Genomic DNA, 72089 nt, shown 5'->3' with positions numbered 1-72089 from the left:
AAATGATGTCAGTTTTTAACTACAAAATTGCAGAAGTATAACAAAGACATGAGAACTTGATCTAAGGGTGTTTTGAACTGAACTGAATGGTAGTCTTGATGGTTTTGGATCAATCCCTAAATAGCAAGTGGAACAGAAGACAAAGCCTGATAAAGAAGTTTTAAGCTTAATTCCTAAAGCACCTGGTAAATTTAATAGTGTAATAAACACTCAACAAAAGTTGCATCAGACACCCTCTGTAATATGCAGTACTGATTTTAAAAATGTTAATTAGGTGCAACAGTTCTAGAACAAACTTACTAGTTAATTTAGCCAACTCAAATAATATAATCTTAGAAGTAATTCCTAGGGCTTCAAAACATTTGTTTGAAAGAGCAGAGCCCACTGATTTGTAAGACAATAGAAGCTTTAATATGCAACAGTGGAAGTTTCTAGTGAATCTTTTCTGAACTTTGGCAGCTTTTAAGCACATGTTACAGAAGTCCCATTCTAAAATGTGGTTAATTTTCTAACGTCAGTTGATTTTGAGCACATGCTTAAGATTACTACTAAAATCAAAACTGTCTTACAGTGAGGTTTTTGTCCCCTTTACTTTTGCAAACAGAGACAAGAGGAAAAAGCATTCACTTCAGCAGGGAAGAGATTGAATAGGGATGATGGGTATTATTTTATGAGATTAAATGAGAAAAAATGGAAATAGTGGAAGAAAACAAAGATTTGCAGAAGTGACACATTCAAGATGCATACTTTGATACAATACATCTATACTGCATATACTGCAAAATCTTCATGCTTAACCTATTTATGCTGCAGAATTCCCAAACCACCAAAATTTGGATTTTTTCGTTTTCACAATGTTCTCAAGGGTGCACAACTCTCTTAAAGTCTCACACTTCAAGAAAGCATCTTTCTCTGTAAGACAGGACTTAAAGATTTAAGTCATTATCCAAACTAAGTAATAAAAGAGAAATAAAACATAATCTTAAATTGGCATCCTTGCTAGATTTTGAGAGTTTTCTAAACACTTCAATCATTAGATTCCCTTACCACAATTAAAAACAAAGCAGAAAATACTTTGTGCCTCAGTAGGATTCTTACACTTGAATGTTGGTTTTTACATTAGTTGTTAGGTTTCTCTGCTCAGATAGTATTTTGTGGCTTTTCTGTTTTCTCATTTGTGACAAATTTCATCATCCAAAGATTATGAGACAGCTTACAAAAGTGCTCTAACAAGAAAAATTAAAATACTACTTTTTAACTATGTATTAGGTTTACATGGCAAGGCTTTGGTAGCAGGGAGGGCTGCAGGGGTGGCTTCTGTGAGAAGATGCCAGAAGTTGTCCCTCTGTCAGACGGAGCCAGTGCCAGCCAGCTCCAAGATGGACCCCACTGCTGGCCAAGGCTGAGCCAATCAGCGACAGTGGTAGCGCCTCTGTGATGACATATTTAAGAAGGGGAAAAAAAACCTGCTGCACAACAGCAGTCAGAAGAGACAAGTGAGAATATGTGAGAGAAACAACTCTGCAGACACCAAGGTCAGTGAAGAAGGAGGGGGGAGGAGGTGCTCCAGGCACCAGAGCAGAGATTCCCCTGCAGCCTGTGGTGAAGACCATGATGAGGCAGGCTGTCCCCCTGCAGCCCATGGAGGTCCACGGTGGAGTAGATATCCACCTGCAGCCTATGGAGGACCCCATGCCAGAGCAGGTGGATGCGCCCAAAGGAGGCTGTGACCCTGTGGAGAGCCCGTGCTGGAGCAGGCTCCTGGCAGGACCTGTGAACCCCGTGGAGAGAGGAACCCACACTTGAGCAGGTTTTCTGGCAGGACTTGTGACCCCGTGGGGGACCCACGCTGCAGCAGTTTGTTCCTAAAGGACTACAGCCCGTGGGAAGGACTCACGTTGGAGAAGTTTGTGGAGGACTGTCTCCCGTGGGAGGGACCCCACGCTGGAGCAGGGGAAGAGTGTGAGGAGGAAGGAGTGGCAGAGACAATGCATGATGAACTGACCACAACCCCCATTCCCCATCCCCCTGCACTGCTTGGGGGGAGGAGGTAGAGAAATCGGGAGTGAAGTTGAGCCCGGGAAGAAGGGAGGGATGGGGGTAAGGTGTGTTTAGATTTGTTCTTATTTCTCATTATCCTACTCTGATTTGATTGGTAATAAATTAAATTAATTTCCTCAAGTTGAGTCTGTTTTGCCCGTGACGGTAATTGCTGAGTGATCTCCCTGTCCTTATCTCGACCCACGACCCTTTTGACATATTTTTCTCCCCCTGTCCAGTTGAGGAGGGGGAGTGATAGAGTGGCTTGGTGAACACCTCGCATCCAGCCAATGTCAACCCACCACAGCTAGCGACATTTTTATATCCAGCTATAGCTTAATTATTAGAAGTGTAGTAAGTAGTAGAGTGTTTGACTGCCGTCTAATTACCATCTAGAATATCATTTAAGTCACTGCCAAGTCACTGTCAAGTCACTGTTTAATTACCATTCAATATTGCTTAATGACCATTTGATTACCATTCAATCATTGATTCATAGAAACATAGAATAGTTTGGGTTGGAAGGGACCTCTAAAGGTCATCTAGTCCATCCCCCCTGCCGTGGGCAGGGACATCTTCAACTACATCAGGTTGCTCAGAGCCCCGTCCAGCCTGACCTTGAATGTTTCCAGGGATGGGGCATCCACCACCTCTCTGGGCAACCTGTTCCAGTGTTTCACCACCCTCAGCGTAAAAAATGTCTTCCTTATATCTAGTCTAAAGCTACCCCCCTTTAGTTTAAAGCCATTCCCCCTTGTACTGTCGCAACAGGCCCTGCTAAAAAGTTTGCCGCCATCTTTTTTATAAGCCCCCTTTAAGTACTGATAGGCTGCAATAAGGTCTCCCCAAAGCCTTCTCTTCTCTAGGCTGAACAACCCCAACTTCCCTTATCCACCAACGCTGTAACCCCATCGTAGAAGGCCACCAAATTTGTTGGGCACGATTTGCCCTTAGTGAAGCCATGTTGGCTGTCACCAGTCACCTCCTTATTTTCCATGTGCCTTAGCATAGTTTCCAGGAGGATCTTCTCCATGATCTTCCCAGGCACAGAGGTGAGGCTGACTGGCCTGTAGTTCCCCGGGTCTTCCTTTTTTCCCTTTTTAAAAATGGGGGTTACATTTCCCCTTTTCCAGTCACTGGGAACTTCTCCAGACTGCCTCGACTTCTCAAATACGATGGATAGTGGCTTAGCAACTTCATCCGCCAGTCCCTTCAGGACCCGCGGATGCGTCTCATCGGGTCCCATGGACTTGTGCACCTTCAGGTGCCTTAGATGGTCTCGAACCTGATGTTCTCCCACAGTGGGCGGCTCTTCATTCTCCCAGTCCCCTCCTTTGCCTTCTGTGACTTGGGCGGTGTGGCTTGAGCACTTGCCGGTGAAGACCGAGGCAAAAAAGTCATTGAGTACCTCCGCCTTCTCCGTGTCCCGGGTAATCAGGTCTCCCGTTTCGTTCCGGAGAGGGCCCACATTTTCCCTCGTCTTCCTTTTATCCCCGATGTACCTATAGAATCTTTTCTTGTTGCCCTTGATGTCCCTGGCCAGATTTAATTCTATCAGGGCTTTAGCTTTCCTAACCTGATCCTTGGCTGCTCGGACAATTTCTCTGTATTCCTGCCAGGCTACCTGTCCTTGCTTCCACCCTCTGTAGGCTTCCTTTTTGTGTTTGAGTTTGTCCAGGAGCTCCTTGTTCATCCATGCCGGCCTCCTGGCGTTTTTGCCTGACTTCCTCTTTGTTGGGATGCATCACTCCTGAGCTTGAAGGAGGTGATCCTTGAATATTACCCAGCTTTCTTGGGCCCCTCGTCCCTCCAGGGCTTTGTCCCATGGCACTCTGCCAAGCAGATCCCTGAAGAGGCCAAAGTCTGCTCTCCTGAAGTCCAGGGTAGTGAGCTTGCTGTGCACCCTCCTCGGTGCCCTAAGGATCTTGAACTCCACCATTTTGTGGTCACTGCAGCCCAGGCTGCCCTTGAGCTTCACATTCCCCACCAGCCCCTCCTTGTTGGTGAGAACAAGGTCCAGCATAGCACCTCTCCTCGTTGGCTCCTCTACCACTTGGAGAAGGAAGTTATCATCGACGCATTCCAGGAACCTCCCGGATTGCTTATGCCCTGCCGTGTTGTCCCTCCAACAGATGTCGGGGTGGTTGAAGTCCCCCATGAGGACCAGGGCTTGTGAGCGTGAGGCTGCTCCTATCTGTCTATAGAGGCAGCGCGTATGAGATCACTGGGGCTGTATAATTAAAGTCACATCCAGTAGTGTTTACAAAGTTACAAACACATGCATTTCATTGATTGGATACATTATATGTAAAATTTCCATTAATAATTAAGTTTTCACAAAGGGTTCTTATACAGACACATCCATTCCCTATATAAATTAGCATAGAATCAGTTGCCTCTTTGGGGTGAATTTCAAAATGACAGACACTTTACTGTGTATCTAAGCAAATATCTTGGGCTTTTATTGTATTTCCTTTCACAAATAAGTCCTTGTGCTCTCACAATACACGCTTCAGTGTTTGTAGTTTGCCAGGTGTTGGTTTGCCTAGCCCAAGTTCTATGACTCATTGGGTAGAGTACCATCGTGATTTAATCCTAGGGCAATAATAGGATAAATGGTGTATACAGAGGTGCTACGAATTGTCAACACAAAGGTGGTTGCGACATGTTTATGCGGGTCATATGTAAAATTGACCAAATGCCACCGTGATTAAAAGTCTTTTTCAAACTGTGTGGCATTATTCCATATTACTTTTCATATTTCTGCTGGGAGAATTCCTTCATCTTCTTCCCTCACTATTGCAACAACAGTGGATTGTATCCATAATTGGGCCTGAATACAGCTTAAAGCAAGTGAGATGTTGGCTTGTACAATGCCTAATGCCTTTAATAGCAATTGATTGTCTGCTTCATTTATTTGCTTCCATCTGGGGAAAGCATCAGCTGCAAGCCATTGACTGGTTCCTAAGGCAAATAAGGAAGATCATAAAGGGTGTTCTAGCTTGTGTAAGTCGGAGGTTGCTGTATCTAGTTTATTTGCAGGTACCTCCACATCCATACCATTAAATATTCTGAGTCCTGTTCCTAAAGCTCCTGTAATGTACCTTCTCCTTCTACGTTGTGTATTTCTCTGTAATGTTCATCCGTGTAACCATGCTAGCCATCCAGAAAAGAAGATTTTCAGGAAGGGAGTACACTGAGGGTGCACTATAGAGATATAGAGATATTAGTAGACATGGGCAGTTCTACCTTTTTCAGGGACCATGATGGGTTAAATATAATTTGCTGTTGTCCTGTATATTTAATAGCGTAGGGTCCAATCATGGAAATTTGTGGATATGTAGCTTGGTCGGTTGTGGGAGCAATAGAATAGGGAGTAGATTGATAGGTAGTAGGGGTAGTTGTTGGTATAGCGTGAGGTCTGGGGGTAGATGTTAGCGTGACCTTTAAGGATAGTCCATTTTCGCTCTCTCTCCCTTTATCTGTCCACAGGCACATGCTTCTATAATTGTGTCATTAAAGAGGAAACTAATTATACAATTTGGGCATGAGGGACAGTCTACTCTGCTTCTTGATTGAGTTTGATTTATCTTCCTGATGACCACGTAGGTGTTTCCCTTTGAATAATTTGTCGCATTACATTCAATAGAGATTCTGTCACCTGGTGTAGCAGAAATAAGGTGACTCTGATTTGCTTTTCAATTGTGTGATTACCAGTGATTGTCACTGTTAGCTTTTGTGTTGGTTCTCCCAATATTCCTGTATTTCCAACAATTTTAAACATGTACGGTGCAGAATGTACTACAGTTACCATATTGATTAGCACAAATAAAAGTAGTGAGGACCTCCACCCGTGCATCGGGCTTGTCAAGGTATAAACAGGATCTTGTTCACGTTGACGATGATTGCTCCTGTGAGAAGGATGAGTATTCCTCCGATGATCAATTCGATCTCCAAGGGAGGCATTCCAGTATCATTCCCGGTATCATTACTGAAAAGAGAAAGTAACACAAGTCTCGGCGGGGTGGCTCCGGACTGGTTACCCCTTTTATTTAATAGCTAGGATATATCCACCCAGCACTAACACGATGCCTAGTTCCATTGCTATCTTTTGCCTCCCAGGCCAAAGGGCCACAGGGTTTTGTTAGTGTCATTGGGACAGTGCCAATTTGTGGTAACTCGATTATAACAGGTTGCCCTGGTTGAAGGACAATGGGGTACATTTTTACATCTGATGGGGGTGTTTAATGAGGTGCTGATGGAAAAAATGCACAAGCAACTGGGCTCCCGGTTGGGCTGTATCAGATATTTAACCATTGAACTACGTCAGACAATCAAGTATCCCAGTGGGGTTCATGTGGTTTAAGATTTTTCTTTAACAAACCATTTGCTCTCTCTACTATCCCATTTGATTGGGGATAATAGGGTGTTGTGGTTTAACCTCAGTTGGCAACTGAGTACCACACAGCCGCTCGCTCACTCCTCCCCCCACCCCCGGTGGGATGGGGGAGAGAATTGGAAGAGCACAAGTTAGAAAAACTCGTGGGTTGAGATAAAAACAGTTTAATAATTGAAATAAAATGATAATAATAATAATGTAATACTAATAATAATACACAAAGCAAGTGATGCACAGTGCAATTGCTCACCACCCGCCGACCAATGCCCAGCCAGTCCCCGAGCAGCAGCCCCCCCGGCCAGCTTTCCCCAGTTTATGTACTGAGCATGACGTCACATGGTATGGAATGTCCCTTTGGCCAGTTTGGCTGTGCCCCCTCCCAGCTTCTTGTGCACCTCCAGCCTTCTCAGTCGGTAGAGCATGGGAAGCTGAAAAGTCCTTGGCTAGTGTAAGCATTACCTAGCAACAACTAAAACATCAGTGCGTTATCAACTTTGTTCTCCTCCTAAATCCAAAATACAGCACTGTACTAGCTACTAGGAAGGAAATTAACTCTATCCCTGCCGAAACCAGGACAATATCCACCCCTTATTCTATACCATCTGCATCATGCTCAAGTCTCATATTTTCCAGTACATTTCCATTAATCACCACCCCTTTTCCTGGGATTCTTTTTATATATATATATATACACACACACAGATATAATTCCCTTAGTTTATGGGCCAGCCCTCTAAAATGTTCGGTGAGTTCATTTAGTCCATGACTTCGGGCTCCATCTGTCATAATAATCTTCCAGGGCAGGAAAGATGGAGATGGTATGCGGTGTTGCATTGTTGCATGCTGAAGTCAGTTCTGGTACCATCATCACTGTGCTTTGCTCGGTCTCATCGAAGTTCATTCTTCATTAATCTGGCTGATTCTTATTGTAATATCATTAGTACGGCATATAATATTATGTAGTACTTAACATCACATAATTCAGATAATTGGCTATTCTCACCCAAAATCAAATCCCCTTGAGGTACACATCGGACTTCCCCATCCTTCCACATTATCCACCAAGTGCACCCAGGTCCTTGAGCAAAAGCAATCCCACGGATGGGTTTGCCTTTGCCCGAGGCAGGAATAACCCAGACTGTCTTCCCCAGCATATTTTTTATGTGCACTACAGGGACTTTATTCCCATCTACAGTACGTAAAAGTTCTGACTGGGCAGGGCCTGCTCGATTGGCAGATCCCCTCGTGTTGACTAACCAGGTGGCCTTTGCTAAATGCGTATCCCAATGTTTGAACGTCCCACCACCCATTGCTCTCAGTGTAGTCTTTAACAGTCCATTGTATCGTTCAATTTTCCCGGAGGCTGGTGCATGATAGGGGATGTGATATACCCACTCAATGCCGTGCTCTTTGGCCCAGGTGTCTATGAGGTTGTTTCAGAAATGAGTCCCATTGTCTGACTCAATTCTTTCTGGGGTGCCATGTCGCCATAGGACTTGCTTTTCAAGGCCCAGGATAGTGTTCCGGGCAGTGGCATGGGGCACAGGATATGTTTCCAGCCATCCGGTGGTTGCCTCCACCATTGTAAGCACGTGGCGCTTGCCTTGGCGGGTTTGTGGGAGTGTGATATAATTGATCTGCCAGGCCTCCCCATATTGATATTTCAGCCATCGTCCTCCATACCAGAGAGGCTTTAACCGCTTGGCTTGCTTGATTGCAGCGCATGTTTCACATTCATGGATAACCTGCGCAATAGTGTCCGTGGTCAAGTCCACCCCTCGATCACGAGCCCATCTGTATGTTGCATCTCTTCCTTGGTGACCTGAGGTGTCATGGGCCCACTGAGCTAGAAATAATTCACCCTTATGTTGCCAGTCCAGATCCACCTGAGCCACTTCAACCTTAGCAGCCTGATCCACCTGCTGGTTATTTTGATGTTCTTCAGTGGCCCGACTCTTGGGTACGTGAGCATCTACGTGACGGACTTTTACAACCAGGTTCTCCACCCGGGCAGCAATAGCTTGCCACAATGTGGCAGCCCAGATGGGTTTGCCTCTGCGCTGCCAGTTGCTCTGCTTCCATTGCTGCAACCACCCCCACAGGGCATTTGCCACCATCCATGAGTCAGTAGAGAGATAGAGCACTGGCCACTTTTCTCGGTCAGCAATGTCTAAAGCCAGCTGGATGGCCTTTACTTCTGCAAATTGGCTCGATTCACCTTGTCCTTCAGCAGTTTCTACAAGTTGTCGCGTAGGACTCCATACAGCAGCTTTCCACCTCCGATGCTTTCCCACAAGACGACGACCCATCAGTGAACAGGGCATATTGCTGCTCATTTTCTGGCAGTTTATTATGCATTGGGGCCTCCTCAGCACGCGTCACCTCCTCCTCTGGCGATATTCCAAAATCTTTGCCCTCTGGCCAATCCATGATCACTTCCAGGATTCCTGGGCGACTGGGGTTTCCTGTTCGAGCCCGTTGTGTGATCAGTGCGACCCACTTACTCCATGTAGCATCAGTTGCATGATGTGTACAGGGGACCCTCCCTTTGAACATCCAGCCCAGCACCGGCAGTCGGGGTGCCAGGAGGAGCTGTGCTTCAGTGCCGATCACTTCCGAAGCAGCTCGAACCCCTTCATAGGCTGCCAATATCTCTTTTTCAGTTGGAGTATAGCGGGCCTCGGATCCTCTGTATCCCCGACTCCAAAACCCTAGGGGTCGACCTCGAGTCTCCCCTGGTGCTTTCTGCCAGAGGCTCCAGGTAGGGCCATTCTCCCCGGCTGCGGTGTAGAGCACATTTTTGACATCTTGTCCTGCCCGGACTGGCCCCAGGGCTACTGCATGAACTAGCTCCTCTTTAATTTGTTCAAAACCTTGTTGTTGTTGAGGGCCCCATTTGAAATCCTTCTTCTTTCGGGTCACTTGATAGAGAGGGTTTACAATCAGACTGTAATTTGGAATATACATTCTCCAAAAACCCACGACGCCTAAGAAAGCTTGTGTTTCCTTTTTGCTAGTTGGTGGAGACATGGCTGTTATTTTGTTGATCACATCCATTGGGATCTGACGACATCCATCTTGCCATTTTATTCCTAAAAATTGGATCTCCTGTGCAGGTCCCTTGACCTTACTTTGTTTTATGGCAAAACCGGCCTTCAGCAGGATTTGGACTATTTCCTTCCCTTTCAAAAACTTCTCCTGCTGTGTTGCCCCACACGATGATGTCATCAATGTATTGCAGGTGTTCTGGAGCTTTACCCTGTTCCAGTGCAGTCTGGATTAGTCCATGGCAAATGGTGGGGCTGTGTTTCCACCCCTGGGGCAGTCGGTTCCAGGTGTACTGGACGCCCCTCCAAGTGAAAGCAAATTCTGGCATGCACTCTGCTGCCAAAGGGATTGAGAAAAATGCATTAGCAATATCAATTGTGGCATACCACTTGGCTGCCTTTGATTCCAATTCGTATTGAAGTTCTAGCATGTCCGGCACGGCAGCGCTCAGCGGTGGCGTGACTTCTTTCAGGCCACGATAGTCTACTGTTAAAGTCTCCACTCTCCATTAGACTTCCGCACTGGCCATATGGGACTGTTAAAGGGTGAACAAGTCTTGCTGATCACTCCTTGGCTCTCCAGTCGATGAATCAGCTCATGGATGGGAATCAGGGAGTCTCGGTTGGTGCGATATTGCCGCTGGTGCACTGTGGTGGTAGCGATTGGCACTTGTTGGTCTTCGACCCTCAGCAACCCCACAACAGAGGGGTCCTCCGAGAGACCAGGCAAGGTGGACAGCTGTTTAATTTCCTCCATCTCCAAGGCAGCTATACCAAAAGCCCACCGGTACCCTTTTGGGTCCTTGAAATACCCTCTCCTGAGGTAGTCTATGCCAAGGATGCACGGAGCCTCTGGGCCAGTCACAATGGGGTGCTTTTGCCACTCATTCCCAGTTAGACTTACTTTGGCTTGCAATACAGTTAGCTGTTGGGATCCCCCCATCACCCCAGAAATACAGATGGGTTCTGCCCCTATGTAGTTTGATGGCATTAGGGTACACTGTGCACCGGTGTCTACTAGAGCCTTATACTCCTGTGGGTCTGATGTGCCAGGCCACCGAATCCACACAGTCCAGTAAACCCGGTTGTCCCTTTCCTCCCCCTGGCTGGAGGCAGGGCCCCTCTAATTCTCATCACAGTACTCATTTCTCATTTCTTGTACGTACGAGTCAGAAGTTTCTTCATTAAGATCAGGAGTAAGATCAGCCCTTCTACTCTGGGGAACTGCCCAGTGGTAATTGGAGCAGCAATTTTCCTGGAAGAACCTCTTTCTGTGATTGTTTTCCCTTGCAATTCACGTACCCGTGCCCCTAGGGCTGCAGTAGGTTTCCCATCCCACTTCCTCATGTCCTCTCCGTGGTCACGCAGGTAAAACCATAGGGTGCCCCGTGGTGTGTACCCTTTATATTCTCTCTCTTGAGCAAAATAACGCTGACTCCTAATAGCCGAGATATTGGTCCATACAGGTGGGGAGTAGGACCTATCCTCTCTGAGTTGCTGGATCTCCCGGGACAGTTTTTCCACAGCTGAGACGAGGGAGGAAGAGAGACTTTCCTCATATTGCTGGAGTTGACCAGCCAATTCATCCACCGTTTGTTCCTCTCCATCTTTCCAGGTCATCACTGCCAATGAATTGGCGTATGACGATGGTGTGCGCCGTACAAACTTCTGCCACGTGGGTCGTGTGCACTTGACTTCATCTGGATCTTTGGATAGCTCTTCATTGCTCAGGTCACCATAAATCACCTCCAGCACAGCTAATTCTCTCAAGAACTGCATACCCTTCTCCATGGTGGCCCACTTGCCTGGGCGACATATGACATCTTCCTTGAAGGGATACCTTTCCTTCGTGCTTGACAAGAGTCGCCTCCAAAGGCTGAGGACTCGTGTCCCTTTTCCAATCGCTTTGTCAATGCCCCCTTCCCTGGAAAGGGATCCCAGCTGCTTGGCTTCCCTACCCTCTAATTCTAGGCTACTGGCCCCATTATCCCAGCATCGGAGCAGCCAGGTGACAATATGCTCACCTGGACGACAGCTGAAATATTTTCGTATATCTCACAGCTCACTCAGGGATAGTGATCGGGTGGTTACTGCCTCTTTCATGAATTCTTCCTCTTCTTCCTCCTCCCTGAGCAGTTGCCAGCCCTCCTCCTCCTGTTCTCGTGATGGCCCTTCTCCAGGGTAGTCTGCCTCTTCCGCTTCTTCCTCTGGCTCCCTTTTAGAAGAAGTTTCTTCCTCCCTTACTAAATGAGCCGACTTCCGCTTCCAAGATTTCTTCTTCTGTACAGGGGCGACTGATACCGGCACAGGCTGGTTCTTTGGTTCAGCCACAGGGCGTGTCGCCGTGGTTTGAGTGGCCGCAGTGCGTGTCGCTGGGGTCGGAGTGGCTGCAGGGCCTGTTGCCAGAGTCTGAGTGGCTGCAGTGCCTGTTACCAGGGTCGGAGTGGCCGCAGAGCGTGTTGCCTGGGTCTGAGTGGCCGCAGGGCGTGTCGTTTTACTGTCAGAGCCAGGGACCTTCTCTTCCCTTTGAGGGTACTGAATGGTGTTGAACAGGGCTCGGTAGGCATGGGCCAGGCCCCAGCACGTTGCAATGATCTGCATCTCTCTGGAGTTGCCAGGGTGACAGCATACTTTGTCCAAATATTCTACTAACTTTTCAGGATTCTGCACTTGCTCAGGGGTGAAGTTCCAAATCACTGGGGGTGCCCATTGGCCTAGGTACTTGCCCATCTTGTCCCACACACCCTGCCACTCATAATTATTCAGCCTTGGGGCAGATCTCTGGATGATATTCTTAAATTCCTTATTAACTTTAGACAAAACCGAAACAATATTCCAAAGAAGTACCAATAGAAGTATCTTAACTACCGAAGGCTGTTCAAAATACTGAAAAGTTACTGTAATGAAGGAGGAAACATCATAGAAGAAGGTAGTGACACTGCCATTCTGTATTTCCTCCGTAAAAAAACTCTCAGAAAAGTCACTGAAATTGCTAGTTGTCTCCACGAAATGCTATCCGTGGTACAGTAATGACTTCATTGCGAAATTCAGTTTCCAAATTAAGACCAAGGTCAATGTTTTAAAAATAAACCTCCCAAGTGGGATATCACCAATCACTGCAGACCACAGCAAACTGCAAAAACCAACACCAATCTTTAACACGTACAGCAAGAAAAGGAGCACGATGCAGATTAGACAAATCAATATCGAACAGAGAAACCAACATTGTGACCCACAACTACTAACAGATATAAATTCCTTAATATGCTCTGGTTAATCTGTTATTATCTCAAACCCTTCATGCCCCACGTTGGGCACCAAAAAGGACTGTCGTGGTTTAACCTCAGTCGGCAACTGAGTACCACGCAGCCACTTGCTCACTCCTTCCCCCCCCCCGCCCCCAGTGAGATGGGGGAGAGAATTGGAAGAGCACAAGTGAGAAAAACTCGTGGGTTGAGATAAAAACAGTTTAATAATTGAAATAAAATGATAATAATAATAATATGATAATAATACACAAAGCAAGTGATGCACAGTACAATTGCTCACCACCTGCCGACCGATGCCCAGCCAGTCCCCGAGCAGCAGCCCCCCCGGCCAGCTTTCCTCAGTTTATGTACTGAGCATGACGTCACATGGTATGGAATGTCCCTTTGGCCACTTTGGTTGTGCCCCCCTCCCAGCTTCTTGTGCACCTCCAGCCTTCTCAGTCGGTAGAGCATGGGAAACTAAAAAGTCCTTGGCTAGTGTAAGCATTACCTAGCAGCAACTAAAACATCGGTGTGTTATCAACATTATTCTCCTCCTAAATCCAAAACACAGCCCTGTACCAGCTACTAGGAAGAAAATTAACTCTATCCCAGCCAAAACCAGGACATTCAGCTATTAGTGTCTTTATTGCCTCTTCATGTTCGTTTCTAAAATCCCATGACTTTCCTTTCCGTAATAGGGAATATAGGGGTCGTGCTATAATTGAAAATCCTGGTGCGCGTTTCCTCCAATATCCTAAAGTTCTAAGTAGTTGTTGCAGTTCCTTCCTATTGTTAGGCATTTCTGAATTTTCTAGTTCCTTTAGGGTATCCAGGGGTACAGCAGCACTCCCAGCTACCCACCAGGTACCTTGAAATTTTACCTCTCTACTGGGTCCCTGGCACTTGTTGCGGGGGACTTCAACCTCTGCATCATACAGTGCTTGCCAAACAGCGGCAGCAGTTTGTCCTACCAGTTCGGGAGAATCTCCTCCAATCAAGATATCATCTATGTTTTGGTACAACTTAACTTCAGGAGGAATTGAAACATTTTGCAACAATTCAGCCAGCGCTGCGTGAGCTATAGTGGGTGAATGCTTATAGCCCTGAGGAAGTCTGATAAAAATAAATTGTATCCCATCCCAAGTAAAAGCAAATTTTCTTTTATCCTCTTCCTGCAGTGGCACCATAAAGAACATATCTTTTACAGCTAGTACCGCCATCCAGGGGTGAGTGGCAGCTTGAGGGTGGCAGTTAATGTAGCAATGTTGGGGACAGCGGCAGTAAGAGGAGCAGTGTTTGCATTTAACTTTCTGTAGTCTATGGTTAGGCACCATCTCCCATCTGTTTTTTTAACTGGCCACACTGGGGAATTATACAGGGAGTTAATGTGTCTTCTTTTTTCTAGATCAGCTATGACCTCCGCAATACCTGTCCAGGCAGCGGCAGAGCTAGGATACTGAGGGACATGAGTTATTTTTGAGTCAGGCAGTGTGGGTGCAGCTTGCAGCAAGCGAACTATGCCAGTTAACTGATGCCCACGGGTAGCTGCTAATTTTCGCTCAGCTAACCAAGGACACTCCAGGCAGCCAAAAGACCAAACACTACCGTCCAGCAGTTTCCAAACTCATCCTTGTAATACATCAAAGGCTAAAACAATTTTCCTTCCCTGAAACTGCTGCTTATTGGTGCCTTGATATCCTTTTCTCCCCTGGCAATAGCACGTTTACTTTAGCTAGGGGACATATTTCACTTTTGCTGGTAAATCCTGTTATTTTAACCCTTCGTTGGCCGAGCTTAATGTTAATTCTTTGGGAATCCAAACTTGAAATTATTGAAATTTGAGCTCCTGTGTCAATTAAAAATTTTACTAGTTGTCTTTGGGGGCCGATTGGAACATAAATATGAGGGCTGTCTGTGTTATCCCATTGATAACTTCAATAAGCTTCGATCCTCTGGGCAGGCATCCCAAGTTGCCATCCAGAACTTACTCATTTTTTGGCTTCAAGATTTGCAATTCCTCTTTAAAAGGTCTGAAAGGGTTATTCGCAGGGTCTTTAGTGGTGGATGGTTGTTTGGTTTGTTCTGGATTCCCTGATATACTTTGTTTTTCAAAAGCCTGAATCAGACTAAGTATAGTCCCAGTCAGTTGGCCCTGTATGGCTGCCTGAGGTATGCCTAGCGCTAAGGCTTTCCTCCAAAGTTCATTATGCCTTTTCTGGGGGTCCACTACCTCACCAGGGGGTTTATGAGTTCGGGGAAAGTGTTGGGGGTTCTGGGAAGTCTGTCTTACTTGCCGGATCCATCTGCTGTCTGCATCAGCTTGGGACCACCCTGCTGGTGTCAGTTCATCCCACCCCGTTTCTCAACTATGATGTACAATGCCATGCATCAATTCTGCCCAGGTTGGGATGGGTCAGAGGCGGGGTTGGCCATCCTGACCCTCCTGAGCATTATGTTCTATGTTTTGTCTTATTTCATCCCTTTTTGCAATGAGGTACGGTTTTAAAACAACAGGGGCTCCCCTCATCAGTGGTCTCATGGCTTGGGGGTCTACAGGGGCAGAGATAGGGTAATTACCATGTGCACCCCTGTCGTTCATAGCCTGGAGGCAGGCTGCTTTTGTAACAGCAGTAGAAAGTTCACTTAATGATCTTCTTGGTATAGCAGTGGGCTCCCCTCTATCCCGAGGGTCTATGCCCCCTGCCCAATATGCTACTCAGCGCGTAATAGAGCGTGGTTCAGTGTTAGGGCCTGGTCCCTCATTCAAGAATGCTCCTGGTCCCCAAAAGCCATCCACTTTGCCTTGATCTAACATAATACAATCTCCTCCAGTTAAGGAGACATGCCACAGATATTCAGTCTCGCTCTCACCAGGCTTCCACCCATATTTTTTGTGCAGATTGGCCAGTTGAAGGGGGTCCCATGGAGTGGCTTTAATGGTATTTCACCGGTTGCCCCCTTGTGGTCCAGCAGATAACTCAGTTTTAATAATAGGGGCTACCTTAAATTCTGATTCATCTAATTCACTCTCATCACTAAGTTCTTGGTCGGGGTCCTCCCAAATATTTCCTTCCCAATCTTCCAGGGAAATGATTAGCTTACGAATGTTCACAGGATCTGGGGGGTTGGGGGCCCAAACTATCATGAGTTCTAGTTTATCCTCTACCTTCCTGCGTTTTTCTTTTTCCTCCCCCAGTTGTTTCTGCAATAGGTCTATTCGCAGAGATAACAGCATTTCTTGTCACTTACTTTGTTCAATCTCATCTTGTGACACTCTCATTTCCCATTCTTTACATTCCTTATACTGATATGCAGCTCCCAAACACGTTCCCAACATTTTGCATATTATTCCCTTCTCTTTACCATCTTTCAGTTTCCCTCTTGCAAGGTTTAACTGTTTTTTTATCTTATTCCAATTATCCCACTTTTCATGCACCTAATTATCTGAAAATTTCAGTGAAGGGTTAACTCCGTGCCTCCGTAAGTAGTCAGTGATTGAATCCGCCATACTGATGACTACGCCAGTTTCTCACAGGTGAATTAAGAGAAGTCATCATTGTGGGGTTAACTAAAAGGGTTTATTAATGATTAAACGATGATCAAATGATAAATAATCATGGGTCACTCGCAGAGGCAATCAGCTCTGGTGCAGGCGCATCCCGCAGCGGAGCGGTGGATCGTGGTGTACAGGGGGGTTTCCTGAGCCGGGGAACCCACAGGGGAGCGCAGAGACCCACCAGGAGCCGGCAGCTCTCACAAGGGTGGCTGACGAGGCATGGGCGGGGTCAGGAGTAACAGCTGCCACCCCCCATTCCCACTAAAGGCAGCCCCAGGGAGCACTAGCCACCAGGACAGGCAAACAGGGCGTGGCACGTCAGCTAGGGCGTGGCACGGCAGTTCGCGCGGAAGGGTGCGCAGGGAGGGCGCCTCTTCGAAGGAGAGGAATTCCACGGGCCGAGTGGGGGACTCGGCATGCACATAACCCAGCAATTGGGCATAGGTCAAGGGCACTCATCCTACCCGACCCTCAAGGCAGAATGGTGGGCACTCATCTGAGGGTAAAGGCCGCGGCTCCAGCTGGGGGGTCTGCACCATCTACCCCAGCGGTGGCCGATGCCTCCACGCAGATGGAACTGCTGAAGGGAGAGGCTGCAGTGCAGACCTCAGGCTGCAGGAAGTGTCTAGACCTCTCTCCTGGGGCAGGGACAGGCAGCAGACCTGCCTGCAAAAGGTGTGCCCAGGTCAAGGACCTCCTGCAGCAGGTGGCTAAGCTACAGCAGGTGGCTGAGCTGCAGGAGGCGGTGAGAAGACTGCATAACATCAGGGAGGCAGAGAAGGAGCTAGATAGCTGGTTCCAAGTGCAGTCTGCAGCGGACCCGCAGCCCATGGCCAAACAGCCAAAAACTCCTCCACCGGAACACGCAGAAGGGAGCGGGGGGGCCAATAATGCAGAAGAATGGATGGTTGCAAAGGCAAGGACCAGCAGGAGGAAGAGACTTCCCCCAAAGCCTGAGGTGATAGTAGTAGGCGACTCTCTTCTGAGAGGTACGGAGGCACCCATTTGCTGACCAGATGCACTCTCTAGAGAGGTGTGCTGCTTACCGGGGGCTCGCATCAGGGATGTCACCGAGAGGCTACCAAGCCTCGTACAGTCCCCTGACTATTATCCGCTGCTGCTGTTTCACGTGGGCACCAGTGACACAGCCAGGAGCAGTCTGAGGACTATCAAGAAGGACTACAGAGCCCTGGGAGCAGCAGTAAGGGACTCGGGAGCACAGGTAGTTTTTTCATCAATCCTGCCGGTCAAAGGGAAGGGGTTTGAAAGGGCCAGTCAAATCTGGCGAGTCAACAAATGGTTACGGGACTGGTGCCACAGCCAGGGGTTCGGCTACTTAGACCATGGGACTCGCTTTGAGAAACCTGGTCTACTGGGGGCTGACGGGGTCCATCTGTCAGAGGAGGGGAAGAGCATCTTTGGTCATAGGCTTGCCAAGCTGGTGAAGAGGGCTTTAAACTAGAGATGCCGGGGGAGGGGAACCTCAGTCCATCCCACTCCTACCGGTTTGATGCCAGGGCCAGCAATAGATGCCCAGAGCCTGGAGAAGGAACACAGGTCAGCAGGAGAGCGCCTGAAGAGCAGCACAAAGGAACTCCAGCCAGTAAGACAGCTTCATCGGGCACCCAACTTAAATGCCTCTATGCAAACGCACGTAGCATGGGGAATAAACAAGAGGCGTTAGAGACGTGCGCATGCCTGCAGGGCTACGACCTTATTGGCATCACGGAGACGTGGTGGGATGGCTCCTATGACTGGAGTGTTGGGATGGAGGAATACAGGCTCTTTAGGAAGGACAGGCAGGGGAGATGAGGAGGGGGTGTCACCCTCTATGTCAATGACCAGCTGGAGTGCATGGAGCTCTGCCTGGGGATGGATGAGGAGCTGACCGAGAGCTTGTGGGTCAGGATTAAAGGGAAGTCAGGGACAGGTGACATTACGGTGGGGGTCTGCTACAGGCCACCCGACCAGGAAGACCGAGCAGATGAGGCCGCCTATAGACAGATAGGAGCAGCCTCACGCTCACAAGCCCTGGTCCTCATGGGGGACTTCAACCACCCCGACATCTGTTGGAGGGACAACACGGCAGGGCATAAGCAATCCGGGAGGTTCCTGGAATGCGTTGATGATAACTTCCTTCTCCAAGTGGTAGAGGAGCCAACAAGGAGAGGTGCTATGCTGGACCTTGTTCTCACCAACAAGGAGGGGCTGGTGGGGAATGTGGAGCTTCTTTGGAGTTTTCAAAAGTTTTAAAGTGTGTTAGAAACCCATTGACTTAGGGGCTCTTGAAAATCCTTCCTGTTGTATTACTTGCTTTTAATGTGGAGTAATAGGTTGTAAGACCTCATGATGAAATAAAAGCATGTCTTTATGTCATTTTAATGAAAGGTGCAGAAATATGATGCATACAAGTGCATAACTGTTTTGGTTGACTCACTCTGAAGTTAGTTCAGGTGGATTTGATTATCTTTTTTCTGACTTATGCAAAGGCTTTTCTAGGAGGCAGAGAGAATGAAGTTGAGGATTAGAAAAACTGACAGGCAAGAAACAATAATCTCAAGAGAAAGCTTAAGCTGAAATTTAAATTATTTGTGTTAACAGTAAGTGACAACCATATGAGTGTGATAAAAATACACAAACACACATCTTCAGGGTAATTTAACTAATTTGTATGAGAATTATATTTGAGCTGCACTAGATTAAACTAATATCATAGAAACATAGAATCATAGAATAGTCTGGGTTGGAAGGGAACTCTAAAGGTCATCTAGTCCAACCCCCCTGCCGTGGGCAGGGACATCTTCAACTAGATCAGGTTGCTCAGAGCCCCGTCCAGCCTGACCTTGAATGTTTCCAGGGATGGGGCATCCACCACCTCTCTGGGCAACCTGTTCCAGTGTTTCACCACCCTCAGCGTAAAAAATGTCTTCCTTATATCTAGTCTAAAGCTACCCCCCTTTAGTTTAAAGCCATTCCCCCTTGTCCTGTCGCAACAGGCCCTGCTAAAAAGTTTGCCGCCATCTTTTTTATAAGCCCCCTTTAAGTACTGATAGGCTGCAATAAGGTCTCCCCAAAGCCTTCTCTTCTCTAGGCTGAACAAACCCAACTCTCTCAGCCTTTCTTCATAGGAGAGGTGTTCCATCCCCCTGATCATTTTCGTGGCCCTCTTCTGGACCCGCTCCAACAGGTCCGTGTCTTTCTTATGCTGAGGGCTCCAGAGCTGGACGCAGTACTCCAGGTGGGGTCTCACCAGAGCAGAGTAGAGGGGCAGAATCACCTCCCTCGACCTGCTGGCCACGCTTCTTTTGATGCAGCCCAGGATACGATTGGCCTTCTGGGCTGCGAGCGCACATTGCTGGCTCATGTCCAGCTTTTCATCCACCAGTACCCCCAAGTCCTTCTCGGCAGGGCTGCTCTCAATCCCTTCATCCCCCAGCCTGTATTGATACTGGGGGTTGCCCCGACCCAGGTGCAGGACCTTGCACTTGGCCTTGTTGAACCTCATGAGGTTCACATGGGCCCACTTCTCGAGCTTGTCCAGGTCCCTCTGGATGACATCCCATCCCTCTGGCGTGTCGACCGCACCACTCAGCTTGGTGTCATCTGCAAACTTGCTGAGGGTGCACTCGATCCCACTGTCTATGCCGTTGATGAAGATACTAAACAGTACTGGTCCCAATACGGACCCCTGCGGGATGCCACTCGTCACCAATCTCCATCTGGACATTGAGCCGTTGACCACTACCCTCTGGATGCGACCATCTAACCAGTTCCTCACCCACCGGACAGTCCACCCATCAAATCCATACCTCTCCAGTTTAGAGAGAAGGATGTTGTGGGGGACCGCGTCAAAGGCCTTGCAGAGGTCCGGATAGATGACATCTGTAGCCCTTCCCGTGTCCACTGATGTAGTCACTCCATCATAGAAGGCCACTAGGTTGGTCAGGCAGGACTTGCCCTTGGTGAATCCATGCTGGCTGTCTCGAATCACCTCCCTGTCCTCCATGTGCCTTAGCATAGTTTCCAGGAGGATCTGTTCCATGATCTTCCTAGGCACAGAGGTGAGGCTGACTGGCCTGTAGTTCCCTGGGTCTTCCTTTTTTCCCCTTTTTAAAAATGATGGTTATGTTTCCCCTTTTCCAGTCAGTGGGAACTTCTCCGGACTGCCACGACTTCTCAAATACGATGGATAGTGGCTTAGCAACTTCATCCGCCAGTTCTTCAGGACCCGCGGATGGATTTTTTACATTTTAAAAAGGTTCTTCCCACCAATGACTCTCTCTTCCAGATGTTTTCTTTTTCTTCTAGATGTTTTTTCTTTTTCTTTTTCTAATATCTTAGTCAAAAGACATGTAGGTCTAAGGATCACATCTTCCTTAAATTCATCATATGTATATTAAAGTTTGGATCACAGGGTTAAATGTTTTTGGCCAGTTTGAGACTGGCATTTTAATAAGTTTTCAAAAACACTCTTCCCAGGTCTTTTGCTTGCCATATTATACTTATCATAGGGTAGTTGGGATGTTTTTTTTCAAAGCACCCCTTTAGGTAAATGTCACCTGAAAGTTTATTTTCCATAAGAAAGACAGTTGTTTTGTAGCTCAAGCTATTTATCTGGAGGCTAAACGTTAGTGAAACAAGGCGGTATGTTGTTCCCACACAGTCAGCAAGTTTGGATACACACATTTATGCAAAATCTAGTGTTTTGTCTTCACAAGGGGTTGGTCTTGAATTAAGAATGGGGTTTTTTTATTAGTAGAAGAGACTGAGGCAGTGGGGGAACAGGTGGAGCTGAGCCATTATGATTTGTAGTTTTATACTGTATTTATACTGTACTTTGTTATTCTCTTCAGTTCATCTGATATGCTTCATGAGATTTTATGGCAGATTTGATTTCATTCATTCAGCTGTTTAATCATCCTTAAATGTTTGTGTATATGCATTTATCTTTTTTTGGTCAATCTAGAAGATGGCTTTTTCTTTATTTATCTTGCTGGTACCTGTAATCCTCTGTCTGTTCTTCATTATATCCAATGCGTCAACTGGAAAACAGGAAAAAAATAGCCCTGTATGGTATTGTGTATGTTTGATTAAATTGTTTTCCCCATTATTCTTTAAATACATACATGCAACGTATAAATTAGGATAACAAGGAAATAGGATATTTTATTTGTAGAAATATATAAACAAATATATATTTGATATGTAGATATACCATTACAAATTTATTTCCTCTTGTTATGACATGCTGTGTTTATAAACTTTATAGAAAACTTTAAAAGAAGTGAGAGAGAAACTTAGTTTGGAATCAGAAATTTTCTCTGTATAGCTGTCAGCAGTGTTGTGGTTTAACCCCAGCCAGCAACTAAGCACCACACAGCTGCTCGCTCACTCCCCCCTGGTGGGATAGCGGAGAGAATCGGAAGGGTAAAAGTGAGAAAACTCATGGGTTGATATAAAGACAGTTTAATAGGTAAAGCAAAAGCCGTGCACGCAAGCAAAGCAAAACAGGGAATTCATTCACTACTTCCCATCAGCAGGCAGATGTTTAGGGCCATCTCCAGGAAAGCAGGGCTCCATCACGCGTAACAGCTACTTGGGAAGACAAACGCCATCACTCCGAACGTCCCCCCTTCCTTCTTCTTCCCCAGCTTTATATGCTGAGCATAACATCATATGGTATGGAATATCCCTTTGGCCAGTTTGGGTCAGCTGTCCCAGCTGTGTCCCCTCCCAACTTCTTGTGCACCCCCAGCCTACTCGCTGGTGGGGTGGTGTGAGAAGCAGAAAAGGCCTTGACTCTGTGTAAGCACTGCTCAGGAGTAACTAAAACATCCCTGTGTTATCAACACTGTTTTCAGCACAAATCCAAAACATAGCCCCATACAAGCTCCTATGAAGAAATTTAACTCAATCCCAGCCAAAACCAGTACATGCTCTCACTACCATTTTACTTTTTAGCGACCCATTTAGTTACTTGTTTCTTTGCCTTATTCCTTCTTCAGGACATCATTATAAGGAAACAAGGTATCATGATTTCTTTTCCAGTCACCTCCAGCAGGAAATAAGTTGTGAAAGGAGTTAGCAGCATCTCCTGCCTTCAAAATTACTCTGCTGATCACCTCTAGTTAAATTTCCCTATGAAAACCTACTTACTGTTAAGTGTAAATTTAAGGAGTAGCAGAAGCACCAAACGTGAAGAGAGCTGATGCAGCAGGAGTCAGCTAAAATGTACTGGTCTAGCACTCTGGAAAATAAGGCAGGACAGTAGAAGACATTTTTGCCTTGTGTAGTTGTAAGTCCTAGTAAAACTCTGTGTTGGGGGGTGGTAAGTATTTTAAAGACTGATGGATGAGATGGAGATAGACTGATAGACTCACCTGAAGTGTAGAGTGACCCCAAGGAAGCGGGATAGCACTGAAATTGATGAAGCACTGCAGAAGTTATGACCTGAACACCTCCCAGTCAAGGAAGCAACCTGTACCATGTTGTCTCATGTTAATCTTCCATCCAAAGAATCCACCTTAGGTAGGGAAGGGGAAAAAATCGATATGATTTAGAGTGTGGTCCTGAAGTCCTAGACTGCGAACTGTTAGATGATAATAAAAATATCTGCATAAAATGACTAGCAAAAAAACATAGCAAAGATGTTTTGTAAGGACAGGTCATCTTTTTTATAAGGCGAGCAATATAGCTGGTCTAATAAAATATACTGTCTCTGCCTACAACTTTTTCCTTAGTTATATGCATAAGCCATCACAGCTACAACAAAACTACCACTAAAATAGAAACTTTAACAAAGTTATCGGCAAGTGTTTTAAGACAACCAATATTTCTCTATCTCAGATAACTTAAAATTAGTGAGTGAAAACATGTCAGGTGTACCCTTATGATCTTTCTAAAGGCTCCCTTCTTGGGAGAGGGAAACCAATAGGATACCTACCTGCCCCAAAATCCCCAAACTAGCACCAGTAACTAGACCTGAAAAAAAGTGAATTATAAGGAGAAAAACTAAAATGTACAAATACAAGAAAGATGTCTTAAAGTACATTAGACACTCTTTTTAAATATAAAATAAATGATGTAACTAAATGTGATTAAAGCATCCTGTATCTGTTTGAGAGGACTCATACAAACCATGATAATGGTTTGTATAACCATGTTAATGAAGGGGTTTCTTCTCAGATAAGACAGTTAGCATTGGTAGAAAATGCAGACTAAATAACTTAGTTATTTTTACTGTCATTCTACAAATGAAAAATGTGCATACTGAAGTGAGAAAAGACAACATAAAGAAGAGTGCGAGGGAAGATAATATATGGAAGGAAAAATGTTTTTTACATCTTAATTCATAATATTTTTCCACATGTTGATAAATTAAATTCTTCAACTATCTGGAAGTTACACATCAAATTACAGTAACCTATAATATAAAAATGTTTATTTTTATATATTTATTCAGAAAATCTTAAGACTATTTGAAGATACATTCCATAAAAATTAAAAAAAATAAAAATAAAAATTGTAGGTCATGAAAGGTAAGCTGAATTGCAAATTATGAGGCCAGTTGTGTTGATGAGACTAAAATTTTAGATCACTCTTAGATATCTTTTCCTTTCTTATTTGTATCATATACATGAATCATTGCATATATTTTAATTTAGTAAGATAAAGCTACACAGATTCTGCAACTTTACCTTCACACCTTCTTGCTTTTCACTGAATTAAGCTGAGACCTCACTGGGGAAATTCTAGGATTTGCAGAAAAATTCAGACACATGTACTGGCAGAAAGACTAACACTAGTAGTATAGCACTTAGCACAGAATTCCTGCAGTTTATAAAACAACATTTTTACATAAGTAGTGTGTAATGAGTGCATTTATTTTTTCAGTGCTTCTTTCTGGGCATTAGTGTAGTCTGGTTTCATCTTAACAGATATCTTGGCATTTTCATCAATGAAAATGTGTTTAAGTGTTACTAAGTAGGCTATTAAAAATCCTGTGATTCTTTCAAAACAATAGCAATTCAAACATGTCATCATCTATCATTTTGCTTTTAATTTTATTGATTATATTCTTTATTTAAAATTGTTTGGTTTTTTTCAAGGAAGAACTGAGCATTTCTCATAGCTTTAGAATCTAACCAAAATAATTTTTTGGGGTTTTTTGGGGTTTGGTTTGCTTTGGTTTGGTTTTTTTACCTAAGAAGAACAGAACATGGTATTTTAAAATATAAATGCAGGTTAGGTTTCTGAAGTGTAAGTTTTCTTTCTACTTTTAATGTTAACTCCAATATCTGGAAATATAGCCTTGCTTTCTTTGCTTATATTCTTTGGCTATTTTAACAGATAAATCAAAACATAAACAACTTTGCTTTGGATAATTGTTTCTGAAAATACAGAAAATGGTTTCCTAACTCTTGTCCCTTTCAGGATAACTCTTATTACTAACTTGTGATTATTTTAAGTTTCCCCTTGTCACCATCTATTTGGTTGCTTCTTCAAACCATGTAGTCTTCCTTCATTATGTCTTTTCTTATCTCAGGCATGATGCAGCTCTTTGAGGATGAGGGATAACATACAGCACAAGTTTTGTGGTCCTTGGATTTCACTGATATTTTGAGATCCTTCTGAGCTACCAATGTGCTTCTAAGTTCTCCAAGTAGTATGCAGCCTTTCCATGATCTCTGAACACATGAGGGAATGGCCTTCATGACTGATATTTTCTTGTCACAGTAATATAACTAGCCTTTTAAAGACATTTATATAGTCTAATCACTACTTTCCTATTCCTTTCTGAGTAACTACTGACATTTAATTGTTGATAACTCTTTTCTCTGTAGGTAATTTATACTGAATGATGAAGTGCTGCAATTTCAGATTATGAAATTGTATTTTTGTTCAGAAAATAATATTGCATTCAGAACTGCACTAAACCGAACACATAGAATAATATGAAACTACATAATAGACTAATAGTTAACACCATATTATTAATTTTGCAGTGTAGTAAATGTGCATGTTATCTTTACAGACAGATTAGACTTGGTCAATTTTCAAAGAATTTACTTTGAAGCTAAATAAATTGTAAAATATACATATTACATAAATTGGCTATAAACACATACACCATTAAGAAAGCAATGAAGTCTTCTAAAAGCTATTAATGACTGTTAGAATCGCTTGGAGGGTTAAATTTTAAATTTTCGGATAAGGTCTTAGGTTTTGTCGTGGTTTAACCTCAGTCGGCAACTGAGCACCACGCAGCCGCTCGCTCACTCCTCCCCCCAGACCCCAGTGGGATGGGGGAGAGAATTGGAAGAGCACAAGTGAGAAAAACTCGTGGGTTGAGATAAAAACAGTTTAATAATTGAAATAAAATTATAATAATAATAATAATATGATAATAATAATAATACACAAAGCAAGTGATGCACAGTACAATTGCTCACCACCCACCGAATGATGCCCAGCCAGTCCCCGAGCAGCGGCCCCCCCCCGGCCAGCTTTCCCCAGTTTATGTACTGAGCATGACGTCACATGGTATGGAATGTCCCTTTGGCCAGTTTGGCTGTGCCCCCTCCCAGCTTCTTGTGCACCTGCAGCCTTCTCAGTCGGTAGAGCATGGGAAACTAAAAAGTCCTTGGCTAGTGTAAGCATTACCTAGCAACAACTAAAACACCGGTGTGTTATCAACATTATTCTCATCCTAAATCCAAAACACAGCACTGTACCAGCTACTAGGAAGGAAATTAACTCTATCCCTGCCGAAACCAGGACAATATCCACCCCTTATTCTATACCATCTATGTCATGCTCAAGTCTCATATTTTCCAGTACATTTCCATTAATCACCAAGCCCTTATTTTTAATATATATATATATATACACACACACAGATATAATTCCCTTAGTTTATGGGCCAGCCCTCTAAAATGTTCGGTGAGTTCATTTAGTCCATGACTTCGGGCTCCATCTGTCGTAATCATCTGCCAGGGCAGGAAAGATGGAGATGGTATGTGGTGTTGGATTGTTTCATGTTGAAGTCAGTTCTGGTACCATCATCACTGTGCTTTGCTCGGTCTCATCGAAGTTCATTCTTCATTAATCTGGCTGATTCTTATTGTAATATCATTAGTACGGCATATAATATTATGTAGCAATTAACATCACATAATTCAGAACACTGGCTATTCTCACCCAAAATCAAATCCCCTTGAGGTACACGTCGGACTTCCCCGTCCTTCCGCATTATCCACCAAGTGCACCCAGGTCCTTGAGCAAAAGTAATCCCACGGATGGGTTTGCCTTTGCCCGAGGCAGGAATAACCCAAACTGTTTTCCCCAGCATAGTTCTTATGTGCACTACAGGGACTTTATTCCCATCTACAGTACGTAAAAGTTCTGACTGGGCAGGGCCTGCTCGATTGGCAGATCCCCGAGTGTTGACTAACCAGGTGGCCTTTGCTAAATGTGTATCCCAATGTTTGAACGTCCCAGCACCCATTGCTCTCAGTGTAGTCTTTAACAGTCCATTGTATCGTTTGATTTTCCCGGAGGCTGGTGCATGATAGGGGATGTGATATACCCACTCAATGCCATGCTCTTTGGCCCAGGTGTCGATGAGGTTGTTTCGGAAATGAGTCCTGTTGTCTGACTCAATTCTTTCTGGGGTGCCATGTCGCCATAGGACTTGCTTTTCAAGGCCCAGGATAGTGTTCCAGGCAGTGGCATGGGGCACGGGATATGTTTCCAGCCATCCGGTGGTTGCCTCCACCATTAGTAAGCACATGGCGCTTGCCTTGGCGGGTTTGTGGGAGTGTGATATATACAGACTGCCAGGCCTCCCCATATTGATATTTCAGCCATTGTCCTCCATACCAGAGAGGCTTTAACCGCTTGGCTTGCTTGATTGCAGCGCATGTTTCACATTCATGGATAACCTGCGCAATAGTGTCCGTGGTCAAGTCCACCCCTTGATCACGAGCCCATCTGTATGTTGCATCTCTTCCTTGGTAACCTGAGGTGTCATGGGCCCACTGAGCTAGAAATAATTCACCCTTCTGTTGCCAGTCCAGATCCACCTGAGCCACTTCAATCTTAGCAGCCTGATCCACCTGCTGGCTGTTTTGATGTTCTTCAGTGGCCCGACTCTTGGGTACGTGAGCATCTACATGACGGACTTTTACAACCAGGTTCTCCACCCGGGCAGCAATATCTTGCCACAATGCGGCAGCCCAGATGGGTTTGCCTCTGCGCTGCCAGTTGCTCTGCTTCCATTGCTGCAACCACCCCCACAGGGCATTTGCCACCATCCATGAGTCAGTAGAGAGATAGAGCACTGGCCACTTTTCTCGGTCAGCAATGTCTAAAGCCAGCTGGATGGCCTTTACTTCTGCAAATTGGCTCGATTCACCTTCTCCTTCAGCAGTTTCTACAAGTTGTCGCATAGGACTCCATACAGCAGCTTTCCACCTCCGATGCTTTCTCACAAGGCGACAGGACCCATCAGTGAACAGGGCATATTGCTGCTCATTTTCTGGTAGTTCATTATACATTGGGGCCTCCTCAGCACGCGTCACCTCCTCCTCTGGCAATATTCCAAAATCTTTGCCTTCTGGCCAATCCATGATCACTTCCAGGATTCCTGGGCGACTGGGGTTTCCTATTCGAGCCTGTTGTGTGATCAGTGTGACCCACTTACTCCACGTAGCATCAGTTGCATGATGTGTACAGGGGACCCTCCCTCTGAACATCCAGCCCAGCACCGGCAGTCGGGGTGCCAGGAGGAGCTGTGCTTCAGTGCCGATCACTTCCGAAGCAGCTCGAACCCCTTCATAGGCTGCCAATATCTCTGTTTCAGTTGGAGTATAGCGGGCCTCGGATCCTCTGTGTCCCCGACTCCAAATCCCTAGGGGTCGACCTCGAGTCTCCCCTGGTGCTTTCTGCCAGAGGCTCCAGGTAGGGCCATTCTCCCCGGCTGCGGTGTAGAGCACATTTTTGACATCTTGTCCTGCCCAGACTGGCCCCAGGGCTACTGCATGAACTATCTCCTCTTTAATTTGTTCAAAGGCTTGTCATTGCTCAGGGCCCCATTTGAAATCGTTCTTCTTTCGGGTCACTTGATAGAGAGGGCTTACAATCAGACTGTAATTTGGAATATGCATTCTCCAAAAACCCATGACGCGTAAGAAAGCTTGTGTTTCCTTTTTGCTAGTTGGTGGAGACATGGCTGTTATTTTGTTGATCACATCCATTGGGATCTGACGATGTCCATCTTGCCATTTTATTCCTAAAAACTGGATCTCCTGTGCAGGTCCCTTGACCTTACTTTGTTTTATGGCAAAACCGGCCTTCAGCAGGATTTGGACTATTTCCTTCCCTTTCTCAAAAACTTCTCCTGCTGTGTTGCCCCACACGATGATATCATCAATGTATTGCAGGTGTTCCGGAGCCTCACCCTGTTCCAGTGCAGTCTGGATCAGTCCATGGCAAATGGTGGGGCTGTGTTTCCACCCCTGGGGCAGTCGGTTCCAGGTGTACTGGACGCCCCTCCAAGTGAAAGCAAATTGTGGCCTGCACTCCGCTGCCAAAGGGATTGAGAAAAATGCATTAGCAATATCAATTGTGGCATACCACTTGGCTGCCTTTGACTCCAGTTCATATTGAAGTTCTAGCATGTCCGGCACGGCAGCACTCAGCAGTGGCGTGACTTCTTTCAGGCCACGATAGTCTACTGTTAAAGTCTCCACTCTCCATTGGACATCCGCACTGGCCATATGGGACTGTTAAAGGGTGAGCGAGTCTTGCTGATCACTCCTTGGCTCTCCAGTCGACGAATTAGCTCATGGATGGGAATCAGGGAGTCTCGGTTGGTGCGATATTGCCGCCGGTGCACCGTGGTGGTAGCGATTGGCACCTGTTGGTCTTCGACCCTCAGCAGCCCCACAACAGAGGGGTCCTCCGAGAGACCAGGCAAGGTGGACAGCTGTTTAATTTCCTCCATCTCCAAGGCAGCTATACCAAAAGCCCACCGGTACCCTTTTGGGTCCTTGAAATACCCTCTCCTGAGGTAGTCTATGCCAAGGATGCACGGAGCCTCTGGGCCAGTCACAATGGGGTGCTTTTGCCACTCATTCCCAGTTAGACTTACTTGGGCTTCCAATACAGTTAGCTGTTGGGATCCCCCCATCACCCCAGAAATACAGATGGGTTCTGCCCCTAGATAGCTTGATGGCATTAGGGTACACTGTGCACCGGTGTCTACCAGGGCCTTATACTTCTGTGGGTCCGATGTGCCAGGCCACCGAATCCACACAGTCCAGTAAACCCGGTTGTCCCTTTCCTCCCCCTGGCTGGAGGCAGGGCCCCTCTAGTCCTGGGCATAGTATTCGTTACTTGCTTCTTGTAAATGTGAATCAGAAGTCCCTTTATTAACATCAGGAGTAAGATCAGCCCTTCTACTCTGTCTTGGGAACTGCTCACTGGAAACTGGAGCAGCAATTTTCCTGGAAGAACCCCCTTTCTGTGATTGTTTTCCCTTGCAACTCACGTACCTGTGCCCCTAGGGCTGCAGTAGGTTTCCCATCCCACTTCCTCATGTCCTCTCCATGGTCACGCAGGTAAAACCACAGGGTGGCCCGTGGTGTGTATCCACTATGTCCTCTCTCTTGAGCAGAGGGATGCTTACTCCTAATGGCTGAAATACTGGTTCGTACAGGTGGGGAGTAGGACCTATCCTCTCTGAGTTGCTGGATCTCCTGGGACAGTTTCTCCACAGCTGAGACAAGGGAGGAAGAGAGACTTTCCTCATATTGCTGGAGTTGACCAGCCAATTCATCCACCGTTTGTTCCTCTCCATCTTTCCAGGTCATCACTGCCAATGAATTGGCGTATGACGATGGTGTGCGCCGTACAAACTTCTGCCACGTGGGTCGTGTGCACTTGACTTCATCTGGATCTTTGGATAGCTCTTCATTGCTCAGGTCACCATAAATCACCTCCAGCACAGCTAATTCTCTCAAGAACTGCATACCCTTCTCCATGGTGGCCCACTTGCTTGGGCGACATATGACATCTTCCTTGAAGGGATACCTTTCCTTCGTGCTTGACAAGAGTCGCCTCCAAAGGCTGAGGACTCGTGTCCCTTTTCCAATCGCTTTGTCAATGCCCCCTTCCCTGGAAAGGGATCCCAGCTGCTTGGCTTCCCTACCCTCTAATTCTAGGCTACTGGCCCCATTATCCCAGCATCGGAGCAGCCAGGTGACAATATGCTCACCTGGACGACAGCTGAAATCTTTTCATATATCTCACAGCTCACTCAGGGATAGAGATCAGGTGGTCACTGCCTCGTTTATGAGTTCTTCCTCTTCTTCCTCCCCAAACAGCAGCTGGCTCTCCTCCTCCTGTTCTCGTGATGGCCCTTCTCCAGGGTAGTCTGCCTCATCCACTTCTTCCTCTGGCTCCCTTCTAGAAGAAGCTTCTTCCTTCCTTACTAAACGAGCCGACTTCCGCTTCCAAGATTTCTTCTTGTGTACAGGGGCAACTGATACCGGCACAGGTTGGCTCTTTGGTTCAGCCACAGGGCGTGTCACCGGGGTCTGAGTGGCCGCAGAGCCTGTCGCCAGGGTCTGAGTGGCCACAGGGCCTGTCACCAGTGTCTGAGTGGCCACAGGGCCTATTGCCGGAGTCTGAGTAGCCGCAGAGCATGTCGCTGGGGTCGGAGTGGCCGCAGAGTGTGTCACCAGGGTCTGAGTGGCCGCAGTGCGTGTCGTTTTACTGTCAGAGCCAGAGACCTTCGCTTCCCTTTGAGGGTACTGAATGGTGTTGAACAGGGCTCGGTAGGCATGGGCCAGGCCCCAGCACGTTGCAATGATCTGCATCTCTCTGGAGTTGCCAGGGTGACAGCATACTTTGTCCAAATATTCTAGTAACTTTTCAGGATTCTGCACTTGCTCAGGGGTGAAGTTCCAAAACACTGGGGGTGCCCATTGGCCTAGGTACTTGCCCATCTTGTCCCACACACCCTGCCACTCATAATTATTCAGCCTTGGGGCAGATCTCTGGATGATATTCTTAAATTCCTTATTAACTTTAGACAAAACCGAAACAATATTCCAAAGAAGTACCAATAGAAGTGTCTTAACTGCCCAAGGATGTTCAAAATACTGAAAAGTTACTGTAATGAAGGAGGAAACATCATAGAAGAAGGTAGTGACACTGCCATTCTGTATTTCCTCCGTAAAAAAACTCTCAGAAAAGTCACTGAAATTGCTAGTTGTCTCCACGAAATGGTATCCGTGGTACAGTAACGGCTTCATTGCGAAATTTACATACCACACTAACGTCAAGGTCAATGTTCTAAAAACAAACCTCACAAGCGAGACATCACTAATCACTGCAGACCACAGCAAACTGCAAAACCCAACACCAATCTTTAACATGTACAGCAAGAAAAGGAGCACGATGCAGATTAGACAAATCAATATTGAGAACAGAGAAACCAACATTGTGACCCACAACTATTAACAGATATAAGTTCCCTAGTACACTCCGGTTAATCTGTTATTATCTCAAACCCTTCATGCCCCACGTTGGGTGCCAAAAAGGACTGTCGTGGTTTAACCTCAGTCAGCAACTGAGCACCACGCAGCCGCTCGCTCACTCCCCCCCAACCCCCAGTGGGATGGGGGAGAGAATTGGAAGAGCACAAGTGAGAAAAAGTCGTGGGTTGAGATAAAAACAGTTTAATAATTGAAATAAAATTATAATAATAATAATATGATAATAATAATAATAATACACAAAGCAAGTGATGCACAGTACAATTGCTCACCACCCGCCGACCGATGCCCAACCAGTCCCCAAGCAGCGGCCCCCCCGGCCAGCTTTCCCCAGTTTATGTACTGAGCATGACGTCACATGGTATGGAATGTCCCTTTGGTCAGTTTGGCTGTGCCCCCTCCCAGCTTCTTGTGCACCTCCAGCCTTCTCAGTCAGTAGAGCATGGGAAGCTGAAAAGTCCTTGGCTAGTGTAAGCATTACCTAGCAACAACTAAAACACCGGTGTGTTATCAACTTTGTTCTCATCCTAAATCCAAAACACAGCATTGTACCAGCTACTAGGAAGGAAATTAACTCTATCCCTGCCAAAACCAGGACAGGTTTTCAGTGTCTTTATTGGATTGGATTATTTGAGATAACTATAGTGAGTTTACATTTAAAAATTCTTTCTTAATTCCAATCTATTCCTCAAAAGACAATAATTCTACTTTATATGATTTATAGTAAATGTAATTAGTGTATGGCATATTGTCGTGGTTTAACCCTAGCCAGCAACTAAGCACCACGCAGCCGCTACAGTCAGTGTAACGGGATGTCTCCCGTTACTAGCATATTTCTTCACCACCTGCTTAGAGGTATCACATAGCTTGGTGTTTGGGGGAAAAAAAAAAAGCTGTCGTGGTTTAACCCGGCAGGCAGCTAAACACTACACAGCCGTTCACTCACTCCCCACCCCCAGTGGGATGGGGGAGAGAATCGGAAAAAAAAAGTAAAATTCCTGGGTTGAGATAAAGACAGTTTAATAGGACAGAAAAGGAAGGGAAAATTATTATTATTATTATTATTATTATTATTATTATTATTATTATTAAAAATATACAAAATAAGTGATGTACAATGCAATTTCTCACCACCCGCCGACCGATGCCCAGCCAGTTCCCAAGTAGCGGTCGCTGCCCCCCTGGCCAACTCCTTCCCAGTTTATATACTGAGCATGACGTCATATGGTATGGAATATCCCTTTGGCCAGTTTGGGTCAGCTGTCCTGGCTGTGCCCCCTCCCAGCTTCTCGCTGGCAGGGCATGAGAGGCTGAAAAGTCCTTGGCTAGTGTAAGCACTACTTAGCAACAACTAAAACATCGGTGTGTTATCAACATTATTCTCATCCTAAATCCAAAACACAGCACTGTACCAGCTGCTAGGAAGAAAATTAACTCTATCCCAGCCGAAGCCAGCACACATATGCATATATGATATGCACAAATTATGTGATTCCTCCAGGCCGTTTTGTACGTCACGGTTGCTGATTTTATGGGAAGTGAAAGCCAGCCAGTATGCTTTGCTCTACTGTCAGGGTGTGTTATCTGAGGTAAAATGACATTTTTATGTGTCCACATGAGTGGCCACACATTGAGGTATAATTTTCATTTTCTGTCAAGATAGAAACCATTACCAATTTCTTATCTTCTCTTTTATTTGGCAAACTTCTTTCTGCATATTTGGCTGAACTGCTGTATTGGCATTGAGCACAGCAGACGTTCGGGCACTTTTCAGCAGCATTCTACATTTATGCAAGAAAAAAAGAAGAAATATGACTCTATTGTAAACAGTGTGTATCGTGTTTGATAATTATTACCAGATTTTACTGTCTAAGAAAGCATCTGAGGAAGTGTTGTGAAGAGATCTGAAGAGAAAGGCATAATAATATGTTTTAGCATGAAATACCAGAATCTTTGCTGAGTCATTCTACTGCAAACTCTACTGCTATGTGAGAACGATTATATGTATCTGTCTGCAGCAATCAAAATCCTATTTCCCCTACAGAATTCAAAAGTATCAAAATAAACATGTTATGTATTGCCAGAAAGGGTACTCATAACAATAAAAATGTCTGCAAACAAGTAGACAGATACATTTTTACAGCATCTAGGTACATCAGGAAGATATGCTTGACCCTAGTTCTTCCAGGTGCACACATTATGGTTCTATACTGAGAACTATTGCTTATGTTTTGGTTTTTTTAATGATTTGTCAGATGTCTTCAGTTCTATTTGATCATTGGTTGTTCTTTATTTGCTTACAGTCCTTATAAGAAAGAGTCAGATGTATGACTTCATTCTTCTCTTTCACAAAGGTTGTACAGAGTGCAGCAGAGGTAGGTAGAGATGATCTGGCAGAACTCAGTTGCTCATTCTGTGCTGAAAGTCTTACCCAGGGGTTCATATGACAGACTTTTCCCCAAAATGTACATGAGATCCATCACAGAGGCAGTGAGGTGTCATCTGCTTAGAGACTAATAGTATGAAAACCAAATATGTCACAGCTGAAGACCCAGCTGGAGTAATTCATCTACTTGGTACTTCCCATATGGATTAGTGGATATGCCTGAATTTGAAAGTGCACTGGCTACACTTTACACTGCACAGGCTACACTTTATATAGAACACTGCTTCTCATCTTCTTTAGGACTTTTTGGATTGCTGTATACATATAGTTGCATGCATGTGACACCTAGTCAGGTTGTAGTGCCACTTCAGGGCTTTGATTATAATATCAAATAGTTACAGCTATAGTAAACCCCAAATTTCAGTCCAGAAAGTATTATGGCAACTGCAGATAATGATGCAGATCCTGTGAACACAACATAAAATATCATCCAGGGAGAGAATCCAGCTATGGGGGAAAAAATTCAGATGCAATCAAGTATATTCAAAGATTGATTGCTTTAGTCATTCTGTGCAAAATATTCCTCTTCAAATAGGATAAGAATGATACTTAGTACTCTGAAACACCCTCCCATCAAGTAATTCTGAAAGTTCTGAGCAGTTCATCTCTCTTTCAAAGCATGAAATCTGAGACTAGGTACAACACTCAGCTAAGTCTTTGTCAGTGTTGAATGGAAGGATTACTTTATTTGTCATTGTTTCTTTCATGCCTGGTTTCCAATCCATTCTAAGCCACAAATCTTTTCTTACTGAATGGTTCCCAACCTAGCTCTGTCCTGTACCCATGCTGTTGATTGCTCTTATTGAAATTCATCCATTGCACTTTCTGAATTGTATCCTATTTTTCATACTACTACTCCAGTTTGCCAAAATCACATAAATTCTAAATACTCCAATAAACTTTCAAAACTCTTCTTCACAAAACTTCATATTGCACATCCATTCTGTAATTATATTCTTCTCCAGTAAAGTCATAAGTGGAAGTGAACTAAACAACCCTACCAAATTAATTTTTTCACTTTGACGTTAAACTATGGCTATCTACTCCTAAAAATACGGTGCTCCAGCTTAATTTTCACCAGCCTTACATCCTTATGAAATGTAAGAAATATATCTACACTTTTCCAGATGGAATACTTGTCTTTGTGGAAGGAACAGATTCTCTGCTATGAAAATCCACCTGTCATATCCTTAAGCAAAATTCTGGAGTATCTTAGAATCATAGAATCATAGAATCATAGAATCATTGAGGTTGGAAAAGACCTCTAAGATCATCGAGTCCAACCGTCAACCCAACACCACCATGCCCACTAAACCATGTCCCTAAGCGCCTCATCTACTCGTCTTTTAAATACCTCCAGGGATGGGGACTCCACCACTTCCCTGGGCAGCCTGTTCCAATGTTTCACCACTCTTTCAGTAAAGAAATTTTTCCTTACATCCAATCTAAACCTCCCCTGCCGCAACTTGAGGCCATTTCCTCTCGTCCTATCACTTGTTACTTCGGAGAAAAGACCAACACCCACCTCACTACAACCTCCTTTCAGGTAGTTGTAGAGAGCGATGAGGTCTCCCCTCAGCCTCCTTTTCTCCAGGCTAAACAGCCCTGCTCTTCTCTCTCTGATCTTTGAACCTGGTTGCCAAATCAACTTACCACATTTCTATGAAGGGTTGCCATGGTTTGTGCATTCTCACAGATAAAATGAATAAGAAGATTTACGAACCAATTCCAGTACCATTCTTGAACTTAAAGCTTAATTGTCATGATCATGTAACCCAAAACTCACAAGGAGCAGCACTCCATACCACTAAAAAAACAAATATATCACACACTAAACCAACCAAGTTTACAGTACCTTATAATACCTGAAAGTCATATAGGCTAGCAAATCATGGTGATTTTTTTTGTGGATTGATTGAAAAGATATGCCCATCCATTCAATTCTAAACAAAGTTCTTAGTTGAAGTACATAATAGCTAATAAGCAGCAAATGCTAGAAGAGCACCAGAAGGTATTGGTATATGCTGAACATTGCATTGAGGCAATATTCTGTTCTTGCTTGAAACCTGTTTCCATGGTGGTAATCTGAGTCCTGATAAGTACAGTTTTACATTATTGTTGCTTCTTCAGTTTGGATTTGATGGAAGACACCCAATTCATCCTGCTGGATCTTCAACATTCAGTGTTAGAAACTGGAATATTAACATGTGAAAGCTGTTTCTTACCAGATGAACACGATTATGTGAAGTGCATTTAAACTATTGTTGCCACCAGGGAAGTAGCCAAAGTTTGTACCATCCTCAATAGAGGGGTTTGGTCTATTATTAATCCTGTCAATTCACAAGTCAGGGCTGCAAGTAGACCTCCAGTTAATTTTAGAGTTTGTGTTACAGTGGAAACCAGTAATTTTTTCTTCATTCTGCACCCAGCTAGAAGTTTAGGATTTCTTCTTCTGGATTCAAATCTCATGACTGGCCTCTCTCTACTCTCAGCAATGCACGCTACAGCCATCTAGAATTTGACTGTGACTGCCAGCACGCTACATAGTTTGTTTAATTAATAGCACATGATGCCAGTGCTTCATAACTGAACCACTGCAGTGTTTCCTGGGTGCAATCTAAGGTGTTGGATGTGAACTATAAAGCTTCTTAATCTTTAAAAGAAATCAGCTTTTTCCTGCCCCATGGAACACTGTCATAGCTGTAACTAAGCAACAAATGTAAATGAGACAATCACTTAAGTATTTTTGGGAGGACATCTAGACTCTAAAACTTACTTTCTCTTTTGATATGAAATAACATAAATCCATTCAGCTTTCAGATGTACTGTGGGTCAAGAAAGAATGAGCAAAATGAGAATTTGGAATGAGGTGATGGATTTTCACATGGTTTTTCAGTTTAAAATTCTTTTATGGTTAGTTACCTTTGTTGAGTCTGAGCTTTGCTTAATCTATATGTAGATTATTATTCTAAATGTTGCTTAATTTGAGGGATAGGAAAAATAGGCATTTTTTTAAATCAAAGTGAATAAATCAATGCCTGAAAATACCTTTCAACTCACAGTCAAAAGAATGTTGTGAAAATTAGGTGAGAGTAAAGGTCTTCCATCTCAAACAAAAAGGCATTTCAGATCTTGCTTAATAGATTGTTTCATATGCATGTTGTGTAATTACCGATGTTTGCATGACTATTGTCATCTTAGTTTTTTGTGACAAATCTCACTTATGATAGCAAGGACTAAAAACAATTCAAATGGGAATTGAATGCCACTGTTCACTTAAATAGACTGTTTAAAATCTTGTGGCTCTTAGAAGGCTTTTAAAGATATCTCCTTCTTAGTCACAAAATATTATTTTGATTTGCACAGTGATGCTTTGCATAGATCTGATTATAGCAAAAAATAAAGGGAACAGGTCTATTTTATTAATTTATTGCTTCTGTGGACAAAAACCTCACTGAAGTTCAGTGCTAACCATTTAAAGTGCAGCCTGATTTATATATGTCAAATCCTGTAACCTCTTCCTAGTCCTGAATTTTGCAAAACTACCACTGAGGCCTGTTAAATATTTTGACAACATTGGGTGCTAATGCTAAGTCCTTTTTGCCTGGACATTCACTGCAATTTGACTTGCAATTTTTTACCCAGTTTGTAGAGACAGTTATATTTTACTCCAGAACAAACAAAAAATAAATCTGTACATTCAGATCCAGTATCAATAGTTATGTTCTTTACCTTCTTTAAAAAAATGTTTTTGTTAATAATACAAGGAAACCTTCTCTCAGAATATTTAGCATTGGTTTCAATGAGAAATCTGGTGCAGTTAGGGGTGGGAACACACAGTATTTGAATTATTTCATATTCTCCCAGTAAAAGGTTTTGTGGCTGAGAGAGATTTGGGTCTAATAAAAAGTATCAAGGCACTACCTTTCCAATGTCTGCTGTGGAGAATAGGCTAGAACTGGTTTGGTTTGGGGTTTTTTTTCATTAAAATAGCAATTTCAGAATCAGGAAAATGTTGAAGTTAGCCAGACTGTTTTTATATTACAAGATTTTATTTATATTAAGAACTAAATCAGTGATGCACACTGTTAATATCTACTCCACATAAATTTGATAATGTCTTCCACGTTTCATTTCCAGGATTTCTTATTTAATACAGCATCTACTATTAAACTTTGCATTGTGAAATTCTTCTGGATAAACACCTAAAAATATTGGGTTTATTTATTTCATAAACCTACCTTTATACACATTTTCTAAAATGCAGTCTCTTTCTTTGCTATAATACCTTAGACTGAAGATTATGAAATATGGCTTCCTCAAGATTAGCACCAGTCTCTGCAGATTCAGTTGCAGAAGCTTAACTGTGATAAACACAGTAAGCTCCTGAAAACTAAGCAGCAGTCTTTTTCACATGCCGATGCTAGCTTGGGGAATGAAAGAAAAATTGCTGCTATAATTTATGCCAGTGAGGCACAAAGATGGATTAAAGCCATGTTTGCTCCCCTCCTCCCATCCAGACTTGAGCCAACATTCCTCCACTAGTCTGGAAAAATTGGCTCTCTATTACGTCTCTCCTGCTAAGGCCATTGATTTACTCAACTACATTTTAAAAAAGTTGATAAAATACTTACTTGATTGTTACAAAGGATAAATGAATGCCAGAGGTCTATATTAGAAACACATTGGAAAGAGGGGTTTCTTTTCTGTTTGGCAAAAAATAAGTGTTCGTTTGGGTTTTTGTATTGCCACTAACATTTAAAGGAAGAAAGAAAAAAACCTTCTGCTATAAATCTATTTTTTGTTTCCTCAAATTTTCTCTCCAACTTCACCCCTCTACTGCTAGAATGTGGTCAAACCTTGATACGTAAATGCTAGCTGCTAGCCCACTGCTTCAGTCAGTAATTTTGTATTAACAAATTGTTATTCTGCTGAAGTTGTATATTTATTGCTTCTAGCTGTTCTGCATGCCTGAGAAACTCAGGGCATTTGGGGAGGGTTTTTTGTTTGTTTATTTTTTGTCAGTTCCTCCATGTCTGTTTATTTGGACTAGGCATCCGGGCCTGGAATCAACTACTGTTTGACTTAAATTCAGAGATGATCCATGCTTTACTCAAGGGATATCTAGTATTACATTTACTGTCTGGAAACCTTACATTTTATTTATTGCCAGCAAACCTAGTGAAGAATGAAGAAATAATCTTCTAAATCTTTAATAGCCTAGCTTAAGCTTCCTGCATATTTACACACCTTTTTAAGCACCCCAACTTCATCTCATTCAATGACATATACTCAGAATGGGGAGAGGGAAGGACAAAAGAGAAGGGACGGTGTCCAGAAAATGTTGAATGTTGTGAAAACTGGAGGTTTTTTGTGCTAGAAATGCTCTCTCCTTCCCCTCACTCTTACTCTGTGCTCTAGTGATACAATACTGCCTGACTGTTTGTGTTAACTTGGGGAAGCGATTTGCTGACTTCTAGAGTATCAGATATTGTACAAGCTATTGCCAGAGACAGGATGCTAGACTGGATGGATCATTGGTCTATTCTGGTATGGCGGTTCCCATGTCCTTATAGTAAATGCTATGTAAAGTTTTTCTACACTGGTACACTGTCTAGAACAACATTTGGAATTTGCATTACAGTCTTCCATACCAATCTACTCTACCAGGAGCAGTTGCCTACTTAAAGCTGTCATGGTTTAACCCCAGCTAGCAACTAAGCACCACCCAGCTGCTCGCTCACTCCCCCCACAGTGGGATGGGGGAGAGAATCGGAAGAGTAAAAGGGAGAAAACTCGTGGGTTGAGATAAAGACAGTTTAATAGGCAAAGCAAAAGCCGCACACGCAAGCAAAGCAAAACAAGGAATTCATTCGCTACTTCCCATCAGCAGGCAGATGTTTAGGGCCATCTCCAGGAAAGCAGGGCTCCATCACGCGTAACGGTTACTTGGGAAGACAAACACCATCACTCCAAACATCCCCCACTTCCTTGTTCTTCCCCCAGCTTTATATACTGAGCATGATGTCATATGGTGTGGAATAACCCTTTGGCCAGTTGGGGTCAGCTGTCCTAGCTGTGTCCCCTCCCAACTTCTTGTGCACCCCCAGCCTACTCACTGGTGGGGTGGGGTGAGAAGCAGAAAAGGCCTTGACTCTGTGTAAGCACTGCTCAGGAGTAACTAAAACATCCCTGTGTTATCAACACTGTTTTCAGCACAAATCCAAAACATAGCCCCATACTAGCTACTATGAAGAAATTTAACTCTATCCCAGCCAAAATCAGTACACACATTTACAGTATTTGAAGGAAAATGGAAGTGGCAAATAGAATATAATTTAAGGAAAGCAGTAGTACTTGAGTACTGCTCATTATTTTTCTATTAAGTATATGGAGCATTGGTGATAATTGAGAGAAGTAGGTAGCATGTTACTTGCAAGCAATGTTGAACTCAGAAACAAACGGTAATATTGGTAGTTATGGTCCATATTGCTCTCTGCTTTCTTTCTTTTTTTTAGACAGCCTGTACAATGCAAGAAAAAGCACTGAATTTCTTGACATAGATACTTACTCCTGCTTTGTTCATTTTAAACATCCCAATGGAGACAACCAATAACCTTCATAAAACATAGCAATAATTTGCAAGATTCTGATATTGTAAATTTTATAGCAAGGTGATTAGTTGCTTAATTCATTTAATATGCATTTAGAAGCGGTATGTAATTTTTGCCCATGTTCTGTGTATCGGTTTAGATGTACTGTCTGTAAGTAATGCATTTTTAGTAACATACAGTTCTGTATCTGGAAAGTGAAAAGTTGTGTGTTACTTTTTGTCAGTGCCTATTGATTGCAGAAACAAAGGATATATCACCAGCTGCCATGTTTTATGCAGGCACCTCCAAATGAATCCTGGGTAAAGCTGCTTAAGAAGTTACTGCCTTCACAGCAGAGTTGGCAGAATGTAACTTTTGTCCACACCTGTTGATGATGTACTGCAAAGCTCAGCTGTTTAAAATGCTGACATAGGTGAGTGTAAGACAATGTTCCAGGCTCTCCACTGAAGTGGTGGAGGTGCCTGGTAACACCCAACAGCTGTGTCAGTTTGATAAGCAAGTGTGAAATTAAGCAATGCAGCTTTGCACTTGCATTCAGTTACTATAAAAATCACTGATGCATGCAGTGCATTGTATGTGGAGATCAGAGCTTCATCACTAGTGCAAGAGTATAGTGCTTCTTTGCTCTTGCTGACATTTGAAATGATTCAGTTCACTGATTGCCACTTCAGTTTCTCCCAAAGGGCAGTTCTGGAAAGGCCAGAGCTGTTGTGATACCAGACTTCTGTTTATGCTACACTTAATGTGACTGCCACCTGTCAGCAGCTGGCATATGGTTCAGATCTAGTGCATGACTCGCATCTCAAAATCAGAGGGATTACTGTATATCATATATTTTCTTACAAGTACCACCTCACTAGAGTAGTTCAAAAGAACATGATCCGTCTCCTGAATAAACTGGATGAGTCTGCCTGGAGAGCACTGTGTAGGTGGGGTTCGTTCTTCACTTCACAGTTGGCAAATATGGTGTTGCCTATGTTAGACTATTGGACACACATCTTAATCATACCGTAATAGTTCTTGAATGCTTTCTGATGTGCTGAAGTTTCTTTTTTAGCTACAGTTGCAGCCAACGTTCTCCCACTTGTTACCTCCTAGAAAGTAATCAAACTGATCACCAAGGTAATGTATTAGTTACCACAGCTTAAGGACATATAGGAGCTACTCTGCTAGTAACTGTGGAGAAGCAGTCTTGTTTGCCGACTGTTGCAAAAAATCATTATCTGAGAATATCACTAGGCCAAGAGAGTATCCACATATGTTTGAAAACCTGTGCTGTCTCTGAAACAAGCTTAAATGAGTTCAGGTATTTCAGTCTAATCATAGAATCATAGAATCATTGAGGTTGGAAAGAACCTTTAAGATCATCGAGTCCAACCATCGACCCAACACCACCACCTACTAAACCATGTCCCTAAGTGCCTCATCTACTCGTCTTTTAAATACCTCCAGGGATGGGGACTCAACCACTTCCCTGGGCAGCCTGTTCCAATGTTTAACCACTCTTTCAGTAAAGAAATTTTTCCTCACATCCAATCTAAACCTCCCCTGGAGCAACTTGAGGCCCATTCCTCTCGTCCTATCACTTGTTACTTGGGAAAACCGACCAACACCCACCTCGCTACAACCTCCTTTCAGGTAGTTGTAGAGAGCGATAAGGTCTCCCCTCAGCCTCCTTTTCTCCAGGCTAAACAACCCCAGTTCCCTCAGCCGCTCCTCATAAGACTTGTTCTCCAGACCCCTCACCAGCTTCGTTGCCCTTCTCTGGACACGCTCCAGCACCTCAACGTCCTTCTTGTAGTGAGGGGCCCAAAACTGAACACAGTATTCGAGGTGCGGCCTCACCAGGGCCGAGTACAGGGGCACGATCACTTCCCTAGTTCTGCTGGCCACGCTATTTCTGATACAGGCCAGGATGCCATTGGCCTTCTTGGCCGCCTGGGCACACTGCCGGCTCATGTTCAGCTGGCTGTCGACCAACACCCCCAGGTCCTTTTCCGACAGGCAGCTTTCCAGCCACTCTTCCCCAAGCCTGTAGCGTTGCATGGGGTTGTTGTGGCCGAAGTGCAGGACCTGGCACTTGGCCTTGTTGAATCTCATACAATTGGCCTCGGCCCATCGATCCAGCCTGTCCAGGTCCCTCTGCAGAGCCTTCCTACCCTCGAGCAGATCAACACTCCCGCCCAACTTGGTGTCGCAAGCAAACTTACTGAGGGTGCACTCAATCCCCTCATCCAGATCATCGATAAAGATATTGAACAATAATGCATCAAGGCATTTCATTTTTGGAATACAGAAGAGAGCCAAGTACTGAATGTCCTTTAGTAACACTGAAGGAAAGAAGTGCAGTGTAGCAGCACAGCTGCTTCCCTATTACATAGTATAGAACAACAGTTAAACTGTATCATGCTGTTGTCTGGCCAGGGTAAAAATCAACCCTCTCCAGCAATAAATCAGTGCTAAGATAGCCGGTTCTGATTTGCAGCACTATCTTAATAAAAGAGGTCAAGCAAATAATTTTGTGGTTACTTCTCCTAAAGAAAGTCAACAATTTGCACACCTAGATACTTTAAACACAGAATCATCAGTTTTGGCAAGCTATTTTATTCAAACTAGTTTTGAGCAAAAAAACTAAGCTGTAAAACTTTTTTTTTTTTTTTTAGTTTTGCATAGGAGAACTGACACCTTTCATCCTTTAAATTTTGAAGAAAAAAATGTGTTTTAAAGTTGTGTGTCTTACTAGTTTAAAATGAAGACCAGCGATGAAGAGATGAAGTCAGAGCTTTCAGCACAGTGACTGCATAAGCACGACTGGGCAGTCAGCTCCCCGCTGGACCTGTGAGCGCGTGGAAGGGAAGAGAGCTGTAAACCAAACAAGGAAAAATCTTAGACAACCTGTATTTGTGGAATTGTAGCCCTAACTCAGCACTTGGAAAATTATGCAAGTGCAAGCTTTTGTTGGAGAAGGTTGAGTAGGATTACTGTAAATTCAAATAATTCATATAGAAATAATTATTAAATATTTCCCATGTTCCTTAAAAAAACAAAACAATTTGAATTTTTTTGGAAAACAGTATTAAGTATGATTTACCATTTACATTAATGCAAAACAGGTATACCTGTGAAGATGTGTGACTTGCAAAAATAAGCTTAAGTTCACATCAGGAAAATATTTTCTAAATCTTCACCACAGTCTGTGTTTATTTTGCTTTACCTATGAGATGCTGCAGCTGAAATTGATTCTGGGAATATCAAAAAGTTTCTTAATATTGGCTTATTTTTAATCACAGCTGGGAACACCTCAGTGGAAAGTTATGAGTAGGAGTCAGAGACTATGACTTCTTTCAGCTCTTGGAGAGGAGTAAACATTGCTTAGTCTGTATCTACTGTATCTGATTTCCGAACTACCTGGGATGCAGTATGATCTGACCCAAGAATTAGAGATGTATTTATTTTTTAATTTCTATTAGTTTTATCCTGCAAGCGTGCTGTGGCACTCTGAAAACCTGAGTTGATAAAATGGCTAAGTGTGACTACACTTCTACATATACTCATATAACATGCTCTAAAACCACTCACCAAGGGATGACTCCATCTATTTGGGCCTATATTTTAATTCAGACTAGGATAGTGTGATTTGGTATGTGCTCTTAAAAAATATTCTAATGTTCATCTTTAATAAGTTGAGAAGAATATGACAAATGCAGACAGCATGTTAACTAAAATAAATTACTTCAGTCCTTCAACTGTGAGACAATATTTTTATAATTAAACTACAAATACGCAATCATGAATCACTCAGATGGTACATTGTGTTATTCTGAATTATAGATATGACTAAAAAAAATAAGTTTTGGTGTTACTAATGTGTACAGGATTATAAACTACTCAAGTTTTATACCCTGGAAACAACTCTTAGGAAGTATTTCCATAGGACAGGGTAATATGCAAGCATGCTGTCAATGCTGTACAGTAAGAGATTTATGAAACCTACATGTCAAGAATCAATTGTGCTGAAAAGTCTCAATTATCAGTTTTAAAAAAAAATTCCAAAACACTCAAACAGACCCTGTATAGTCTATAGCTTTGAATTTTGTTTGATTTCTTTAGTAGGACTATATTGTAATCTACAGTAACTGAGCTGGTTCTCCTCTCTCCCTTTCTTTATGTATGGAGATTTGCACTAGAGCTCTTTGAAAAACCTGTTTAATTCAGGACCTCTTACATGTTGCGAGAGACTAATAAAGCAATATTCCATCAGCAACAAAAGTTTCATTCTGATACTGACTTGGTTTTCCTGCATTTTTTATTTCACAAAGACTGTAGACAAAGACATCTAATGCTATAAAGATTGATATGCTTAGATTCAGTTCAGTATAGTTCTTATTATTTTAAGTTGTCCCATCAAAGTCAAAGACATTTTTGCAATTGATTAATACAGAATCCAAACGTAAGTTAGCTTTTTGGCTAGGCATGTTTGTATGCACTGAAAAATCTTTAATTCCATTTTGTTTGGGTTTTTTTAATTGAACATATGAATTTTATACTTGTTCTCCTGATTCATAAGTAGCAGCTTTACTACAACTGTATATTCAAAAGTCTTGTTAAGTAATTGAGTGGGTTTTTCATTTAAACTATTACAGCTGTGGTGAAAAGTGTTAATCCTATAGCCAGGTTTTGATACTTAAAATAAAACCACATCCTGTGATACAGAAAAGTAGCTAACTTGTCAGTAAAGATCAATAGGTTTACAGTCGGTCAACTTGCAAGCATCTGTGGTTTGGTTTTCTTCTCTTTTCCTCTCACCTCTCTTTTTCTTTAAGTAGAGCAAATAATTTATCTTTTTGTTTAAGATTTTGTTTGTCAAAGCTAAAAATCATAGTTTTCTGGCAGCTTCCATATTAATTCCCACCTCAGTGACACCTGCTAATAAGGCCATAGTTGATCAGCTCCAGGTTTTCCTGCCACTGACTACAGCTAACAAGCAACTTTTGACTCCAGGTTATGGTGCTGTTTTCAGACTACTGGGAATTTGCTGAAATGGGGAAATATCTAATGAGGAAGATTTCTAATCAACAGCAGAAAAAAAATTGGATTGAATAAAGCATAAAGAATTAAAAAGCATGTTCTGAACCAATTTAAGGTGGAGCAGTAGGACTTGAAGCATTCCCTTTTTGATCTTCTGTGTACCTACTTTAAGCGTTTTCCATGCAAGCTCTTCCTCCCTTTTTCAAAACCCTAATGGTGAAAGGAAGTCCAAAGTGACTAATAGGAAAACTTTAGAAACACTCCCTGTTCCTGGGAAAATTATTCAGTACATTTGGGAAGATATGTTAAGTAGACAAGACAGGAAAGTTCAGTGCCTGAACTAAAATCCAGCAGAGCAAACTCTAGCTGTATTTTTCAAAATGGGTCTTCACAAAAGTGGTTACCCTATAACATTAGGCTCTACTGAGAAAAAAAACCAAAACAGCAAAACTCGGATCTTTCTTGCTCTACACAAAAATAAATCATGGTGCTAAAATCTTGCCCTGCATATCATAATTACAAATCATAGCTTTCCGTTCTTTCACTGTTTGAGCTATGGTTATTTGTTTTGTAGGATGTCACATGTGCTTCAGTTTGAAGATAGAAGCAGAAAGGTGAAAGATGCAAGCATGCAGGATGAAGACACTTTTGAGATCTATGATCCACAGAATCCTGTAACTAAGAGAAGAGAAAAAAGCAAGAAGATAATGAGAGAAAAAAGGAAAGGAGATAAAAAGAATGTGAATCTAGCTAGAGTTGCCTTGAAAAGTGACTGCAATAAATCACTGGCTCTTTTGTAAGCTGTAGTTCCTAAAAATATCAGTGGACAAGTATGAAAAGGAATCTCTCAAGAACTTGTCGTGTGGTTTTGAAGTAGAGCTATCATTTGTTACTTAAGTTGTGCAGTCAAGTGCTCTCAGTGCATTCATTATCCAAGCTCTCTAAAGGTTTTTAGAATTATGTATTTAATAAAACAGCTGACTTGGCTTTTGTCTGTAGTTTAATTATGATAGTCACCATCATTGTTTAATCAACATATTATAATCAAAAAGTTTTCAACATAATGAATGAGAATTTGTCTAAGTAAGGGTGAAATTAGAAGATAGAAACCCCAGCTGCAGGCTGTTGAGATTTTCTGAAAGTATAATTTTAATGATTTTTATTATTTTTTGATAAGGCATATAAACATTACAGCAGTAACCACTGCCTGCCTGAACCACTCTGTCACAGAATTAAGATGACGCACTTGCAGAATTCCTTAGAATGGTCCCAGCTTTCTTGAAACAAACTAAGTTTAATTTGAGAATTTGGTTATTTTCTCCTTTTTTTGAAATACATATTCCAATACAGATCCCAGCTTGGGAAGCTGGGATAATACATAATTTGGGGAGTGTTATTTCACTAACTGTACCACATTAACCAAAAGAGAATCTGAATGTACTGTAGCAGTTGCTTAAACTGTTGCAATACTAGAACATCCCTCTGGTAGAATTTTCACTGTAAAGTAGCTGGTAATTAAGGTTGGTTTGTTAATTAGTCCAGAAATGAAAAATGTGATCAGTCTCATTAAAAACATAATCCTGTTTTTAACAATTATTTTACCATCTAAAAATGAACAGCTTCTCAAGTTTCCAGATTATAGTCTTTCCACAGATTCCCTCCCCCCCAGGTGCTAATATTTTTACAGAAAATGGGAATTTTCAGTGCTCCTTCTTTACAGCATTTCTGATGCCGTAGAAGCATGGCCTACCCATATGGGCAATAGCTAAAGAAGAGGGACACAAGTGAGCAAGGTCATTAAAAAGTGTGACCAGAGGAATGTTTTGCTGATGTTGTTTTTAGAACAAGCTCAGTTATGTATGGTGTCCTTATCAAGCTGCCACTGCCAAATTTCTTGATAGGGTCTGAGGTGTGAGATAGATACATAAAACTGCATTGGTGGGTTAATATGGCCCAAATGTCAGAGGTTAGATTAATGCAGACTATTGCTTTAATGCGCAGTGCAACCTTTGAGATAAGAAGAAAACTTGGAGGTGTGATGCGAGATCCTGCATAAAGCTGTCATTATCCTCCTCTTAGACTGAGTGAATTATACTGTACCATTTTGTAAAGAAGTTAAGAGGGGTTACATTCTTAAACACAGCCATTCACAAACTAGTGAGTCAAAGTTTTTTAATCATTAAGTCATTTTCTGTCGGGCTGCTATTGGTAAAATCAAGAACATCTAATGTCACATGCTAAGTTATCTCTATTCATTGCTTTGTTTGTGGAGAAAGTTTTAAAACAGTCATTATAGGAAATGAGCAAATCAAATCCTCATTCTGATGGATATGGGAAAGAGGAAGAGAGAATGTGTGTGTGTGCGCGTGTGTGCATGTGCGCGTGTGTGTTGTCAGAGGAGGTCAGCATGGGGAAAGTGAGGGATAGATCTAGAAAGAACCTTGAGCATCAATTCCAGGAGACAGCTATTGCCCCTGTAATAGAAAAATGTTCTACTTACATAATTTTCCTGTAAGCTAAAGTAGGATGCATGAGTCAATGAATGGGCAAGTTGACTAACATCCCTTTTAGCTGAATTTTTTTTTGCTGGCAACCTGCAGCAGCTCTGTGTGTGCCGTATTCGATGATTCCCACTTTTAAGCACTAGACAAGCACAGGGAGAAAAGCTTAACTCAGGGTTTAGGAATCTGCTCAGTAAGAAGAGGTCTGAAAGGCTGGACTTTGCATACACAGGACTGTGATAATGTCACAAGAACAAGAGAGTAACTCTATGCTGACATTGTCTTGATAAGTGAAGTGTGTATTGAAAATCAGTAAACATTTTTCCAGAGATAATATATCTTATGTAATTAATGCTACAGTTGAAACCAAATATGTTGCCTGTTTAAGCTAATTTTAAGTACTACGTTGTTATGTTTTGTGCTAGGAGAGCACAAGGACTTGCCACAGTGGAAGGATGCTTACCCCAAGCAGCAGTCTTTCCATGTCTAATGAATATCACTTCAGATGTAATGGACGTTTACTGCATTAAGCGCAGGTTCCCAGTAGTAAGCTGGCATGTGGTTTGCACTAAGGCTAGCTATCTGGATACAAAAGAGGAAAGCCTTTTGGAAAGGAAGTGGGGTTTGGTTTTAATTTTTTTTTTAAACAAGAGCTGGGACCAACTTCCCTGGAAGTCTGCATTTTGCTCTGTATCAAACCCATAAGTAAGGGTAAGGATATTTGGATTAAAAAACTTCAACTTTATTGTGATTATTAATGGAAAAATCCACTTTACCTTGATGAGGACAACTAGAAGTGCCAGGCCCTGGATGCTTTGTGAAGATATTTGGACTACTTGTGTCCAAAATCATCCCTAAGTCACAGGGGCTTGGCACAGAGCCTTGTGCAGGCAGAACTCACCATGAGAGAGCATAAATGAGAAATGGTACAAATAAATGAATTCAAGCAGGTTTTAGTTACAATTCTATGTGATAAAAATATTCTATAATATTTATTTCCCAGAAACATAGAGCCTCTAAACAGTTTTTAATAATTACAAGTGATTGTTACAAGGGATACTAGTCTTCAGGGCTAATCAGCTTTATATAGTATTTCACAGCGTTCATTGACTAAGCTTTTCTCAGAGTTCTCAGTTCACCTGTATTAATGCCAATCAATATTTCTTCAAGATAAGAAAAACATCTGCCTTTATTCCTTCCCTAGGGAAAGAACAAAACTATGCTTGTAGGAAAGAAACCACACCTATGCAGTAAATTACCTTCCATTTTTAAGGAAGGCAATTTTAATAGGCATTCCTGTTCTTATTTTGGCTTCATTCAACCCAGTGACAAAACTTTCCTAGCACAAAGGACTGACATACACTACACTATGAGAACATTAGAAATATGTTAAAACTAGCAGACAGATGATCTCAGCTAATCAACTGAGAATCACTTAGAAATGGTTTAAGGTATCTAAATTTAATTCATTTCACTAAGGCAAAAGTAGTTCTGCATTTCCTTTAGGAGACCTCTGGAGCAAAGGTATGTAAAGCTCACGTCAGAAGCACACTCTCAAGTAACTGTCCTTAAACCCAACACCAAAGAGTAAGAACCTCGAAGAAAGATATTGAAATGGTGACAGTTCTCTGAAACAACTAGTTTGCAATTTCACTCATGACCACTGCTAGCTCCCGTACTACCAGTGACAATCCTGACAGAGAAACCTGTTTCCCATACTGCTAGGCTAGCAGAAGCATCTTTTAACTCAAACCTATTTCATTCATCAGCTGATGTTGCTATAATCACATGAAAAGTTGAATGCTACAGGAGTGCAGCATTTTTTTTTATAGACTGTGAAGTATGTATGCTCAGAGTTACACCTTTTATTTCTTAATACTGAAAAGCAAGTGGGAAATGCGATGTGGGCAGGTCTCCCCCTCTTCATGAAGCAGAAGTCTCATGCTAGGTTAGTGGCTGAAAACTGAAGGAACAATTGGTTTTGTGGCTGTAGAAAGAATTTATTTTATGGTAGTGAGATTTTTCACAGAATATATTTTCTTAAATCTTTTTATTAAGCAGCTCCCATGTTCCACCCTGGTGGCTAACACCTCACCTATCTGTATAAACACACGGGCATAATTTCTACATAGTTGTAACATATAGCTAGGAACATTTGTCTATGCACTACTAATACAAAACCAGTGTTTTGACACTTTCTTGTGATATTTTCTTTCCTAAAAGATGCTACTTATGTGCACAGATCGCCCAGCTTGAAGATGCACACCACACTGCTGGTATGTAAATAACTTCTGGGAAAAAGTCACTGTTTAATATTGCAGAGTATGCTCTGCTTCCCCATCACCACCACCTGCTTTTTTGATTACTCATTTCAGTAAGCTAAAAATGGTGTAAGTCCAAACTATGACTGAACTTTGAGTTAGAGCACAGAGGTCAGGGCTACCTATATTTAGTGGCAGCTAAACTGAAATTTCAGTACATTAGCTTTGCTGCCAACACAGTGGGGCCAGTGTCGACAAATACTCTGTGAGACAAATAGTCCTTCCAGTCATGTCTGCCTTCAATGTAATGGGACCTTTCATTTCTTTAGAGGGAATTTAACTTTCCTAAATGAAAAGAAGGGGGGGAAGTCTTAAATCCATGCACAGAGCGTTCTGTTGGTAAACTTGAAATTTTTGTTTCCGGACCAGCTGGATTTCAAGTAGATAAGGTCATTCTAGGCCACATCTGCTAACAGCAAGATCCTCAAGAACAGCTTAAAGGCTTGCCTCATGAATCCTCTTGGTGAAGCCAACAGCTAGTACAATGTGCCCATTCTGTTTTGGAGCTAAAAAAAAAACCCTGAAGTACAAATGAAGCTGGTTTATTTCTGCCAAATACCCACTATGCCCTGGCTGTTAGGGGTGTAGTCTGCAATGCCACATCACATAGCTTTCCCTGAGCTGCTGGCTTGCAGCATGAGCAGGTTTGGGAAGAGGTTGTTCCCTTCCCCAGTAAAAAGGTGACTGAACTCTAAGGGTTAAAATAACTACGCACCAATGTTGTCTTCTTTTGTCTAGAGGGCCTCAAGTTTGCGGGAGACACAGTTATGCTTCGGCAACATAAAAACTAGCTTCAGACAGAACGAATAGCTCCAGACTCTGCCTCATTCTGGCAGAGACTTATGGGTCTGATTACTTAAATGATGACAGACTTAGAATCATAGAATCATTGAGGTTGGAAAAGACCTCTAAGATCATCGAGTCCAACCATCAACCCAACACCACCATGCCCACTAAACCATGTCCCTAAGCGCCTCATCTACTCGTCTTTTAAATACCTCCAGGGATGGGGACTCAACCACTTCCCTGGGCAGCCTGTTCCAATGTTTAACCACTCTTTCAGTAAAGAAATTTTTCCTCACGTCCAATCTAAACCTCCCCTGGCACAACTTGAGGCCATTTCCTCTCGTCCTATCGCTAGTTACTTGGGAGAAGAGACCAACACCCACCTCGCTACAACCTCCTTTCAGGTAGTTGTAGAGAGCGATAAGGTCTCCCCTCAGCCTCCTTTTCTCCAAACTAAACAACCCCAGTTCCCTCAGCCGCTCCTCATAAGACTTGTTCTCCAAACCCCTCACCAGCTTCGTTGCCCTTCTCTGGACACGCTCTAACACCGCAACGTCCTTCTTGTAGTGAGGGGCCCAAAACTGAACACAGTATTCGAGGTGCGGCCTCACCAGGGCCGAGTACAGGGGCACGATCACTTCCCTAGTCCTGCTGGCCACACTATTTCTGATACAGGCCAGGATGCCATTGGCCTTCTTGGCCACCTGGGCACACTGCCGGCTCATGTTCAGCCGGCTGTCAACCAGCACCCCCAGGTCCTTTTCCGACAGGCAGCTTTCCAGCCACTCTTCCCCAAGCCTGTAGCGTTGCATGGGGTTGTTGTGACCCAAGTGCAGGACCCGGCACTTGGCCTTGTTGAATCTCATCCAATTGGTCTGGGCCCATCGATCCAGCCTGTCCAGGTCCCTCTGCAGAGCCTTCCTACCCTCGAGCAGATCAACACTCCCGCCCAACTTGGTGTCGTCTGCAAACTTACTGAGGGTGCACTCAATCCCCTCATCCAGATCATTGATAAAGATATTGAACAAGACTGGCCCCAAAACTGAGCCCTGGGGAACACCGCTCGTGACCGGCCGCCAACTGGATTTAACTCTATTCACCACAACTCTCTGGGCCCGGCCATCCAGCCAGTTTTTTACCCAGCACAGAGTACACCTGTCTAAGCTGTGAGCCGCCAGCTTCTCTAGGAGAATGCTGTGGGAGACGGTGTCAAAGGCCTTACTGAAGTCCAGGTAGACCACATCCACAGCCTTTCCCTCGTCCACTAGGCGGGTCACCTGGTCATAGAAGGAGATCAGGTTGGTCAAGCAGGACCTGCCTCTCATGAACCCGTGCTGGCTGGGCCTGATCCCCTGGTTGTCCCACACATGCCTTGTGAGCGCCCTCAAGATGAGCCGCTCCATAATCTTCCCTGGCACCGAGGTCAGGCTGACAGGCCTGTAGTTCCCCGGATCCTCCTTCCGGCCCTTCTTGTAGATGGGCGTCACATTGGCAAGCCTCCAGTCGTCCGGGACCTCCCCCGTTAACCAGGACTGCTGATAAATGATGGAGAGTGGCTTGGCGAGCTCCTCCGCCAGCTCCCTCAGCACTCTCAGGTGGATCCCATCCGGCCCCATAGACTTGTGAGCATCCAGGTGGCATAGCAGGTCATTGACTGCTTCCTCTTGGATTATGGGGGGTTCATCCTGCTCACCATCCCTGTCTTCCAGCTCAGGGGGGCCGAGTACCCTGAGGATAACTGGTCTGCCTGTTAAAGACTGAGGCAAAGAAAGCATTGAGTACCTCAGCCTTTTCCTCATCCTCAGTGGCAATGTTCCCCCCCGCATCCAATAAAGGATGGAGATTCTCCTTGGCGCTCTTCTCGTCATTAATATATTTGTAAAAGCTTTTTTTGTTGTCTCTAACAACAGCGGCCAGACTGCATTCTAGCTGGGCTTTTGCCTTTCTCATTTCCCCTCTGCATGACCTAATGAGATCCCTGTACTCTTCTTGAGTCGCCTGCCCCTTCTTCCACAAGCGGTAAACTCTCCTTTTTTTCCTGAGTCCCAGCAAGAGCTTCCCGTTCAGCCAGGCCGGTCGTCTTCCCCGCCTGTTCTTCTTATGGCGTACAGGGACAGCCTGCTCCTGCGCCTTTAAGACTTCCTTCTTGAAGATCGTCCAGCCTTCCTGGACCCCTTTGCCCTTCAGGACTGTCTCCCAAGGGACTCTCTCAACCAGCGTCCTGAACAGGCCAAAGTCCACCCTCCGGAAGTCCATGGTTGCGGTTTTGCTGGCCCCCCTCCTTACTTCACCAAGAATCGAGAATTCCACCATTTCATGGTCGCTAAGCCCAAGACGGCCTCCGACCACCACATCTCCCACCAGTCCTTCTCTGTTTGTAAACAGCAGGTCGAGCGAGGCACCTCCCCTGGTAGGCTCACTTACCAGCTGTGTCAGGAAGGTGTCTTCCACACACTCCAGGAACCTCCTAGACTGCTTCCTCTCTGCCGTGTTGGATTTCCAGCAGATGTCCGGGAAGTTGAAGTCCCCCACGAGAACAAGGGCTAGCGATTGAGAGACTTGTGCCAGCCACTTGTAGAACGCTTCATTTGCCCCTTCATCCTGGTTGGGTGGTCTATAACAGACTCCCAGCAGGATATCTGCCTCGCTGGCCTTCCCCCTCATCCTTACCCATAAACACTCAACCGTATCATCATCACAGTCGTTGACCTCTAGACAATCGAAACACTCCCTAACATACAGGGCCACCCCACCGCCTCTCCTTCCTCGCCTGTCCCTTCTGAAGAGTCTATAGCCATCCATTGCAGCACTCCAATCGTGGGAGTCACCCCACCATGTTTCTGTGATGGCGACTAAGTCATATCTCTCCCGCTGCACAATGGCTTCCAGCTCCTCCTGTTTGCCACCCACGCTGCGTGCATTGGTGTAGATGCACTTGAGCTGGGCTATCGATTTCGCCTCTGGCATTGGCATGCCACCCCTAGGCTCATCTCTAGTGAGCCTCGTTTTATCCCCTTCCCCCTTCAAACCTAGTTTAAAGCCCTCTCAATGAGCCCTGCCAATTCATGAGCAATGATCCTTTTCCCCCTGTGAGACAGCTGGACTCCATCTGTCGCCAGCAGGCCTGGTGCCATGTAAACCTCCCCGTGATCAAAAAAGCCAAAATTCCGCCAATTGCACCAGCCCCTGAGCCACGTGTTGATCAGGCGTGTTTTCCTGTTCCTTTCAGTATCCTTCCCTGCCACTGTAGGGATTGAGGAAAACACTACCTGTGCTCCCGATCAATCACCCCAGGGCCCTGAAGTCCCTTTTGATCGCTTCTCTGGAACCTCATTACTGCCAGCCTGTATAACCAGCAGCGGGTAGTAGTCAGAAGGCCGTACCAGACCAGGGAGCTTCCTAGTGATGTCTCTGACCCAGGCCCCAGGGAGGCAGCAGACTTCCCTGTGAGACGAGTCTGGTCAGCATATTGGGCCCTCTGTTCCCCTCAGAAGGGAATCGCCTATGACAATTACCCTCCTTTTTTTCTTAGCAGAGGCAGTCATAATGCGTGGGTCTGACTGCCTCACCCTAGGCAACCTCCTGGATGGACCTTCGTCTACATCCTCGTTTGCCTGGCCCTCAAGCTCCAGGGCCCCATATCTGTTGTGTAAGGGCAACCGGGAAGGTGAGGGAGGCCGGGCGGGGGTTCGCCTGGCACCCCGAGCAGGGACCTGTTTCCATTCCCCCCCATCGCTTAGGTCCCCTCTTTCTACCTGGTGGCAAGAAGGCAGGGGATCCTCTTCTTCTTGTAGAGCCTCCATCTGCTGCCTTTGCCTGAGGGATGGTAGGGTGCAGCTCCACCAATCTATCTCCCTCTCACACTCCCTGATACTCCTTAACCTTTCCACTTCCTCCTTCAGCTCTGCCACCAGGCTGAGCAGATCATCCACCTGGTCACACTGCACACAGGTGGTGTCTCTGCTACCCTTCAGTACAGCTGACAGGCTCAGGCACTCCCTACAGCCAGAGACCTGGACAGCTATATGCTTGCATGTGAGCTCCTTCTGGGTCACCACATTCCGTCTGGCGACGGCTTTCAGCCAAGTGGAAACCATAGCTGGTCCTCTTCTTGGAAGCCGACAATTACTAATTGAGTTGGCCTCTAGAGGCAGGCGGGGGACTGCACCTTGCCCACTCGCCTTCTCTGCACACCCTCCCTCATGAACTGCCGTGCAAACTGCCGCACCACGCCCTTCTGACACACCACATCCTGTTTGCCTTCTCTGTTCACCACCCTCCGGGTCACTTACACTCCCTGGGGGCTGCTCTTGTAAGTGAAGGGGCTTGGCAGCCGTCCCTCTTGTCCCCGCCCACGCTGAGTCAGAGCTGCCGCTCATCAGGAACTCCCCCCTCCAGCTCGGGGAAGGGGGGAGCTGGGGCACCCTCTCACTCCCTGCGCTTTTGCTTTTTGCAGGTTTTAGCCGCTTCAGGAAGGGCCCCCCCCGGCGCAATACTACACTCTGGAGCCCTTCACCTCGGTGGCTTCACTAAAATGGCGGGTACACTGGGTTTTAAACTGCCGCCCCCCCTCTTGTCCCCGCCCACGCTGAGTCAGAGCTGCCGCTCGTCAGGAGCTCCCTCCTCCGGCTGGGGGAATGCGGGGGCTGGGACACCCTCTCACTCCCTGCGCTTTTGCTTTTCGCGGGTTTTGCCGCTTCAGGAAGGGTCCCCCGGCGCGATCCTCCGCTCTGGGGCTATTAGAAGATGAGGGGACTTCTACATGTGTATTCTCAGTAAAAGATATAGATATTTGCTTACATCTTTCACTGTAACAAAACATGAGCTGAGCATACAGTGGCTACACTTATAAGGTTCCTGCTGAAGTACATACAGCACAGAGATTGTAAACTGAAAAGTGAGACCACATCTCTTGATGTTTCTTATCCTGGTGTAGAGTGTTAGACCAACCAGGAATATCTACTAAATGTCGCCAATTAAACACAAGAGGCTGATCGCATTGTATAGCCAGCATGTACATTGGAAAGAGATGACACTGAAGTTCCTTCAGGAGGACTGGGAGCACTGGTGACAAATATAGAATCATAGAATCATAGAATCATAGAAATGTTTAGGTTGGAAAAGATCTTTAAGATCATTGAGTCCAACTGTAAACCTAACACTGCCAAGTCCACCACTAAACCATGTCCCTAAGCGCCACGTCTACACGTCTTTTAAATACCTCCAGGGATGGTGACTCAACCACTTAGAATCATAGAATCATAGAATCATAGAATCATAGAATAGTTTGCGTCGGAAGGGACCTCTAAAGGTCATCTAGTCCAACCCCCCTGCCGTGGGCAGGGACATCTTCAACTAGATCAGGTTGCTCAGAGCCCCGTCCAACCTGACCTTGAATGTTTCCAGGGATGGGGCATCCACCACCTCTCTGGGCAACCTGTTCCAGTGTTTCACCACCCTCAGTGTAAAAAATTTCTACCTTATATCTAGTCTAAAGCTACCCCCCTTTAGTTTAAAGCCATTCCCCCTTGTCCTGTCGCAACAGGCCCTGCTAAAAAGTTTGCCGCCATCTTCTTTATAAGCCCCCTTTAAGTACTGATAGGCTGCAATAAGGTCTCCGCAAAGCCTTCTCTTCTCTAGGCTGAACAAACCCAACTCTCTCAGCCTTTCCTCATAGGAGAGGTGTTCCATCCCTCCGATCATTTTCGTGGCCCTCTTCTGGACCTGCTCCAACAGGTCCGTGTCTTTCTTATGCTGAGGGCTCCAGAGCTGGACGCAGTACTCCAGGTGGGGTCTCACCAGAGCAGAGTAGAGGGGCAGAATCACCTCCCTCGACCTGCTGGCCACGCTTCTTTTGATGCAGCCCAGGATACGATTGGCCTTCTGGGCTGCGAGCGCACATTGCTGGCTCATGTCCAGCTTTTCATCCACCAGTACCCCCAAGTCCTTCTCGGCAGGGCTGCTCTCAATCCCTTCATCCCCCAGCCTGTATTGATACTGGGGGTTGCCCCGACCCAGGTGCAGGACCTTGCACTTGGCCTTGTTGAACCTCATGAGGTTCACATGGGCCCACTTCTCGAGCTTGTCCAGGTCCCTCTGGATGGCATCCCGTCCCTCTGGCGTGTCGACCGCACCACTCAGCTTGGTGTCATCTGCAAATTTGCTGAGGGTGCACTCGATCCCACTGTCTATGTCATTGATGAAGATATTAAACAGTACCGGTCCCAATACAGACCCCTGCGGGATGCCACTCGTCACCAATCTCCATCTGGACATTGAGCCGTTGACCACTACCCTCTGGATGCGACCATCTAACCAGTTCCTCACCCACCGGACAGTCCACCCATCAAATCCATACCTCTCCAGTTTAGAGAGAAGGATGTTGTGGGGGACCGCGTCAAAGGCCTTGCAGAGGTCCGGATAGATGACATCTGTAGCCCTTCCCGTGTCCACTGATGTAGTCACTCCATCATAGAAGGCCACTAGGTTGGTCAGGCAGGACTTGCCCTTGGTGAAGCCATGCTGGCTGTCTTGAATCACCTCCCTGTCCTCCATGTGCCTTAGCATAGTTTCCAGGAGGATCTGTTCCATGATCTTCCCAGACACAGACGTGAGACTGACTGGCCTGTAGTTCCCCGGGTCTTCCTTTTTTCCCTTTTTAAAAATGGGGGTTATGTTTCCCCTTTTCCAGTCAGTGGGAACTTCACCGGACTACCACGACTTCTCAAATACGATGGATAGTGGCTTAGCAACTTCATCCGCCAGTTCTTCAGGACCCGCGGATGAATCTCATCAGGTCCCATGGACTTGTGCACCTTCCGGTGCCTTAGATGGTCTTACTTCCCCTGGGCAGCCTGTTCCAATGCTTGACAACCATTTCAGTGAAAAAATTTGTCCTAATATCCAATCTAAGCCTTCCCTGGCGCAACTTGAGGCCATTTCCTCTTGTCTTATCACTAGTTACTTGGGAAAAGAGACCGACCTCCACCTCGCTACAACCTCCTTTCAGGTAGTTGTAGAGAGCGATGAGGTCTCCCCTGAGCCTCCTCTTCTCCAGGCTAAACAACTCCAGTTCCCTCAGCTGCTCCTCATAAGACTTGTTCTCCAGACCCTTCACCAGCTTCGTTGCCCTTCTTTGGACACGGTCCAGCACCTCAGTGTCCTTCTTGTAATGAGGGGCCCAAAACTGAACACAGTATTCGAGGTGTGGCCTCACCAGTGCTGAGTACAGGGGGACGATCACTTCCCTTGTCCTGCTGGCCACATTATTTCTGATACAAGCCAGGATGCCATTGGCTGCCTTGGCCACCTGGGCACACTGCCGGCTCATATTCAGCCGGCTGTCAACCAACATCCCCAGGTCCTTTTCTGCCAGGCAGCTTTCTAGCCTCTCTTCCCCAAGCCTGTAGTGTTGCCTGAAGTGCAGCCTCCGGGTCCCTGCTGCTCCCTGCTACTCAGTATAGGTGTGACGTTATTCAGGCTGGGTAGGAGGAACTGCCTTACCTCAGTGCTGTCACTGCTCCTGCAGCCGCATTACCCAGGCTCAACTCAACAGTTAATTTACCTTCCTTCTCAGGTAGCACCTCGGACCTAGAAGTCCCCGGTGAGTGTGTGCTCATGTCCATCAACTCTCAGCCCACTTTTGAATTTATATGATCATCCTTTGATAACACACTCTTGCCCTGTCAGTACCATAAGCTCCCTGTAGCCCAGACTAAAGCCGTAAAGTGATTTCCCCCCTCATCTATCCTGGTCAGACATGCCACGTTCCTGCTTTCTAGTCACAAATTCCTCATGCAGACAGACAGAAAACTCACACCCACAGTGGGGGCTCTCTGGTCACAAAATCTGCAAGGCACCCACAGCAGGTGGCACCCAGCCTGCCAGCAGCCAACAGCCTGTGCACCTCAGCTACTGTCACAGCAGAATAACTTTCTGAATTCATTTTCTTTTTCACAGTACTGTGAAATAAATCTCTTCCACTTCAGTATCCATCACAGATGTAATTTTCCATTGATTTTTACACATTATTTTTTTAGAACCCTCTCACGTGGCACAAGCTTCATTTGTACGACACAGATTGGAAGGGTATTTTTAAAAAGCTACTGCAAAGCTAGCACACTGGTGCAGGTCTGTCTTATGCATCTCACACAGATGAGAGTGAAGATTTGCTTCCCCTCCCTCTCTGCCGACTTCACCACCATAATCTCTCGTCATTATTCCTTCCCTGTCAGCCACTATTACTGAAGGGCAGGAGGAAGGACTCATACTCCTCCCCGTTTCTGTCCCAGTGTCCTCTCAAACTATCTTTATATCTCTGCATGCTTGGCTTCCCAATGCAAAGCTAGAGAATCTGTATACCCTTACAAATACCACACTTAAGCTGAAGCTACATTTTATTTTATTATGTGCATGTGTAGTTTCTGTACATACTACAAATGCAAAAAAACTCAACTCAAGGATTCAGTGAGCAGACTTATAATCGAAATTTTGACTTTATTATGTTTAAAACACTTCTTTTATTCCTGAAATATATAGTGAAATAGCATCATACCAGAAGTGCTTTCTCTGTTCACTCTTGATCATATCTTTTAAATCATACATAAAGGATGAAAGCTAGAAGCTGCTAGAAATACCTAATATGACGTCAGATTGTTATACTAAACTGATATTACTTGACTGTCCTGGTTTCGGCTGGGATAGAGTTAATTTTCTTCCAAGTAGCTGGTACAGTGCTGTGTTTTGGATTTAGCATGAGAATAATGTTGATAACACACCGATGTTTTAGTTGTTGCTAAGTAGTGCTTACACTAGTCAAGGACTTTTCAGCTTCCCATGCCCTGCCAGCGAGAAGCTGGGAGGGGGAACAGCCAGGACAGCTGACCCAGACTGGCCAAAGGGATATTCCATACCATGTGACGTCATGGTCAGTATATAAACTGGGGGAGTTAGCCAGGGGGCGGCGACTGCTGCTCGGGAACTGGCTGGGCATTGGTCAGTGGGTGGTGAGCAATTGCATTGTGCATCACCTATTTTGTATATACTTTTATCATTATTATTATTTTCCTTTCCTTTTCTGTCCTATTAAACTGTCTTTATCTCAACCCACGAATTTTACTTTTTTTTTTCCCGATTCTCTCCCCCATCCCACTGGGGGCAGGGGGAGTGAGCGAACGGCTGTGTGGAGTTTAGCTGCCTGCTGGGTTAAACCACAACAGTCCTTTTGGTGCCCAACATGGGGCACGAAGTGTTGAGATAACGACAGATCTGACCAGAGTGTGTCAACGCAAATTTGTTATAAGCATTCATCATATTGGTTTAACAGTCGCTGGTCACAATGTTGATTAATTTGCTCTCAAAGTTGTCGTGCTTGCTCTCAAAGTTGTTGTGCTTGCTCTCAAAGTTGTGTTATGTAACACCTTACTTGCTGTATATGTTCCCTGTTGTGCTGTCTATCACCTCTGGGAGCTGGATCAAGGATATCATTTTGCTGCACTGTGTAACACTACTGGTTTATGATGTGATAAAATTATTGGTTATGAGACTAATCTGGTATTTGTATTTGGCATTGCCATCATCTCAATACCTTGGGAGCCACCTTTCGGAAACTATTAATAATTACACCTTTTACCTTTTCTCCTCGGGGAACCAATCTATGCGGGAGATGGGGGGGACACTTCCCCCTGCTCCTTCACCTTCCCTTTCTCCTTCAGGCTAGTTACAACAGCTCTTGAGAATTTTGAATATCCTTGGGATGTTCAAACCAGCATGGTCCTATTGCTCTGTCTCCTGAATGTGGTTCAGGTCTTGTTTAAGGTTAAACAACTCTTTAAGAATACCATCCAGAGATCTACCCCTGCGACAGGCGTTGTGGCTACTCAAACCCCGTGACAGGCACTGCAGCTACTTAAACCTCAGCGACAGGCACTGCAGCTACTCAAACCCCGGCGACAGGCTCTGCGGCTGAACCAGAGAACCAACCCATGCCGGTATCAGTCGCCCCTATACACAAGAAGAAATACACAAGAAAATCAACTTGTTTAGTAAGGGATGAAGATGAACCAGGGCCATCACGAGAACAGGAGGAGGAAGAGGCAGAACCCATAAATGAGATGGTAACCACCCGATCCCTATCCCTGAGTGAGCTGCGAGATATATGAAAAGATTTCAGCCATCATCCAGGCAAGCATATTGTCACCTGGCTGTTCTGATGCTGGGATAAAGGGGCCAGTAGCCTGGAATTAGAGGGTAGGGAAGCCAAGCAGCTGGGACCCCTTTCTAGGGAAGGGGGCATTGACAAAGTGATTGGAAAAGGGGCACAAGTCTGCAGCCTCTGGAGGCGACTCCTGTCAGGGGTGAAGGAAAAGTATCCCTTCAAGGAAGATGTTGTATGTCACCCAGGCAAGTGGACCACCATGGAGAAGGGTATCCAGTTTCTGAGAGAATTAGCTGTGCTGGAGGTGATTTATGATGACCTGAACAATGAACAACTATCCAAAGATCCAGATGAAGTCAAGTGCACAAGACCCATGTGGCGGAAGTTTATAAGGAGCTCACCATCGTCATACGCCAACTCATTGGCAGTAATGACCTGGAAAGATGGAGAGGAACAAACAGTGGATGAATTGGCTAGTCAACTCCGGCAATATCAAGAAAGTCTCTCTTCCTCCCTACAGGCCTGCGTCTCAGCTATGGAGAAACTGTCCAAAAAACTGTCCCGGGAGTTCCAGCATCTCAAAGAGAATATGTCCTACTCCCCACCTGTACAAACCAGTATCTCAGCCATTAGGAGTAAGCATCCCTCTGCTCAAGAGAGAGGACATAGTGGATACACACCACGGGCCACCCTGTGGTTTTACCTGCGTGACCATGGAGAGGGCATGAGGAAGTGGGATGGAAAACCTACCGCAGCCCTAGGGGCACAGGTACGTGAGTTGCAAGGAAAAACAATCACAAAAGGGGGTTCTTCCAGGAAAATTGCTGCTCCAGTTTCCAGTGAGCAGTTCCCAAGACAGAGCAGAAGGGCTGATCTTACTCCTGATGTTAATAAAGGGACTTCTGATTCACATTTACAAGAAGCAAGTAACGAATACTATGCCCAGGACTAGAGGGGCCCTGCCTCCAGCCAGGGGGAGGAAAGGGACAACCGGGTTTACTGGACTGTGTGGATTCGGTGGCCTGGCACATCGGACCCACAGAAGTATAAGGCCCTGGTAGACACCGGTGCACAGTGTACCCTAATGCCATCAAGCTATCTAGGGGCAGAACCCATCTGTATTTCTGGGGTGATGGGGGGATCCCAACAGCTAACTGTATTGGAAGCCCAAGTAAGTCTAACTGGGAATGAGTGGCAAAAGCACCCCATTGTGACTGGCCCAGAGGCTCCGTGCATCCTTGGCATAGACTACCTCAGGAGAGGGTATTTCAAGGACCCAAAAGGGTACCGGTGGGCTTTTGGTATAGCTGCCTTGGAGACGGAAGAAATTAAAGAGCTGTCCACCTTGCCTGGTCTCTCGGAGGACCCCTCTGTTGTGGGGCTGCTGAGGGTCAAAGACCAACAGGTGCCAATCGCTACCACCACGGTGCACCGGCAGCAATATCGCACCAACCGAGACTCCCTGATTCCCATCCATGAGCTGATTCGTCAACTGGAGAGCCAAGGAGTGATCAGCAAGACTCGTTCACCCTTTAACAGTCCCATATGGCCAGTGCGGAAGTCTAATGGAGAGTGGAGACTGACAGTAGACTATCGTGGCCTGAATGAAGTCACGCCACCGCTGAGTGCTGCTGTGCCGGACATGCTAGAACTTCAATACGAATTGGAGTCAAAGGCAGCCAAGTGGTATGCCACAAAGCATCACTGTGCTTTGTTTGGTTTCACTGAAGTTATTCTTCATTAGTCTGGGTGATTCTTATTATAATAACATTAGTATGGCATATAATATTATTAGTATTATTAGTATATCTGTGTATTATTTGTATAATTATTATAACTATAATTAGTACTTAACATCACATAATTCAGATTGCTAATGCATTTTTCTCAATCCCTTTGGCAGCAGAGTGCATGCCAGAATTTGCTTTCACTTGGAGGGGCGTCCAGTACACCTGGAACCGACTGCCCCAGGGGTGGAAACACAGCCCCACCATTTGCCATGGACTAATCCAGACTGCACTGGAACAGGGTAAAGCTCCAGAACACCTGCAATACATTGATGACATCATCGTGTGGGGCAACACAGCAGGAGAAGTTTTTGAGAAAGGGAAGAAAATAGTCCAAATCCTGCTGAAGGCGGGATTTGCCATAAAACAAAGTAAGGTCAAGGGACCTGCACAGGAGATCCAGTTTTTAGGAATAAAATGGCAAGATGGACGTCGTCAGATCCCAATGGATGTGATCAACAAAATAACAGCCATGTCTCCACCAACTAGCAAAAAGGAAACACAAGCTTTCTTAGGTGTGGTGGGTTTCTGGAGAATGCACATTCCAAATTACAGTCTGATTGTAAACCCTCTCTATCAAGTGACCCAGAAGAAGAACGATTTCAAATGGGGCCCTGAGCAACGACAAGCTTTTGAACAAATTAAAGAGGAGATAGTTCATGCAGTAGCCCTGGGGCCAGTCTGGGCAGGACAAGATGTCAAAAATGTGCTCTACACCGCAGCCGGGGAGAATGGCCCTACCTGGAGCCTCTGGCAGAAAGCACCAGGGGAGACTCAAGGTCGACCCCTAGGGTTTTGGAGTCAGGGATATAGAGGATCCGAGGCTCGCTATACTCCAAAAAGAGATATTGGCAGCATATGAAGGGGTTCGAGCTGCTTCGGAAGTGATCGGCACTGAAGCACAGCTCCTCCTGGCACCCCGACTGCCGGTGCTGGGCTGGCTGTTCAGAGGGAGGGTCCCCTGTCCACATCATGCAACTGATCCTACGTGGAGTAAGTGGGTAGCACTGATCACACAACGGGACACATTTCCAAAACAACCTCATAGACACCTGGGCCAAAGAGCATGGCATTGAGTGGGTGTATCACATCCCCTATCATGCACCAGCCTCTGGGAAAATCGAACGATACAATGGACTGCTAAAGATTACAATGGGAGCAATGGGTGGCGGGACATTCAAACATTGGGATACGCATTTAGCAAAGGCCACCTGGTTAGTCAACACGAGGGGATCTGCCAATCGAGCTGGCCCTGCCCAGTCAAAACTTTTACATACTGTAGAGGGGGATAAAGTCCCTGTAGTGCACATAAAAAATATGCTGGGGAAGACATTCTGGGTTATTCCTGCCTCGGGCAAAGGCAAACCCATCCGTGGGATTGCGTTTGCTCAAGGACCTGGGTGCACTTGGTGGGTGATGCAGGAGGATGGGGAAGTCCGATGTGTACCTCAAGGGGATTTGATTTTGGGTGAGAATAGCCAATGATCTGAATTGTATGATGTTAATTGCTACGTAATACTGTATATCATCACTTCTGTGGTAGCTATATGCCATATCAACAGTATTACAGTAAGAATCAGCCAGATTAATGAAGAATGAACTTTGATGAAACCGAGCAAAGCACAGTGATGATGGAACCAGAACTGGCTTCAGCATGCAACAATGCAACACCACACACCATCTCTCCTGCCCTGAAGGACTGTTATGACAGATGGAGCCCAAAGTCATGGACTAAATGAACTCAACGAACATTTTATAGGGATGGTCCACAGACTAAGGGAATAATTTCTGTGTGTGTATATCAAATGACAGGATAAGTGGTGGTGATCAATAGGAATGTATTGGAAAGCGTGGGACCTGGGCATGACGTAGATGGTATAGGATAAGGGGTGGATACTGTCCTGGTTTCAGCTGGGATAGAGTTAATTTTCTTCCTAGTAGCTGGTACAGTGCTGTGTTTTGGATTTAGCATGAGAATAATGTTGATAACACACTGAGGTTTTAGTTGTTGCTAAGTAGTGCTTACACTAGTCAAGGACTTTTCAGCCTCTTATGCCCTGCCAGCGAGAAGCTGGGAGAGGGCACAGCCAGGACAGCTGACCCAAACTGGCCAAAGGGATATTCCATACCATATGATGTCATGCTCAGTATATAAACTGGGGGGAGTTGGCCGGGGGGCAATGACTGCTGCTCGGGAACTGGCTGGGCATTGGTTGGCAGGTGGTGAGCAATTGCATTGTGCATCACTTGGTTTGTATATTCTTTTACCATTTTTGTTGTTGTTGTTGTTGTTGTTGTTGTTGTTGTTGTTGTTATTTTCCCTTCCTTTTCTGTCCTATTAATCTGTCTTTATCTCAACCCACGAATTTTACTTTTTTTTCCCGATTCTCTCCCCCATCCCACTGGGGATGGGGGGAGTGAGCGAACAGCTGTGTGGTGTTTAGCGGCCTGCTGGATTAAACCACAATACTTGACTTAGTATTAAGTGTCCGCTACTCAGAAAAATCTGACCACAGCATGAGGATCTTCTGATTGTAACCTACAGTTGGTATCTGGTACTCCTTCAAAGCAGTACAAAATTCTGAAAGCTAATTTTTGGAAAAAAATTCAAACCTATCGTTTTCCAGTTTTTTAATATAAATTGGTTGATCGTAATCTTCTACTCCTAAAGCACCATTAAAAAAAAGCACAAGGACCCTACCTTAACAACTCTAAATTTACAGACATGAAAGGGTCTACAAACAAGACAGCACCTTCTCAAAAAAAAAAAAAATCTGTTCCTAAACCTCAGTGCATCAGAAAAAAAAGTTGTATTTTTATGAATAAACTCTCCGAATCTAAATGAAGGAATTTTGCAGTATGGGGAAGGTAGAGGGAAAATCTACTGTTCTTGGCTTAGATCATCACATGGAAGAGAAAACAACTTCTGATATAAAGAGCTTCTACTACAGTCCCTATTTTTAATTTATGAAATGCATTGGCTACAGAACATAACAAGATACGACAGTCATATTCCCCAGTCAATGGGAGTCATGAACTTGAAAGTCAAGTCCAATATTCATAAGGTTAAGTTGGACACTTGCTCCCGTTTATTATTTGGTTGTAGTAGTAAAAGGGCACAGTTACAGAATAGTCCTAGGATAGCCTTTAGTTTGGCAGCTTAATTTTGGCAGCAATAAAGCATTAAAAGCTGAAGCACCTTGAACACTGTCTGGAAGATCACTTTTTTACAGTGGCTATTGAAAACTTGGCTCCAAAATAGTGTATGCTCTTCTTCAGAAGTAACTTCTGAGTCAAACATAAATATGCCTGTTTTAATAGAGAGCAAGCTGTTGTCATATAGAGCACCCAAAACAATCAAGTTCTCCCTGAATGACACAGAAAAACATTTGAGAGAGCTGTAAAAGAGAGAGGGGAAAAAAAAATTCTGACCCAACTATTCCAGATTTACTTACATTTATAATGCAGGCAGAAAAGTCTTCTTCCAGTGTTTCATATCATTTTATTTTATGAAGATAAAAATCATCAGACAGAAAAACCACAGTAAGCAATGTTTGCCTTTGCCAAACAAAGAATTTGCATAAATGTTTGCAACTAAAAAAAAAAAAAGCTTACTTCAACCTCTACATCTGATGCACACTATTGTTTTTTGTTTAATTTCAGGTGGTTTCACTGCTACAAGATGAGACCTCATATACTGGAGGGACCAGAATATACTACCTTACTGTCATAATTTAAGCTCAGTCATACCTCAGACAATATTTTTTACAAGGTCACTTTGCAAAAGTATGTCTAGCCTATCCAAATGACAATATTGTTTATGCCAAAGGTTTCACGTTGGGGATGGAAGTATTCCAACTACTGTTTAATAGGCTATATGGAGAGGCTAAGAAAACATCATTTGTAGCGTACACAGCTTATGTATATAGTATAGAACTGAAGAGCACAGACTGATCATTGGCAATACAGCCTAAAACTGGCCTCAGTGAAAAAAGCCACTAAAGCAATGAGCTTTTGAGTTTTCCTCCCTGATATTATTTTTTGAATTCCTGAACTTAACTAGAAATATGAATGCACAAGTGATAAATACATCTGAATTCAGTAGCTACCTGGATATTCAAAATGCAAAAGATATTTTTCAAAAGAGAATTTGTAACACAGGCATATGACTTTACAAGCAAACAGGACAGCATATTCTCATCTACAGTCTTAGAACAGGCAACTGATGGGGAAGGAATGGAAGGAACTCCAATAAAAAGCTTCTTAGAAATACAGAGGTGAAGACAATACACTCTTCATAGCCAAAGTAATTAGTACCAGAACAAGTGTTTCAGAACATGATTAGAAGGTAAGGTAAAACAAGCACATTTCTTTCTTCTCAAGCTCTGTTCTTAGAAGACAAGCTTGGTCCATGGACTTTATTTCTAGTCAATTTGTAACAGTTTTTCTGGTAATCTACACTTCTTCAGAGGCTGAAACCTGCACTGCAAATTCATCGTTGTTACTGACTAAAATTATGGTGAGAATGCAATATATTTTTATGGTGTGAAATCTATTTAGATATCAGTACTGATTCTTGTAACCTGTGCTGTTTAAAAGGCTAATTTATTCAGGAGGTATGGTGTTTTATTGCAATAACAGGAGTTCTCATTGAATACTTATCTATTCATAAAATTCAACACTTAAAAACTGGAAAAGGTGTTTGTTCCTGCAACTCTGTTGTTCTTATCAAGGACACTGGCATTATTCCTTAAAGAAAGCCTCTTGCCCGCTATCAGAATCTCTTCAGTGAGCCAAGAAGGATCCTGATTCTCACGCTGAGTGACTGAAATTACAAAATCCACACCAGACAAGCACTGCCATATGCACCAGAATATTACAGCACTTGAAAATCAACTGGCATCCAAATAATCCTAGTGCATCAGACTCATTAGAATAGTGTAAGTAAGATTTGGAGGAACAGAAGCACAAGAAGAGACCCCACAGGCTGAGGAAGGAGTTGGAAAAATAGTGCAACTGTATGTGTATCTTAGGCAGGCAACTGGGGTTCATAGGCATGGGAAAACCCAGCCAGGCATTTTGTGTAAATGTGCATGCCATAATACATAATGCTTCACAATACGTAATATAGCTGCTACACATTATTCTATGATAGTTCTGCATTCAATATAGAAAATTAATGTTTATTTACCCTATGGAACTGTGGAATAGCTGCCATTCTTCCTCTGTTACTTTGCCATTTAAGTCCATGCTTTTTGACAGCACCAAAACATGCAGAAATTTGGGGCTTTTTACCATATGAGAAAAACTACAGAAGGGTAAGCAACCATTTTTTTGGTTTTGAGAATGCTTTTTGTGAACTGTTAGTCAAAGCAGCTACGTTACCGAGACTGGCAGCAGACAGTGGAGAGTTGCTCTCCCACATCTGGCCATTCTAGTGCTTAGGTCTGATCTATGTTTCACAAATATCAGTCAGCCTTTCGGTTTTCAGATCACAGGTTTAGTTCAGGTTCCAAACAGGAGGGGGAGAAGGCAAGGAAAGAGCTTCAGTAGTGACGAGCCATTTGCTGTTTCCACAATAATACCATGTGGCTTTTGGAGTAGTGGCCCTCTGTGATCACCAAAAACCACAAGCATTCAGATAGATTTGAGCAATCCAGTATAATATCACGCAGCTATGGACAGAGAGCGTGTGGCTCCTGATCACCCTGTGTGGAATGCAGTTTTAAAAGAAAAATATGTTAAATTACTTGGCTGAAGGGCAAGTCCAAAGACATCTCACACAAAGACTCAATGCCTCAAATTATCTATAGATTTCTACCTTGAATACCTAAAGTACACATTTTCTGGCTGGTATGAATGCATCTAAAAAGAGAGCTTGGAGGCTGAGGTGATATTTATTCACAGACTATTGAATAAATATGCACTATACCCCTCAGAAACATAGGCAAGATTAGGAAGGGAGAATACAGGCAACAACTCTAATCATGGAAAAGAGGATTATATTGTGCAAAGGTCAAACCTGATTGAACAACAGTTAAGTCTAGGCTCATTTAACAGTGGTGAATTAATCAAGAACCTTTAGTACCAGAGCTACACCGACAGCAAGTGGGGCTTTGTATGACACAAATATTCCTGAAGCTTCTCTTTTCATCTTTCTTGGCTCTGTGATTACACAGAGCACCCTCTTTTTACTGAGCTTTCCAAATAACAATTACATAGCCACTAAGCGTGATTTCAGGTCGGAACAGACAGGACATAATCAAATATACCTACATAATTTAAGAGAGGTTTGTCTAACCTCTCTCCCTGAATACTCCACACTTCCCCAACATGGTCTTTTCCAATACATGACCATTCTTGTCTTTAGAAATATTTTCCTAAAATCTAACCTAAATCTCCCTTGCTGTAGTTACACCTATAACTTCTTGTACTATTCTGAATGAATAACCTTTTCCTCTCTGCAGCAATATTTTATGTATTGGAAAATTTATCATGTCTCCTCTCAACTTTTTCTTCTCTAGAATAAACAATCCCAAATTTTTAGTTCTTTCCTTACCAGTCATGTTTTGTATATCTCTAAATCATCCCTACTGATCTTCTCTGGCTTTTCTCCCAGCTGGCCTGCATTCTTCTTTACCTGTGGTACCTAAAGAAGGCTGGACACAGTGGTCTAGCTAAAGCCTTACTAGTGCTAAAAAGAGAGGAATGAATCTTAACTTACAGCACCCCTGTCTATTCATCCAAGCATGGGCTTTGCTTCCCCCTTCCCCACTGACATAATTTTTTGACTGATGTTCAACTTGCGAACCATTATAATTCTCAAATCCTTTGCTAGTAACCTACTGGTTAGCAGTTGTTTCCCATCCTGTGTTTTAGCAGTTGATTAATCCCAAGAGTGGTATTTTGTATTCATCTGTATTGAACTGCATCCTATTTTTTCAGGATGTTTCTTCAATTAGCTGCAATCGTTATGAATTCTAGTCTTATTCTCCAGCATGCTTGCAGGGTCTTCTAGCTGCAGTTTCACCTAGGCCATACTTCCTAGATTGCTTATCAGAATGCCATATGAGACAGGTCAAACTATCAAATGATTAAACTTACATTACTTCTCTGCTATCTGCAAACCCTGTTACCATACACTAGAAGGAAATTAGGTAATCAAAATAAATTCATGCTATGAGAGCTAAGTGCAATTTCATTATGTTATGAAGAATAATATGAAGTGAAAAAATCTACCCCTTGGAAGGAAAATATTTGCCGAAATGCAATTTATCCTTAATATGATATAGTCTGTGTAAGATAAAGAATGCTTTTCATAGTTCACTAAATCCAGCAGCATGAACCAAGTTAACACACAGCTGAGGCTTAAAGCCTGATTAGTCATTCAGTCACAGGCATTTCTTTTCCCCAGGTGTGTCATGAGCAGTAGCAATATAACCTCTGGCTGCAAATTGCAAGAATATGCATACCCTAAGCCTCAAGTCCTTTAAACTAGCTGGATGAATGTGTGAAACTGAATCAAAAGCCAGCTCTGGGTCTGAACAGATGGTATGATGGAGGTAAGCACTACCAAGCTTTCTCAATCTTTTTTATGTCAGCAAGGGTACAGAGCTCCTTCTTAAAAAAGGGAATCTGTAGAGGCTTCTTCCTTGTGTTGACATGGCAAATTGCGTCATCTAGACACAGTAATGAAAACAATTTCATTTTCTAAATGTCCTCATATGAATGGTTATAATTCCTCTTACAAAGGAAAAATGTGAAAAGGCAAGGAATTAAAGTGTCAGAACAACTGTTCTCATCTGTCATTTGATAACTGATCTGCCATGTCTGCACAAAAGAAGTGAAACGCTTCCAGCAATTGTTTTATACTGATTTCCACATGGTTCTTTACACTTTAGTCAAGTGTACTGCCACTGAGAGGAAGCCCACATGCTACAGAGAAGGAAGATAAGGGAGATGCTAAGTGTGTGAAATACTTAGTGGTGACTGTGAATGTAAAACAGCATTTCACGTTTGTGAAAGCCAACTGGACTTAGGGTAAGATAACAGGATGTTCTCTAAGAAGACCCTCAGCCTCGCATGTGAAAACAGAATCTGTCAGTGGTCAGGCTGAGGGTGTCTTTATCTTCTGAAATATTGGACATATAATCAGGATGCATCTTCTATTCCAATTGTTGTGATTAAGCAGGTCCAAATGTATCTGTCCTGTGCAGTGCAGTCTTTGCTATCATCTAGCCCTTGATTCTGGCACCTTGATTTTTCTCTGCACATCAGTGAGACTTTAGATAGCTTGATTTGGCTATCTTCTCAGGATCAAAGAACATATTTTTATGAATGGGGCCTGGTAGTTCATTAAACAGAATTCAAGAAAAACAATATATATCTTCTTGAAAAGTCTGTTGAACTGGGAAGCAATTGCCTTTTCTTGTTCCTGCTAGCATACCAGTACAGTTTAGAGGAGTAGTGTTTCCATATACTGCTCTAATTCTGGAAATTAGTAGAGCAATCCGTTACAAGGTACAAGTAAAAAAGAGTGACAGTTTTTCCTGGGAGATATTGGTACTAGAACGTGGTTACTTGTTGGTATCAAT

Source organism: Aptenodytes patagonicus, chromosome W, assembly GCF_965638725.1.
Source record: "Aptenodytes patagonicus chromosome W, bAptPat1.pri.cur, whole genome shotgun sequence".
Classification (NCBI taxonomy): Eukaryota; Metazoa; Chordata; class Aves; order Sphenisciformes; family Spheniscidae; genus Aptenodytes; species Aptenodytes patagonicus.
This window is presented reverse-complemented; position numbering follows the sequence as displayed.